Source organism: Quercus lobata, chromosome 3, assembly GCF_001633185.2.
Source record: "Quercus lobata isolate SW786 chromosome 3, ValleyOak3.0 Primary Assembly, whole genome shotgun sequence".
In the NCBI taxonomy this organism is placed as follows: Eukaryota; Viridiplantae; Streptophyta; class Magnoliopsida; order Fagales; family Fagaceae; genus Quercus; species Quercus lobata.
This window is the reverse complement of record NC_044906.1, coordinates 44,223,152-44,295,240: the sequence shown is the minus strand read 5'-3', so window position 1 is coordinate 44,295,240 and position 72,089 is coordinate 44,223,152. Positions and strand designations below refer to the sequence as shown.

General features: G+C 33.8%; 1 protein-coding gene and 2 long non-coding RNA genes across 6 annotated transcripts; all 3 read left to right on the top strand.

Moving 5' to 3' along the window:
* The first annotated feature begins 35,512 nt into the window (after window positions 1-35,512).
* Window positions 35,513-41,096, top strand: LOC115979531. The gene is made up of 3 exons (XR_004089078.1): window positions 35,513-35,583; window positions 36,920-37,094; window positions 41,010-41,096. It is a non-coding gene; the product is annotated as an uncharacterized LOC115979531 (long non-coding RNA).
* A 5,252-nt stretch (window positions 41,097-46,348) lies between these two features.
* On the top strand, window positions 46,349-48,856 carry LOC115979405 (cytochrome P450 86B1-like). The gene is made up of 2 exons (XM_031101432.1): window positions 46,349-47,713; window positions 48,252-48,856. Exons 1-2 carry the CDS (start codon window positions 46,427-46,429, stop codon window positions 48,651-48,653), a joined length of 1,689 nt encoding a protein of 562 aa, XP_030957292.1. The 5' UTR covers window positions 46,349-46,426; the 3' UTR covers window positions 48,654-48,856.
* An 8,031-nt stretch (window positions 48,857-56,887) lies between these two features.
* Window positions 56,888-61,802, top strand: LOC115978824. Of its 4 annotated transcripts, none has more exons than XR_004088877.1 (3): window positions 56,888-57,616; window positions 57,912-58,145; window positions 61,036-61,802. It is a non-coding gene; the product is annotated as an uncharacterized LOC115978824 (long non-coding RNA). The 4 variants fall into 4 exon arrangements; XR_004088878.1 differs by lacking the exon at window positions 61,036-61,802 and adding an exon at window positions 58,775-58,984; XR_004088876.1 differs by lacking the exon at window positions 61,036-61,802 and adding an exon at window positions 58,751-58,984.
* The last annotated feature ends 10,287 nt before the right edge of the window (window positions 61,803-72,089 follow it).

Below are 72,089 nucleotides of genomic sequence, written 5' to 3'. Positions count from 1 at the left end.
ACGGATCCTGACAGATTGTCCATCTCCAATTCTCCATTTTGACCCCATCCTTACCACCCCTCGTGCTTTTAGAATGCTTTGCCAAGCATATGAGCCATTCACCTTCACCCCCTCATCCAGAATTGAACAATTAGGAAAATATTTGGCTTTAAAGACCTTGTAGAAGAGAGAGTCTTTGTTATGGATCAATCTCCAAACTTGCTTGCCTAGCATAGCAATATTGAAGAGTTCAATATCCTTGAATCGCAACCCTCCGTGGCTCTTTGACTTGCACAATTTTTTTCATCCCACCTAATGAATTTTTCGTGCTTCCCCCTTATAGCCCCACCAAAATTTCCGAATTAGAGATTCAATATCCTTGTATAGACTTTTTGGGAGTTTGAAGCATCCCATAGTGAAAGTGGGCATAGCTTGAAGGACCGCTTTTATCAACACTTCTCTACCGCCTTGTGATAGTAATCTTTCTTTCCACCCTTGCATCTTGTGCCAAATCCTCTCCCTAATGTAGCCGAAACTTTGTTTTTTTCCTCTCCCCACAAAAGAGGGTAAACCGAGATATTTTTCATAATTAGTAGTAGCTGCCACTCCTAGCAAAGTCTTGATTTCCTCTTGCACATGTGGATCCGTGTTGGGGCTAAAGAAGAGTTGGGTTTTTTCTCGGTTTATTTGTTGCCCTGATGCTTCTTCATATTGTTTCAAAATCTCCATGATAGAACTAGCCTCATGTGAGTTTGCCCTACAAAAGAGCAAGCTATCATCGGCAAAGAACAAGTGTGAAACTTTTGGACCCGTACTACAAAGGGAGACTCCTTTGATTGAGCCTGAAATTTCAGCTTGTTGAATAAGTGAATGTAACCCTTCTGCACACAAGAGAAACAAATAAGGTGACAGTGGATCTCCTTGGCGGAGTCCCCTATTAGGATTGAAATTACCATGGGGTTCACCATTAACCAACACAGAGAAGGAGACAGATCGAATGCAGGAACTAACAAGTGTGATCCACCTATTATCAAAGCCCAATTTTTCCATTAATTTTTCTAGGAATGCCCATTCCACTCTGTCATATGCTTTGCTCATATCGAGCTTAATGGCCATGAATCCAGTTTTCCCTTTTGTTTTTGTCTTAAGATGGTGAAGGGTTTCAAAGGCTACAAGGATGTTGTCTGATATAAGTCTATCTGACATGAATGCACTTTGGGATTCTGACACCAATTTGGGGAGGAGTTTCTTTAAGCGATTGGCTATGGTTTTTTAGAGACAATTTTATATAATACATTGTAAAGACTTATTGGCCTAAAATCAGTGGCTTTTTCTGGAGATTTTATTTTTGGAATGAGTGATATGTAAGTATGATTGAGACTAGTAGGCATATTACCTGAATTTAGTATTGCTAGAGAAGCATCAATGACAACATGACCAATAAAATTCCAACAAGACTTGTAGAAAATGGGGGACATACCATCCTGGCCTGGGGCGGTTAGGGGCTTCATTTGTTTCAAAGCAAATTCAACTTCGTCTGCGGTAAATTCTCTTGTGAGGTCTGCATTCATGGATGGAGTGACCTTTGTATCACTTTTGGTCCAACAATTACTTGGACAAAAACAATGTCTTATTTAAATTACTTCCAAAAAAAAAAATAAACTAGGTACCTAGTAAAAGTATGAAAAATAAAGCAAAAAATGCAGAAGAAAAAAAAAAGCCTGTCTTAAACTGCTTGTACATTGCTCTAATGTTCTCAAAGTGTTGTTGTAACTTTGGATTATTTGTTATAAATCTCTGATTAGCATATACATGAAATATGTGGCAAAAATTCTCTAATAAACATAAAAAGGAAGGTGGGAGAGAGAGAGAGAGAGAGAGAGAGATAGAGAGAGCTCAGTTAGAATAGGTGCTGGAGTTTGAACCATGGTCATATGATAAACATCTAGTTGCTTTTCGACATGCAGTTGGTCTACCCCTTATTTGGCTTTTTTGTCTATTATTTTTTGGGTCCAGCTTCATAATGTCCTTGAGAAGAGTTTAAACCATGCAACGAGCGAAGCTGTGGGTAATATTGTAGGAACTACTATTAGTGTTCATGATCCCGAGGACGATGGTTAAGGGGGTGAAATCCTATGGGTTTTTGGGTGGCCATTGACATCACAAAGCCACTGCCATGATGTTGTAAACTGACGACTGAAGGAGAACATATAGGATGGGCCCTCCTGAAATTCAAACGCCTACCTAATTTCTATTATTGGTGTGGTAGGGCTGATCACGGTGAATGTGATTGTGAAACATGGCTCCATGGGAGACGGAATCTAAAAAAAGAGAACCAACAATATGGGGAATAGTTGCGTGTAGATCCCAATAAGATCAACTAGAAAGTCGATGGTGGTTGTGTCAGGTATAGCTCGTGGTCCATCACTACGGAAAAAGGTCCGACGCAACTAAACCGTGATTCTTCAGTGGAGGAAGATGGTGGAGGTAAGAAGTTGGATAGTGAGGGACTCCCAGAGCTCATAATGGAAGACGGCATTACTCTGAATTTGACTCCTACAGTAATGGGACTTTGCCAAATCAATGAGAGTAATTCTGGTACTGCGACAAGTTTGGGATTGAACATGGATTTGGTGGCAAAATATGCGGCAAAACATGGGATCGACAGTTGCGATTTATTGACACTGAGGGCCCAGCTTCTGGTCAACATGTGGAGAAAGGAACCCTATTCCTAAGCCCATCTACTCCCTTTGCTTTTAGTGCAAATAAAGCCCAATTATGGCCAAATTAAAAAAAAAAAAAAAAAAATGGTTTTGGCAATGAAATAGTTCGTCACCAAATATGATTTAATAAATAAATATATTTGGTGACAAAATTATTTTGTCGCTAAATAATGTATTTAGTGAGGAAAACATTAGGCGACAAAATAGTTTCACTACTAAAATTATTTTTAAAAAAAATTAGTAAGACCTTTTGGTGAGAAAATTTTTCGTCGCCAAGGCTTTTGGCAATGTAGTATATGTGACAAAACCAGTTTCGTCGCTAAAAGTCATAGGCAATAAAAATAGGACATTTGGTGACGAAAATATTTGCCACCAAAAATACATTTTGTTGTAGTGCCTTCAAACGTCTTTTTCCATTCTACAAAAGCTCTTTTTTCTCTCTCTCTTTGTTGGGATGCCCAACGAAGGCTTTAAGCTCCTCTGGCTTCCTCCCCACTCCTTTATACAAAGGTCTTGGGCTCCTTTAGGCCCATGTTGCATTATTTCCCAATGCAAGGGCTTTGGCCATTCATGGATCTACTTGTTTTTATACCTAAGGTTATTTTGCAAAAGACCTCATTTTGGGGCTCTTTCTCTTCTCTTCAAGGTATGTAGGTCATCTCCGAGCCTATTCTTACCCCATTCAAATACCATTATAAGACCATTCTTAGTCTTTTCTCCATTATTCAAGGAGAGTTGGGCCATTCATGTGCCCAACCATTATCTCATTCTAAGTTATTATTCGAAAAAGTCATTCATTTCCTTTTTAGCTTTTCCTATACTTAAGTGATTTGAGTTGGTCCTAGGCCAAAATGCTTCTCCTTGCTTCCTTATACTCTAACTCTTAGACTCTAATTTTTTGGGCTTTGGGCTTTTCTAATTTTTTCAAACATGTGTTTAAAATTGGGTAGCAACACATTTTTAGTTATAAAGATTTATAGCGAATAGATTCTTCTATTTAATTATATAATAGTAGGTGATATCATTTTTAAATGTTGCGTAATATTCTTCAATTTTTTATTTCAAAAGAATATAGTTTAAGTTTTGTAAAACCAAGACATTCTTTTTTAGAACAAAACCCACTTAAAAGTACATGGAATTGAATTTGGAAAACCCCATGTCCACAAAAAATTCATATTTTTATATGGAAATGCATCCTGGACAACCCCATGTCATTCAAGACTACCCTTGGGCAAAGAAATTTTGGATTTCTCTTCCTGGACAACGAGAAATATCTTTTTTCCATAAATCGCTAGTAGAATGCTACATAAAAATTTGACTAATATATCTCCCAACTCTTTTCAAATGATGCGTTGGAATATTTATTTTCTTATGGAATTTGGCAACTTTTTCTTTCTAGAAATAATAGAATATTCAATCCTCCTTTTGAAACACTTAACCAACTTATGCACAAAACTTTACATTTAGTTGCAAATTTTATCATCTTGCATATCATAGAAAAACAAAAGGTTAAAAAGTCACTAAAATAATATATTGGCATCCTCCACAACCTCCTTTTGTTACTTTAAAAACAGATGTCTGTTCTAAATATAATCCTGGTAAACAAGGAGGTGGCAATGTATTAAGAGATAGAAAGAGAAGAAGGATAAAAGGTTTGTCAATTCACATTGGCATTGCCTCAAATAATATTGCAGAAATATGGGCTATTAGATATGGTTTAAAAATGGCCTAAGAATTAGGGTATAAACTTATAAATTTAGAAATTGATTTTCAAATTCTCCTCAATTAGCTAACAACATATGGTATTCTTGCACCACAATTTTCTGTTTTAATGTTGGATTGCAGGATGTTGCTTGACCAAGAATGGATTGTCCTTCCACATCATGTCTTTCGTGAAGCAAATGGCATGGCAAATGAACTAACAAAGAGAGGACGGGAGCACCAATGCAGTGTTAGAGAATATAATGAATGTCCAAATTTTGTTTATATAAAATATGTGTGTGATATTTTGCAACTAGGAACTCCTTGCGAGTGCCCGATGGACAATACTTATAACAATGCTCCTTAGTTAATAAATAAATCCTTTGTTTTATCAAAAAAAAAAAAAAAAAATTATTTAAATGGTGTTAGTCAATAGAATGGGGGCATTACTAAAGCTTGACGCTAGACAGGATTTACTAAAAAATGAAAACTTAGTATGCAACTTTCCAACATAATTTTTTTTTATAATGTAAATCGGTATATATTTTATTCAAAATGAGAAAATAGAGAATATACAATAGGTGGTTAAGGGTGGCAATTCATGTTAGTAGATCATGTTTATGTTAAGTTATGGTATGGTTATTGCAGATACCGTATTTTGTCCGCCTTCAATTTGCATGCAGGGCCCTTGAAATTCCCAAAATATCAATTTTCCACCATGGGACTATAGAAACATCTAGATTGACACGGCACAACTTGTTCGAGCATCGAATAACTTAAAAGTGCCATTTTAGGTCAAAATGACCAGGATGTTCCTGGTCAACCTTGGGTTGACCGAAAGTCAAAGTTGATCAAAATCACTCCAAAACCACTTTTTTCATGTTTTTACATCAAATCCGAGCTATTTGGAGATTTTTCTTTTTCACATTTAACCGGCTTTGACCAAGTTTCACCTAGAATTGACTCACGGGGCCCTAGAAACCCTAATTTTGATCCAACCATTAGAACAGGATGAAACTAGTGCCATTTTGATGATTATTAAATTTCCTTTCCAACGACTATTCATGAGTTGAAATTGGAGTTAAAAAGGTTGAGATATCTTGAAAACTAGGTCGGGCGCATCAACTCGATTCCCGATGCAAAAACTTTTGATCCGACCATTGGAATTTTATTTTCTTTAAGGTATGTTTGGTAGACTATAATAGGTACCGTAATGTAATAGTTATTCATATGGTTTAGTTATTTAGTAGTTTAGTTATGTTTTTATTACAGGGAATAGCCATTCCTTATGAATAGCTATTCTTTAAAATGAGGAATAACTATTCATCTCTAAAAGGGATGTAATAGTTATTCCTTAGTAGGTGTATTAATTTATACAATTAATATATTTCTAAATAAAAAAATTTTCCATATGTATGGAACAATTATGAAAATAAAAAATAACTAATCTCTCTTTCAAATTTAAAAAATATTATTTTTTAGGAAATATAATTATATGAGAAAGATATTTCCTAAAATATATTTTAAGTTTGATTTAAAATGCTTTCATTCCATTGTCTTTAAGATTCTATTATTATGCTGTCACCAAACAAATGAATAGTAATAAGCATTACATTATAGCTTTTGTATTCTTTGTAATATATATTCCTATTCCTATTCCTATGTAATTATCGTTGCAGTCTACCAAACATGCCCTTAGTGTTCTGGAAAAAAGACATCCATACCTTTCCAGGGACACTAAGATTAGCTTAATCGGAGTCCAAGAAGGCATTCGAATTTGAACTGGGGAAAAGGACAAGATTGCTAACATCAGCAACCAGCCTACCTACCCTAAAGGGCCATAGGAGCTAGTTGGTAGCCCTTAAGGGGCAACTGGAAGCCGAAGAGTTAGAAAATCACCATAAATACCCCTTAACCCCCATAACTAATATTAAAAAAAAAAAATTAGGTTTCCTTGGAGCTTTTCTGGGTAGATTCTCTCTAAAAACACATACAAAAATCTTTCATTTCTTGCTTTTCTCCAATAATCAAGAGGTAGTGTTCTTGCTCTCATCTTCCTCTCCTTGGTTTTAGAACCTTGGATTTGAGGTTTAGGGGTGTAGATGTAGCTTTCTAGCTACTATCTACACCCATTTAATATCCTAGCATTTTTTTTCCATGCTTTATCTTGCTTCCTAGTATGTTTTATAGCTTTCCTAGTATGTCTACTTGCTTTACAAGTTTTATTGCTTTGATGATGTTGGCCTAGCCTTTTTAGGCTAAAATATGTCTAAATACCTTGCTTGTGCTTAGATCTATATGTTTAGCTACTTTTTACCTTTTTTTGCTTGGATCTATATGATTATGGGCTTCTTGCCATATTTGTGTGTTTGGATCTACATGTTTGTGCTTAAAACTTTGTTTGGATGCTATGCGTTGCCTTTATAGCTTTATATCTTGCCTTTGCCTTTTTCTTGCGCTTTGGCTTTTGGGTAGGGTGTAGATCTAGATCTTGTGGTCTAGGCCTACAGCCATACACCCATTTTTCAATAAAGGGTTTGGATTAGTTCTTTTATGTATATTTGTGCTTTGTTTGCCCTTTTCCATGTGTTTATGTTTGGATCCATGCTTGTATGCTTAGAATTTGTTTCTTGCATCCTTGCCATACTTCACATGTCTTTTTTCCCTTTGTGGGTTTTTGTGGGCGCAAAAGAGAATATGCCCCAGTTGAGTGGACAATGGTGGAGAAAAGTGGAGTTGTCACTTAGATTAGGTCTATGAACCATATTGGGCCTTTTGGGCCAATCACTTACATACATGGGTCCACATACCAAATTATGGGTTCGGAGTTTGGGTACGGCTTGGAGAGGTGTTATGCACCCAAGACCGCCTGGCTTGTGGGCCGGCCTCCATTATGTGTTGCTAGACCATAGTTAATTAAAGAGTTTATTAAGAGAGCCCTAATCCTTAACCTAAACATACATCATGCACTTGAGGAAAATAAAACACAAAACATGTTAAAGATCACATCACAATATATATCCAAGGGCAGCAAGCACATCACACAACAACATCAACAAGGCATTAATCAAGTATATTCATCATGTTCATCAATCAAGAAAGTTCACTATATTCATCAACCAAGTCAAATGCATGTTCATGTAATTATACATGACTTATCCCACTTATCTTGCGGCACCATAACACCTCAGCACCTATGCATTAATGCATGTTCAAATTCTCATGAATGTTCATGTGATTCATCAAAGCATAAACCCTAATCATCAATCTATCAATTCAAGCATGTGAAACATGTTATTCTACTAACCCAAAACCTAAACATGTGAATGTTAGACTCAACAAGACCTAAACAAAAAATTAAAACTAATCAAAACGTACACAATAGCAAGAACCCTAAATCTGCGTTTCTGGGCACAAGTATGCGTACGCATGCCTCGATGTACGCATACATAAATCATGCTCATGAATACACGCCTAGAAACACTGTTTTAAAGAAGCAACAGAACAACAATCAAACAAAACCTAGCATGCTTCTAATATCTAATTCAACCTTTCATTCAAAGCATGGTAAGACGCAACAAAACAAAATCAAACATATTTCTAAGCATGTAAAACAAATAAAACAAATTAAGAACCATGTGAATCCTATGTAGCAAAGTGAGAAATCATGGGAAAAGGATCACCTTGCTTTAGAATCACAAATTTGAGATTGTTTAATCGACCCCTCAGTGCCTACAACACAAAGATTAGATTGAGGAGAAGAATAATAAAAAAAAAACACAACAATATTTAGTAATCACAACTCAAGAACAAAAGATTTTGAAAAAGGTTTTGAGAAATCAATTTAGAAAATTAGTTTATGCCTTAGAACTAACTAAAGAGAGATTTTTAATTTATAAAAAACATGCTAAGGTGCTATTGTGTGAGTTTGGGAAAGAGAATTAGGATTTTAGAGAAGATGGAGGATAAAAAATAAAACTCTCTAGTTTGGGTTTTAGTTTAGAGACAAAGGCTGCATTTATATGTTTAAACTAGGGTTTTGGGGCCTTTTAGACGTCTTCGGTCGTTCTTAAGGGTCTAGGGGCCAGCCCACATCAAAGACTGATGTTTTGGGCCCCTAAAATTGAAGTTCTAGAGTTCTGCAATGCAACATGCGCGTGCATGTACGTGCATGCATACGCATGTGTTCACAAAAACCCTTCTTTTGACTACTGGGTTGGCCCAACTTCAAACGGTCATAACTCACTCAATATAAGTTCAAATTAGGCAAAATTTGTGTTCACCAAAAATGGGTGTGTGATGAAAATGCTCAAAACACAAGGATCTAAAGAAATATTGATAGAGATGGATGAGGGAAGGTTAAGAAGCTTAGAAAAGTGTTTTTTGTGAGAAGAAATTGTGAAATGAAGAAGAAAAAACAAGGGGAAGAAGAGGTGAATAGTGTCAATGGAGGAAGAGAAGTTGATAAAAGATGAAGCAAAAGGGAAAAAGGAAGAAACAAAGAAGTGAGGTCCAAAATTTCGGCCCCCACACTTAAAACTCAGCCAAAAATTTCGGCCCCCACATTCTCAATGCCCAAATTTTAAACTCAAATCTTCAGTTTTCAAAATATCCAAACCTTAGATTTCATAATCAAAATTTCAAGCCTTAATTTTCAAAATTCTATGTTTCAAAATTTCAGATTTCAGGTTCCAAATTTCAAGTCAAAATCTCCAAGGTCCAAAGTCTTAAAATTTTAAATGTCAATTTCAAAACTTCCAAGTTTCAAAAAATCAAATGTTTCTCAAAAATAGAATCTTTTGTCAATCAAACCTTTCTTGATAAAGATTCAAATCAAGAAGGAATAAATGAAAATCACACATCTCAAAAAACAGTGGGATCAAAAAGCTCTCATAATTTAAAAGTCTAGCCCCTAAATTTTGACTTTTTGCAGGCAACACTCCATATCGAAGTAGAGAAGCCTTGGACAAACATTTCAACATTTCAAGATTGAAGTAGAGAAGCCTTGGATCGACATTTCAACAACTCCAGATTGAGGTAGAGAAGACCTTTGATCGACATTTCAACAAACTCTAGATTGAAGTAGAGAAGCCCTAGATCGACACTCCAATAACTCCAAATTGATGTAGAAAAGACCTCTAATCAACATTTCAGTAGTTCAGATCGAAGTAGAGAAGACCTTTGATCGACACTTCAACAATTCTAGATTGAAATAGAGAAGACCTTTGATCTACATTTCAACAATTACAGTCTGAGTAGAGAAGCCCTAGATTGACATTTTAACAAACTCCAGATTAGAGTATAGAAGACCTTTGATCGCCATTTCAACAGTCCAGATTAAAGTAGAGAAGACCTTTGATCACCATTGCAACGGTTCAGATTGGAGTAGAGAAGACCTTGGATCGCCATTTCAAGAGTCCAGATTGAAGTAAAGAAGACCTTTGATCGCCATTTCAACAACTCCAGATTGAAGAAGATAAGACCTATGATCGACATGTTAACAAACTCTAGATCGAAGTAGAGAAGCCCTGGATCGACATTTCAACAAACTCCAAATCAAAGTAGAGAAACCCTGGATCGACATTTCAACAAACTCCAGATTGAAGTAGAGAAGACCTTTGTTAGGTTTTAAATGTTTAGAACAATTGGCAAATCGTGAACACAAACTTGTCTAGATATAGATCTTAGAGTCTATGGGTTTTATTAGGCAATGCTCAATGTGATTCAAGTCAAGATTGAAGAACATACAAGCTGCAAAAAGAAGATTTCATAATCTGTCTGGTTCGATCGATCGAAAGTCGTATCTGCAGAATTTTAATTAAGCCCAAACAGCAGTTCAAGCCCATTTAGGATTAGGGTTTCTAATCTACTTCTCCCAGTATATAAAGGAAACCCTAAGCACGTTTTTATGTGGCTTTTCAAAGAGAAAAGAGTGTGCCTCTTTTGTATTTAGGGTTTTGTTCCTAAAAAGCTCTCTTATGTCTTCTACCGGTGCTATTCCTTGAAGAATTTTAAGATCCGGTATTGTAGAAGTTGCTACCTTCTCTAGTCATCAAAGGTGTTGATGATCTAAACCTTCAAGGGTGGTCTTAGAGTCACAAACAAGAGAGTTTGTGTTGCTAAACCTTTGAGTGGGATCTCAAAGTCACAAACGGGGGTGTTTGTGTTTTGCAAAGGCCAAAGAAAGAAGGAGTCTGTGGATTCGGAGCTTGCACGTGGTCGTGTCAGTAAGTTCTATTGGTTGGTAGCAATAAGAAGTCGAGCGTGGGGGCTTGTAAGTCTTATTGTATGAACTTCGATTCTTTCTAGTGGATTTGCTTTTTTACCTTGAGGATAGCTAGGTTAAATCCTCCCCAGGTTTTTTACCGGTTTGGTTTTCCTGGGTGATCATATCATTGTCTTATTTATTTTCCGCTACTATGCATGATATGATTGTTTGATTGTGATAACCTAGACTTGTAATTTGGACTAAGTAATCACTTGGATAATTACCTAGGTTAATCTAATTGTGTTTTTAAGGGGTCTAAAAACCAACAACCTTTGATCGACATTTCAACAATCCGGATTGAAGTAAAGAAGACCTTTGATCGACATGTCAATAACTTCAAATTGAAGTAGAGAAGCCCTGGATCGACATTTCAACAAACTCTAGATCGAAGTAGAGAAGCCCAAGATCGACATTTCAACAAATTCTAGATTGAAGTAGAGAAGACCTTTGATCGACATTTCAGTAGTCCGAGTTAAAGTAGAGAAGGCCTTTGATTGACATGTCAACAACTCTAGATTGAAGTAGAGAAGACCTTTGATCGTCATTTCAACAATTCCAAATTGAGGTAGAGAAGCCCTTAGGTTGCAGATAGCTCCAATTTCAAGGTAGAGAAGCCCTTTTGCCCTTTAGTTGCCGTTCGTCAAGATCGAGGTAGATAAGCCTTTGGATCACAGACAACTCCATTATCAAGATCAGGATTGAAAAGTCTCTTGGTCACCCCAATTGTCAAGAATCAGTTCTAGAGTCATCAACTGCCAGCTAAGTTAAGTATCTTCATTTTTACCAATAGATAAGGCACTAGTATTATGTTCCAAGGTTTTAGGTTCAAGGGCTAGGAAATCTTTGAAAATTCAACCACAATTAAATCATGGTCGCTAAAATTAGTATCTTTGTTTTACATTAACATTCACTTTTCAAGCTCTATCAATAAAGGGCATTCTATAGGCACTTAATTTTGCACCATGATTTAATCAAGGAGAATGACTTGACTGACCATCCATGTACCCCATAAATCATGATTGCATTACATGCATCAATTTGTTCTTGTATTACATGCATCAATTTTTCTTTGCATTACATGCATTAATTCATTCATTACATATCATAAAAATGATCTTGAGATTCTAACGGTCATAATGGTGTGTCTGGTTTCCAAATCAGACCATCAGATCAAAAGATATCGCATGATCAAGTTGCATGGTCAACATGCATTGTGTCTCAGTAGAGTCGACCACACATAATTAATTTAAATTAATTCTGATTGGTTAAACAATTAAAATTAATTAAATAATTTTGTGATTGGTTGATAATTAGTGTTTAAAATAGGTATGCATGCATAGGAATAAAAGGGATGATTGGATAACAATAAGATTGTGGATAATCTGAAATTTATCAAGATTTATTTTAGGGTATTTATGTACAAGATAATTTTTCCTAAAAAAACCTAAATTATCCAGAAAAGAGATAAAAAAAAATAATAATAAAAAATATTAAAAAAAAAAAAAAAACATAGACTAAGGATGAAAACACGTTTAGGTGATGGGATCGGATCAAAAAACCCTAGAAGGAGGTCCAAAATGCACCCGAACATAGAAGAACATTTGGTGTCCAAGAGCCCATTTGAAACTTTTGGAGTGTCGAATAGCACTTTTAAAAGGGTTGAATTTCCCCCTTTTGGGCTTTGGCCCAACGCCCTTTGGGTGACGATAAGGCACACCTTTTTTGATCTTTTTGCAAAAGATTGAGTCCCGATTCGCGTTCTACTCATCGAAGCTATTTTTTAGAGTCTTTTCACCTCTATAAATAAAGGTTGGGTCTCATAATTCCACACCTTTTTTTCTACACTCTGAGAGGCATACGTTTTGAGGCTCTCAAATTGCTGATATTTGCTGATTCTCTCAAAGATTTATTGCTAAAATTAGGGATTTTAGGTTTCAAAGATAACCGAATAAGTTTCTTTGAACCTTAAAACATCCTCTCAAGAACAATAAGTCCTCATGGAAGAGGTTGTTTTCAATCACCTTTTCTTTTTATGCTTCTTGTTTATAATGATGAATGTTTTTATTTCTCCGTGAATTATTATTTATTGTTTTGTTAAAGCATAAACTTCATTTTTATACAATTTTTATGATCTTTTTCTTAATTCCAATAATCTGCATGTGAATAATTCTTTAAAAAAAAAAAAACAGATCTGCATCTTTATTAGATGCAGATTTGAATTTTTCTTAAAACAAAAACAGTATGCATCTTCATTAGATGCAAATCTAAATTTTTTTTCTTAAAAAAAAAAAAAAAAAAAAAAAAAAAAAAAAACTTATTTGTATCTTTCTTAGATACAGATCTAATTTTTCTTTAACATATGCAGATTTTTTAAATAAAGAAAAGATTAAACATGATTGTGTTTATGTTTGTTTTATTTAATTCATGTTGCATAAATTTAAATTATGAGTGAAACTTTCTTCTTAAAAAATCATTTTCATTCTTTTAAAACATATAAAAAAAACATATATGATTTTTTTGTTATCAAAGACCATTTTTTTATTATCACAAAACAGATCAGATCTTTTACTAAGTTAAAACCACTTTTTTCTACATCCTACAAAACAGATATGGTATTTTGACAAATCAAAATCAATTTTTTTTACCATTCAAAGCATATCTGAATTTTTTAAACAAAAGAAGAGACATCATTCGTAAATAAATTTATGTGATTTAATATTTATTTAACATGTTCAACATATCATTCATGACATGCATAAAAAGGTATATTGATCACAAAAGTCTAGAAGACCAGACTTTGTTTAGGTGGAATAGGTGCCTGACATCATCCTATTCTGTAACCTAGCCTCCGGATTTAGGTCTTTGGTTAAGTAGATCTAAGCCTTGACTTTATCTTTTATTTTGGGCAAAATGTGACTAGGAAAAAAATGCATGTAATTATTTGGTAGTTTGTAACTAGGACCCAAAGTCATGTAATTTTTCAATTTTCTAAATATGTAATATTTTATTCAATCAATGAAGAGAATAATTCAGTCATGTATTTAGTTTTTCTTATTTTTTGTGTAAAAAATAAGTGGCAACTCCATACCACTTACCCAAAAAGAGAGGTGCCCTAAAAAGCACTCCAAAAATCTCTCTTTTTTGAAAGGCAACTTTTGAGGTCTCTCACAAAAAGTTGTCAAAATCTATCATGTCATGAACTCTCTTCTTGCAAAGTTTTTCAAAAGTTTGTGTTAGGATTATATTTTATTGTACTCAACAAGTGATTATGAGTTCTGTGATTTATGACTTCTCTTATACTTCATTTGTTTGTTGTGGTTTTGTCATGGATTGCCAAAGGGGGAGATTGTTAGGGTATATATGAAACTTGTTAGAACATATGTTATTATAAATTGGCTAATTCTTTGACAAAACGCAATTTATTTGTAATTGGGTAGATCTAGGATGTGTTTAATACTTTAAGGAACAAGAGTTCAAGTCTAGTCTTGAAACTATGCAAATCTGTCCAAGAAACAAGTGAAGAAGTGTTGTTTATTAAAGCTCGACAGATAAATCTATCGAGGCTTAATGTTTATTTCTCGACAGCTCTCGATCGAAGCTGTATCTATCGAGAATTACAAAATTCAAATTTCCAAATTTTTTTTTCACACATATCCAAGTTATTTCTGTAGGGTTTCTTTTCTCACAACTCTAGACATATATAAGGATTATTTTAAAGGCCGTCTCACTTGATGCAATTTGATGCAAAGTGATTATTCACTCATATTATGACCGGAGGTAATTGCCCTAATTCATCATCTTCTTTGTAAAAGCTATTGCGTTTGTGCACCAAGGGTTTTGTAACCAAGGAACTTCTTGATCTTCATTGTTTGGATGAACTGAAGAACTTTACAGCCAACATCTTCCTCAAGTTGGTGTGTTAGTCAAGTACTTAGATCCGTGCATCGATTGGTTAGTCACGTACTGGGAGCTATGCATTTAAAGGAGAGATTGTCACTACGTTACAAGACCAATTGTGTATTGGGGTAAGGGTTCAACTGTAGGTTGGTATTAGGTACTTGGATTCCTTTTACTGGTAAATGCTTGTTTTGATAATAGTGGATTCTCGGGAGTGGTGACTTTAAATTCATCTGGTTGGGTTATGCCTCGGTGGTTTCCCCATTCATAAACAAATCACCTATGTCAAATTTATTTTTCATTGCATTTAACTTAGTTGGTGATTTGTTTGTGCTACCACACTTATTGCATGTAATTGAATCTAATTAATTCACTTGGCTAATTAATTGATTAGTTTACCAAAGGGGTCAATACATTCTTGGTCTATTAGAATCTATCAAAAAGCCCATGGAAGTAAAAGAAGTAAACGGGCCGGGGAAGCCCATGGAATGAAGTTGTTAGGACATATGTGAATCATGTTAGGAACATATGTCAATATAGAATTGGCTAATCTTGTGACAAAATGCACTTTACTTGTAATTGGATAGATCTAGGATGTGTTTAATACTTCAAAGAATAAGGTTTCAAGTTCAAGTGTTAAAGCCATGAAAGTCTGTCCAAGAATCAAGTAAAGAAGTATTGGATTTTAAAGCTCTACTGCTAGTATCTATCGAGGTTAAAAAGCTATTTCAACCCAATGCTCAACAACTGCTCGATAGATAGGTTATTTGTCGAGGTTTAAGAAAATCAGTTTTTCAGATCTGATTTCACTCCAATTTGTGAATAGATGTTTGGGCTTTCTTTTCTCACAATCCTAAACATATATAATGATTGTTTAAGGGCCATCACAGCTGATTTAACTCAATGCAAAAGTTTTTCACAAGCATATTGTGAACCGGAGACATATGCCTTAGTTCATCTTTCTATTCAAGAAGCTGCTATGTTTGTACATCGTAGGATTTTGTAACCAAGGAGTTTCATGATCTTCACCGTGTTGATGAACTAGAGAACTTTTCAGCTAGCATCTTTCTCAAGTTGGTGAGTAAGCCGAGTACTAAGATCCATGCATCGAATTGATTAGTCACGTACTGGGAGCCATGCAATTGAAAGGAGAGATTGTCACTACAGAACAAATCCAATTAGGTATTGGGGTAAGGGTTCAATTGTAGATTGGTATAAGGTACTAGGATTCCTTTACTTATAACCGCTTGTTGTGATAATAGTGAATTCTCGAGAATGGTGGCTTTAAAATTACCTGGTAGGGTTTTTGCCATTTACGTTTTCCTCATTCGTAAACAAATCATTGTGTCAATTTATTTTTAGCTGCATTTTAACTCGGTTGGTGATTTGTTTGTGCTACCACGCTTATTGCATGCAAATTGAATTAATTAATTAACTTGGCTAATTAATTGGTTAATTCATCATAAAGGGTCAATACATTTTTGGCCTATCAAGTGGTATTAGAGCAGGTATACTCTGATTAGGTTTTAATCTTTGTTGTGTGATCCATTGACCCCTCTTTGTCATGGATAGAGAACAGTCTCTTATTATACCTCTTTTATTTCATGGCACTAATGCATACTGGAAAGTACGCTTGAGAGTTTTCTTGCAGTCATTAGATAAAAAGGTGTGGTAAGCTATTAAAATGGGCTGAATCAAGCCAAAGAAAGCGCCGGCCGATTGGGATGATGCTAAGATCAAGGCAGCTAACTTCAACAGCAAGGCATTGAATGCTTTATTCAGTGCGGTCACAAATGAGGAGTTCAAAAAGATATCCTCTACCAAAACTGTGAAGGAAGCATGGACCATCCTCCAAAAAACCTATGAAGGAACCAAGGCTGTCAAGGATTTAAACCTTCAGAGGCTTACCACAAACTTTGAAGAGATTAAGATGGAGGAGGATGAGTCATTCGATGAGTTCTATGCCAAGCTCAAGGACATAGTGAACTCAGCCTTTAATCTTGGGGAAACCATTCCCGAACCCAAGATTGTTAGAAAGGTGCTTAGATCTTTACCCGAGAGATTTCATGCCAAGATCACCGTAATTGAGGAATCGAAGGATATGGATAAAATTCCTTTGACAAAATTGGTTGGCAATCTACAGACCTATGAGTTGGGTTTAACAAGGATAGGGAAATCTAGTAAGGGAAAGAGCATGGCATTGAAGGCCAAAAGCAATGACACTGATAGTCTTCAGACGATGAAGATTCTAAGATGAAATCCTATATCACTCAGCAATTCAAAAAGTTTATAAAGAATGCCGATGCTAAAAGATTTGACAAAGACCGTAAGCAGTCCAGCTCGTCTCAGTTCAAGAAACAGGACAAAGGAAAGAAAAATGCTAGGGATGGCGGTCAATACACTATTCCATCAGGACCAAAATGCTTTGGGTGTCAAGGCTTCAATCACATGAAACAAGAGTGACCTTCGCATCTCAAGACCATTGGGAAGAGCAAGGTAGTTGTTGCTACGTTGAGCGACACCGAGCCTGAAGATGATTCTGACAATGAGGATGATGGAATCCTAAATGCCTTCACTGCCACTGTAAATCCTATTGAGGGGATTGTTGAATATATGGTTGAAGAAGAAGACTTGGTAGAGCCTAAATTTGAGAATATGGATAAACAAGATGACATCCATACAGCCTATGCAAAATTATACAAGGTCTCAGAAAAACATGAGAAGTTGTATAGGTTGGCTACCAAGAAGCTCAGTGAAGTGGAGCTTGAATGAGAAGAAATCTCCACGAAGTTTGATGAAACCAATTAGACCATTGGAGCACTGAGATTTGAGAATAATTACTTGGCTGAGAAGATCAAAAAGCTTGGTTAGTCATGTACCGGGAGCCGTGCAATTGAAAAGAGAGATTGTCACTACAGAACAAGTCTAATTAGGTATTAGGGTAAGGGTTCAACTGTAGGTTGGTATAAGGTATTGGGATTCATTTACTTGTAACTGTTTGTTGTGATAATAGTGAATTCTTGGGAATGGTGACCTTAAAATCACCCGGTGGGGTTTTTGCTGTGTAAGTTTTCCCCATTCGTAAACAAATCACCGTGTCAATTTATTTTCCACTGTATTTTAACTTAGTTGGTAATTTGTTTATACTACCACGCTTATTTCATGCAAATTGAATTAATTAATTAACTTGGCTAATTAATTGGTTAATTCATCACAAGGGGTCAATACATTCTTCGCCTATCAAAAGTAATGGGCTGGCACAGTAGGAATGCTGGCCAACAAAGCCCCAAAGAGGTAAAGATGTGAAAAGTGGGCCTAGGCAGTCCTAAGCAAAAGATTGATGAAGAAGTGGCTGGCACGGCAGGAGCATCTGTCCGCAAGCCCATAGGGTAATAAGCAATAAAATGAGAGGTAAAGTTACAGCAGGTACGACAAAGCGATATGGAAAGATCAATAACAAAAAAGCCCACGAACATAGAAAAGGAGGACATGAGCTTGGCAGGAAGATAAGGGATTTTGCCCAAGCAATGCCCAGTCTAAGAAGGGGTAAAAGGTAAGGAATATGAGCTCAAAAGCCCATACATCCTTCACGCCACAAAAGATAAACACCAACCAACGCATGCAATAGAATCAAACAAACACGAAGATAGCGGAAATGGTGTGAAGGCCAAAAAGAAACAAAGTTCAGATGAAGTGGAGCATACACAAGGGGCTAGGGCACCACCAACTTATAACCAGCCAATACATGGGAGGTGGGCCACAGGTCAAGGGCTTCAAAGGGTGTGGTCTGGGATGGGGAGAAAAAGAGGGTCTATTTTGGGGTTCCCACTCAAACTTCTTTGGGGAGAGACGTCTTGTTGGGATGGTATCTCACCCAAAAGAGGCAAGTATGGGCTGGGACCACTTGATGCATGCCATAGAGGTAGGTAATGGAGAGGCTTAATCCTTATCCGGATGAAGGAAGTGAAAAAACAAAGAGAGGTAAGAAACAAAACAAACAATTTTTTCCGGGAATGAAGAGTGGGGCAACCAACACATTTAGAGCAATGGCAATAACTACGCAGTTGGCAGGCTAGTGGGCAGTCTTGGAAGGACACTCATAAGAAGCCAAAAGCAATTGAGTGGTAAGAATAGTAAATCCCACCATGGCAAATAATATAAAAAGGGTTGCTATGAATAGTAAAAAATAAAAAATAAAAGGAGGGGAGAACGAGGGACAAAAAGAAGAAAAGGTAGAAAAGCAAAAGAAAAAAAAAAAGAATATATAGAAAAATCAGAGAGACATAAGTGGTAGGAATAGAGGCATGCATCAATAAACTACCTTTTTTCTCTCCCTCTTAACAGACCCACTCTCTAAGAGATTGAGGATTGAAGTTTAAATCATTTACGCCCTTTTCCAAAGTGCGTAACTTCTATGGCAGAAGCCTTCCTTGAGGTTACTCACATTGGGGATTGGTTCCCTTCTTGGACTCGCATTTGCTGAGAAACTAAGCCTACTTTTCTAGTAGACAAGTTTACTGTTAGGTGATTAGTTTACTGTTCAGCTATTAAAGTGTCTACTATAGCGTTATTTCCATTTGTTGTATTATTCTATCATAACCTTATTAAGTTACCTTACTTTATTTTGGTGTTGGTATCATTTGTTTCGTATTATAGTTATTCTACCATACTGTATTCCTGCTATAACATCTGTAATAGTTGTTCCTACTGTGGGCTATTAGGATTAGTGCCCTTTAATTCTATTGTATAATGTTATGTATGACATTATGTATGGCTTAATGTTGTGATTAATAAAGCTGTTTTATTATTATCTAAAATAACGGTAACACGAATATTTGGAAATTATCTAATTGTCCATGAGATGCATAGTATGTGATTTAGTCACTGAAGATATAAGTCACAAGTTCTTTGTAAACTCAAAATTTTAGTTGATAGTCAGTGATGAAATTGGGCATTTCATCTACGAAGACTATAACATATTAATTAAGATGATTTGTCTTGATCATGGAAGTAGAGACTTCTAGTTGATATGCTGATATGTTTTAAGAGTTAAGACATATTGAACTGGACCGCTGTGAGATTTATTATTCTCCTAACGACTGTCAAATGAATAATAAATCTCACGACTTCTATTTACATGAACTCTTAATCATGAGAGAATAATGGACCTGATAATGAAGTGTAGGTTGCTTTGATATATCAGGAGTGAGATCTAAAGTCACTATCAAAACCTTAGTATGTTGGGCAACCACATTTAGTGTTTATGGAACATATATTCTCAAGATGGAATTTATAATCTCTTAACTGAGATATAAAATATTCCCTTGAGAAAAATTTAATGGGTTTGGTTATTCAAAATGTTAGGCCTAACTACTTTAGTAAGGAGTTACTAAAGTATGTATTTATGAAATTGAATTTCATAAATATATGATGAATAACTTAAAGGATTAAACTGGGTACTCGAGGATTAAGATGTAGTAATCTTCAAAGTGACAGTCTACATTCATGACTTTATATTACTACGAATATTTTATGAAGGGGTTGCATATACAATAAAGTCTTGGGGATATAATTTATTAATAAGACCTAGAGTGCAATTATACTTATATAATGGTATTAAATATAATTAATGGTAACTTTGGACTTGTTAAGAGTTGAGAGAAAAGCCCAAGGCCCATTAGAGTTAGTGTCTTATTTATTTCCTTTTGGTCCCACTCCAAGCCACATACTAAAGCCCAATTGGAATGACCCAAAAGGCTAGTCCAATTAGATAATCAGTTACAAAGAGAGAAACATACAAAATTTTTGAAAGAGAACAAAATAGTTTGTATGTGAGTGTTAGACACTCTCTTATTCTTCCTTGAACACACACATATAAACTGATTGAGAGACCACACTTCTTGGGCACAAGTGGAATTGGAGTAAAAATTAAAAGTGTTCCTAAGTACTTCTAATCTTTGATTTTGAATTTCACCGCACCAAGGTACACTATCTTGTTCTTATATTCTAAAATTTACATAGTACATGTTATCAATTGTGAATGAAGTAGATTCGTTAATTTTGCGTTGCGTATGTTTTGTATGCAATACAAATATGTATTTTTCCAACAACTAGTATCAAATCTAGGTTTTCAATTTCGAATTTATATAACATGTTTTGTGAGTTTTGGAATTAAAGATAGTAATTTCATGATGTTAGAAGATTCTACAATCAATTTTCTGCATGTTTGTTGAAATTACTATTTTATAAAAACTTATATTGGTGTTATGATGTTTTTTAAGTCTGATGTTAAGTATGTTAAATTGAACTTTAAGGCTATAGCATCAATAGAATTCAGTTTTGATCTCAGACTTAATCTATTGTGTTCATACTGTGGTAGTTTGTTTAGGAAAAATTGTTGAAAACTACTTGGTGAAAATTTTGGAAAATTCAACTTCACGAGTTTCGACTGATCGAGAATTCCCTTCGATTGATCGAATATTCCTTTTCGATCGATTGAACAGGAATCGAGAATCAATTGAGTCAACCAGATTGTTTATGCTGAATTTATTAAAATTTCGACCGATTGAGAATTCCCTTCGATCGATTGAATAGGAATCGAGAATCGATCGAGTCATCCAGATTGTTTATTAAAATTTTCTTCATGATTTCGATCAATCGAGGGATACATTCGATCGATCGAAAGTTATGAGTTTTGAATTTTCACTAAGTGTTTTCACATTTAAAAGTGCAAGGCTATGTATAATGAGATTACGCATGTTTTCTAATTAAAAAACCTTTCTTTTAAAATATCTTGTGGGAGAGAGATAATAGGGTTGGATCCAGGGACGCACCTAGGTAGGGGCCAAAGGGGGCCCGAGCCCCCCTTAGGCCCAAAAAAAAAATTAGCAGGTTAAAATTTTCAAAAAAAAAAAAATATATATATATATATAGGCTTAGTTTTTAGCTTGGACCCCCCCTTAGTTTTTAGCTCGCCCCCCTCCCAAAAATCCTAAATTCCAAGCCCAACCGGCTAGCCTAAGAGCAAGAGCCCATGACCCATGTAAATAAATAAAAAAAGAAAACTCAACAGTAAACCTAACGAAGAAAGTGAAAGACGAAGGAAAAATAAAAAGAAAGGAAACAGAGAGATAATGAGGCAAGACAGAGAGATATAGAGGCGATACAAAGAGATAAAGACTACCCATGCTAACACCGCTACAGCAGTACCCACGCCATGCTGACGTCGACACGAGACGGCAATAGTCTACCCAAACCCAGTACGGTAGTACCCATGCCGACGCTGCCATCATCACACGAGACAGCGTGAGTCTCAGCTATCGCTGCTGCCCATGCGAGCCCCATCTTGCCACTGCCGCTGGTTGCTCGAGCCTTCATAGGTATTTAATCTATGATCCTTTCCTAGTTTCCTTCAAAACCTAAAAAATAAATAAGATGTTTGTGTTTTTATTGATGAGTGATGAACTGATTACTGATGTTGGTGATTGTAATTTTGATTTTGTGAATTGAATTTGTGCTGCGGCATGTGGTGTTTTTTTTTTTTTTTTTTTGGGCTTTTTGGCTTTGTGACTCTCTGTCACTCTGTGTGTGTTTGTGACTCTCTCTCTTGTATCATATAGATAAGAGAGATAGAGAGAGAGAGTAGAGTTTGTAGAGATTACTTTGACTGTTTGTTTGTTCTTTCATCTTTGTTGACTGGTGGTTGGGCATAATAGGGACAAGTGACACTATGACAGGAAAAAAAAAAAGAAGGTAAAGTTAAGAAAAGTTTTTGTTAGTAGTGCCGAATAAATTTATAGTGTCAGTAGTGCCGTAGTGGGATTGGGTTAGTGGGTCAATGTCAGAAAGATGGAGATAACACAAAGACAGATAAATAAAGGCAGACCAAAGACAAAAACAAAAAGAAAAAAACAAATCATATAATATAGAAAATTGTTACACAAATTTAAGAAAATTGTCACACAAATTTATTATATATGATTCTTATTTTATTTGTAGATCATGAAAAAATCAATTACAATGCTTGATTTTTTCAAAAGAAAATATTCAAAGTCTTCCGAAGTCAATGTGGGATTGCCAACAACTAATGTCGATATTCCAATTCTAGAAAATGTGGATGTTCCAATTCTAGAAAATATGCATTCCCCAATTCCGGAAAATGTTGATGTTCCAATCTCTCAAACACAATTTCAAAGAGTTGATCTTGATTCTTTGGATTATGATCCCGGAACACGCAAACAAATATGGGAATATCATGCTAATCAACATGATGAAATTTGGGTATTTGTCTTGGTTGATAGTTTATTAATATTATATGGATGCGTATTTGAATTTTTTTTTTTTTCGCTTATCTCCAGCCCCCCCCCCCAACTTGAAATCCTGGGTCCGTCCCTGGTTGGATCTCATAGCCTCCATTGTCAGTTCATATTAGTATGAAATATATACTTTGTCTTTGCTTCAAGCTTAGCATTCCATGCGAAGAGTATTTATTTCATGGTGCTACAAGATTGAATTTCCTGGTTTATAGTGGTTTGATCAAACACCTTGGCTTAGCCATGAGTTTTGCATTCCATGCAGAGGGTATTTTGAATCATGGTACTACAAGATAAACTTGTTAATAGTAGATGAAATGTGGCTACTCATAATTCTAGACAAGGGTATACACTAGACTAAATATTATGGTATCTTCTATGCTGAGTTCTTACTATTATTATTTAAAGGCTAAATGTATAATGGCATATTATTATTGTTTGATAAGAGTTATCATGATAGCACTAATAATGAGAATAGTTATCAATCAATCATAGTATTTAATGTTCACTCTATGCTAAGGGATATTAAACATGGGATTGGGTTGTCGTTGCATATTTTATATTATGAGCCTCTAAAATATCTTTTCTACCATGACCAATGCCCCAGTTGGTCCTATACATGTGACCCGCTATCAGGAAAAGAATTGCAATAGCTAAATGATGGTGTGCAATATCGGTTAACCCACGGAATTTAAAGAACCTAAAGGAGCATGAGTCATATATTCCGCGGAACGTCGTTCTTGCCAAGGTTGTATGTCTTTTTTCAGCCTACTCAAGTCCAACCAATTTCAATATATGCGGCTGTCTGAATTTCATTAAAAAAAATCAAGTTACATACATAACATATGTCTTTTCTTTGAACCCCGTTTTTAAGTATTTTGTGTTTTCTTTTATGAAAAATTGTAAATCAATTCGATCCCCCGACCCAATTGGGAGCAAATGCCTACGAAAAGATCGCTTGGATTTAAAATAGAGTCGGATTTCAAGAGATACCGTACGAAGTCCGTCTTTTTCGATTATTCCCGATTTGTGTAATGTAATAGAGTACTAAAAAAAGTAATCTTGCTCGATAAAGTCGGTTGATTAGGATATAATTGTATCCTTAGGAACCGTACGCGCACCTTTTGATGCATACGGTTTACCAAAAATCGCGCAAAAAAAAAAAAAAGAATCAATGTGTAGATTGCAGCCCTCATTCTTTTTTATTTTCATAGGGGACTCTTTCTAACTTCTAACAAAGGGCTTTTTTTCTTCCATTTTTCAAGAAGGATTTGTTTTGGCCTGTTTACTTTATGGTTTTATTAAGGTTCCATACTATATATTTATATGCTAATTGATAATGTCCAGTTTAATTATTATATTCATGTTTATTATTTTCAGATTTAATAATGGCATCATTTAGCCCACTTGTTGCTATTCTTAACCAAAACAAATTAACTGGATCCAACTATGTTGACTAGAAAAGAAATTTGGACATTGTTCTTACTGTTGAAGAGCACAAATTTGTGCTTACTCAACCATGTCCTAACTTTCCATCATTAGATGCTCCTCTTGAGGAAAAACAGCGATATGATCGTTCGTAGAAATCTAATGAGATGGCCAAGTGCTATGTCCTAACATCTATCTCAAATGTTCTACAACAACAAATGTAGGATGTCGGACTAGCTTTGGACATAATATTAAGTCTGAAGGAAATGTTTGGTGAACAAGGCCATTCTGCAAGGCAAGAAACTCTGAGGCAAATTTACAATACCAAAATGGCTGAAGACACTTCAGTAAGGGAGCATTTTCTTAGGATGATCTCTAATCTGAATACATTGGAAGTTTTAGGTGCCGATATTGATGGAGAATCCAAAGTGGATATGATACTCCATTCACTACCAAAATCATTCAAGGAATTCAGACTTAATTATAATATGAACAAAAAGATTTATTCATTGTTTGAATTAATGAATGAATTGGTAGCGGCGGAAGGCATTCTTGGTACATCCAGTGTTGATGCTAATTTAGCTGAAGCTTCTACTTCTTAACCTAAGTCAAAAGGCAAGGGTAAAAAGAAGAAGAAGAAAGACTTCACCAAGCAGGATGGTAAACAAATTGCCTTAGGAGTTGCCAACAAGGGAAGGAAAAAGGATTAAGCCAAAAGAAAGTATTTCCATTGTGGCTAGAAAGGTCATTGGAAGAGGAATTGTCCAAAATTTAGAACTGCCAATAATAAAGGTATGAAAAGTTCATTCCTTCTTGAAATATGTTTAGTACAAAATCTCACGAATTCCTGGTGTGTGGATTCAAGTTGTACTAATCATATCTGCAATTCTTTGCAGGGGTTCCAGGAGACTAGAAAGCTAAATGAAGGGGAATTGTTTCTTACTTTGGCTGATGGGAGCAGAATTCCAGTTGTAGCTGTTGAAGTGTTTAATTTATGCTTTGATTCTAGGGTTTTAATATTGGAAGACTGTCTATATGTACCTAATGTTCGTAGGAATTTAATTTCTGCAACTTATTTAGGTAAACATGGATATTGTGCTATCTTGAAAGACAATATTATAATAAAGAAGGATAAAGTGTTTATCTATTCTAGCAATATTGTTGATGGTCTTTATATTTTAACTCCTGATAAACATAAATTATATCATTCTGAATTAGATAATAATTCACATGTGAAATCATTAAAGAGAAAGTTTCCTTCTACTAGTGATGCATATCTTTGGCATTTGCGTTTGGGTCATATTAATTCAAACAGAATTCAAAGATTGATCAAAGATGGACTCTTAGAGCCATTGGGCTTTGATGGATTTCCAGTTTATAAATCTTGTTTGGAGGCAAAATGACCAAAAGACCTTTTAATGCAAAAGGTAGAAGAGCCCAAGATTTGCTAAAACTAGTACATTCAGATGTATGTGGTCCTATGTCTACCCAAGCAAGGGTTGGCTATGAGTGTTTCATTACTTTCACTGATGATTACTCTAGATTTGGTTATGTGTACCTAATGAAATGGAAGTCTGAAGCCTTTGAAAAGTTCAAAGAGTTTCAGGCTAAAGTTGAGAATCAATTAGGTAAACGCATAAAGTCCATTCGATCTGATTGAGGTAGAGAATACCTTCTTAGGGATTTCAAGGATTACTTAACTGAAAATGGGATTATATCCCAAATGACTCCACCTGGAACTCCACAAAAAAATGGTGTAGCAGAAAGAAGGAATAGGACACTTTTAGATATGGTTGGATCCATGATGAGTTATCCGACTCTACCAATTTCTTTTTAGGGATATGCCCTAAATACTGCAATGTATCTTATGAATTTAGTACCTTCGAAGTCTGTTCCTAAAACACCTGTACAGTTGTGGATTGGGCATAAGCCTAGTATGAGACATCTCCGTATTTAGGGTTGTCCAGCACATGTGTTAAAAGGAAAGTCTGACAAGTTACAGTCTAAAACAGAAGTAGTATTCTTTGTAGGGTATCCAAAAGGAACTGTTGGAGCTTTATTTTATAGTCATAAAGATAATAAAGTCTTTGTTAGTACAAATGCCAAATTTTTGGAAAATGACTATATGAATGATTATACTCCTAATAGTAGAGTTGCTTTGGCTAAAATGAATGAACCTGTAATTGAACAATCAATGGATGAAACTAGGGATGATGTGGTTGTATCGGATACACCACAAGATATTACTCATGAGATGACTAGTACTCAGGAACCTCGTCGTAGTGGGAGGATTGTTAAGCAACCTCTAAGATTTATAGGTCTAGGAGAAACTTATGAAGCTATTTCAGAAGAGGCTGAAACTGATCCTTGCACTTATGAAGAGTCAATGAATGATATAGATGCACATCATTGGGTCAAAGCTATGAAATCTGAATTTGATTCAATGTATTCCAATCAAGTTTGGGATCCTGTAAAGGCGCCTAACGGCATTAAACCTGTTGGTTGCAAATAGATTTACAAGAAAAAGAGAGGGATAGATGGAAAGGTTTAAAGCAAAGCTAATGGCGAAATGGTATACACAAAAAGAAGGTATTGATTATGAAGAAACCTTTTCACTAGTAGCAATGCTTAAATCTATCAGAATTATCTTATCCATTGCTACTCATTATGATTATGAGATTTGGCAAATGGATGTCAAGACTGCATTTCTAAATCGAAATCTTGAAAAAGAAATCTATATGATGCAACCAGAAGGTTTCATAGCAAAGAACCAAGAGCATATGGTATGCATGTTGAAAATGTCCATTTATGGACCTAAGCAAGCATCTAGATCATGGAAAATAAGATTTGATCAAGCAATCAAGTCATTTGGTTTTGAACAAAATCTTGATGAACCATGTGTGTACAAAAGACATTAAGATAGAGTAGTAATGTTCCTAGTGCTTTATGTTGATGATATTCTACTCATTGGAAATGATGTAAGGGCAATGTCATCATTAAAGGTTTGGTTGTCAAGCCAATTTGATATGAAGGACTTCGGCAAAGCTAACTTCGTTCTAGGGATCAAGCTTTTGCAAGATCGCAAGATAGAATGTTAGGTTTGTCACAAGCTAGATATATAGATAAGGTTATAGAACGGTTTAGCATGCAAAATTCCAAGAAATGATTGCTTCCTTTTAGACATAGAGTTCCTCTGTCTAATGACCAAAGGCCTAAGACTCTTGAGGAAGAAAATATGATGAGACAAGTTCCTTATGCTTCTACAATGGGAAGTCTCATGTATGCCATGCTTTGTACTAGACCAGATATCTGTTATTCAGTTGGCATGGTCAGTTGATATCAATCAAATCCAGGACCAAAACATTGGCAAGCTGTAAAGCATATTCTCAAGTATCTACAGAGAATGAGAGAGTATATGCTTGTTTACCACTGTGAGGATTTGATTCCCATTAGTTATATAGATTTAGATTTTCAATCAGATCTTGATTTCAGAAAGTCCACTTCAGGTTGTGTTTTCACCTTGGAAGGTGGAGCCATAAGTTGGAGGAGTGTTAAACAATCTTGTATTGTTGACTCCACCATGGAAGCTAAATATGTTGCTACTTGTCAAGCGGCAAAGGAAGCTGTTTAGCTCAAGAAATTCCTTTCTGATCTTGGTGTTATAAGAATAGAGCAAGTTCCTATCACATTGTTTTGCGACAATAGTGGAGTGGTTACACAATCCAAAGAACCAAGGAATCACAAGAAAGGAAAGCACATTGAAAGAAAGTACACATCATTCGAGACATTATTGCTCGAGGAGATGTAGTAGTAGTAAAGATTGATAGTGCAAATAATCTAGCCGATCCTTTGATGGAAAAATGCATGTGCACAGCGGAAAATTAACAGATCTACTTCATTTGAAATTGATAACATGTGCTATGAAATTTCAGAATATGAGAACAAGAGAGTGTACCTTGGTGTGTTGAATTTCAAAACAAAGATTGTAAGCACTTGGGAATACTTTTAATCTTCACTCCAATTCCACTAACGCCTAAGATGTGTGGTCTCTCAATCAGTAATGTGAATTTGTTCAAGAAAGAATTAGAGAGTGTCCAACACTCACATACATCATTTCATGCAAGTTGTTCATTCTTAAAAATTTGTATGTTTCTCTCTTAATACCTGATTATCTAATTGGGCTAGCCTTTTGGGTCTTTCCAATTGGGCTCTAGTATGTGGCTTAGAGTGGGACCAAAAGGGACCAATAAGATACTAGCTCCAATGGACCTTGGACTTTTCTATCAACTCTTGACAAGTCCAAAGTTACCATTAATTATATTTAATACCACTATATAAATATAGTTGCACTCTAGGTCTTATCTATAAATTATATCCCAAAACTTTATTGTACATGCAACCCCTTCATAAAATATTCGTAGTAATACAGAGTCATTAATGTAGACTGTCATTTTGTAGATTACTACATCTTAATCCTTGAGTACCCGGTTTAATCCTTTTAAGCTATTCACCATATATTTATGAAATCCAATTTCATAAATATATACTTTAGTAATTTCTTACTAAAATGGTTAAGTCTAACACTCTGAATAACTGAACCCATTAAACTTATCTCAAGAGAATATTTTATATCTCCATTAAGAAACTATGAATATCATCTTGAGAATATATGTTCTATCAACACTAAATGTAGCTGCCCAACATACTGAAGTTTTGACCGTTACTTTAGATCTCACTCCTAATATATCAAAGCAACCTACATTCTATAATTAGGTCCATTATTCTCTTAGGATTAAGAGTTCAAGTTAATATAAGTCGTGAGATTTATTATTCAATTGACAGTCATTAGGAGAATAATAAATCTCACAGCAGTCCTATTCAATATGTCTTAACTCTTAAAACATATCAACATATCAACTAGAAGTCACAACTTCTATGATCAAAACAAATCATCTTAGTTGATATGTTATAGTCTTCGTAGATGAAATGCCCAATTTCATCACCAACTACGAACTATTTTCTGAGTTTACAAAGAACTTGTAATTTATATCTTCTGTGACTTTTCACATAAACCACATACTATGCATCTCATGGACTATATGATAATGTCCGAATATTCATGTTACCATTATTTCAAATAATAATAAAACAAATTTATTAACCATAATATTAAGTCATACATAATGTCATACTTAATATCATACATATAGCATCAAATAATAGGATTTAAGGGCATTAATCCTAACAATCTCCCACTTGCCCTAAAGACTATTATGCATTAATCTAACTCTCATTCCCTCCAAATGTAACTCGAAAGTCCTTTGAGGCAAGGTTTTAGTAAATGGATCTGCTAGATTATTTGCACTTTCAATCTTTGCTACCACCACATCTCTATGAGCAATAATATCTTGAATGATATGGTACTTCTTCCTTTCTTATGATTCCTTGGATCTTTAGATTGTGCAACTGCTCCACTATTATCACAAAACAATGAGATTGGAACTTGCTCCATTCTCATTACACCAAGGTTAGAAAGGAATTTCTTGAGCCAGACAGCTTCTTTTGCTGCTTCACAAGCAGCAACATATTCTGCCTCCATGGTGGAGCCTGCAATATAAGATTGCTTAATACTCCGCCAACTTATGGCTTCACTTCCTAAGGTGAAAACACATCTTGAAGTGGATTTTCTGAAATCTAGATCCGATTGAAAATCTGAATCTATATAGCCAATGGGAATCAAATCCTCACAACGGTAAACAAGCATATAATCTCTCATTTTCCGAAGATACTTGAGAATATGCTTTACAGCTTGCTAATGTTTTGGTCCTAAATTTGATTGATATCGGCTGACCATGCCAACTGAATAACAAATATCTGGTCTAGTACAAAACATGGCATACATGAGACTTCCCACTACAGAAGCATAAGGAACTTGTCTCATCATATCTACTTCCTCTTAAGTCTTAGGCCTTTGGTCATCAGACAGAGGAACTCCATGTCTGAAAGGAAGTAATGCTTCCTTGGAGTTTTGCATGCTAAACTGTTCTAGAACCTTATCTATATATCCAGCTTGTGATAAGCCTAACATCTTATTCTTGCAATCTCGCCATAGTTTGATCCCTAGAATAAAGTTAGCCTCACCCAAGTCCTTCATATCAAATTGGCTTGACAACCAAACCTTTACTGATGACATTACCCCTACATCATTTCCAATGAGTAGAATATTATCAACATAAAGCACTAGGAACATTACTACTTTATCTTGATGTCTCTTGTACACACATGGTTCATCAAGATTTTGTTCAAAACCAAATGACTTGATTGCTTGATCAAATCTGATGTTCCATGACCTAGATGCTTGCTTAAGTCCATAAATGGATCTTTTCAACTTGCATACCATATGCTCTTGGTTCTTTGCTATAAAACCTTCTGGTTGCATCATATAGATTTCCTCTTCAAGATTGCCATTAAGAAATGCAGTCTTGACATCCATTTGCCAAATCTCATAATCATAATGAGCAACAATGGATAAAATAATTTTGATAGATTTAAGCATTGCTACTGGTGAAAACATTTCTTCATAATCAATGCCTTCTTTTTGTGTATATTCTTTCGCCACTAGCCTTACTTTAAAGGTTTCAACCTTTCCATCTATCCCTCTCTTCCTCTTGTAAACCCATTTGCAACCAACAGATTTAATGTTGTTAGGTGCCTTTACAAGATCCCAAATTTGATTGGAATACGTGGAATCTAATTTAGATTTCATAACTTTGACCCAATGATGTGCATCTATATCATTCACTGCCTCTTCATAAGTGTAAGGATCCAATTCAGCCTCTTCTGAGATAGCTTCATAAGTTTCTCCCAAACCTATGAATCTTATAGGAGGCCGAACAATTCTCCCACTACGATGAGGCACCTATGTACTAGACACCTCTTGAGTAGTATCTTGTGGTGTATCTAATACAGCCACATCATCCCTAGTTTCATCCATTGGTTGTTCTCTTACAGGTTCATTTATTTCAGCCAACACAACTCTACTTCTAGGAGTAAAATTATTCATATAGTCATTTTCCAAGAATTTAGCATTTGTACTAACAAAAACTTTGTTATCTTTACGACTATAGAATAAATAACCCCTAGTTTCTTTTGGATAACCTACAAGCAAACACACTTCTGATTTTAGTTCCAATTTATCAGGCTTCCCTTTTAACACATGTGCAGGACAACCCCAAATGTGGAGATATTTCATACTAGGCTTACACCCACTCCCCAATTCCATGGGTGTTTTGGGAACAGATTTTGATGGAACAAAATTCAAAAGATGTATTGCTATATTTAAGGCATAACCCCAAAAAGAAATCGGTAAAGTTGAGTAACTCATCATGGACCTAACCATTTTTAAAAGAGTCCTATTCCTTCTTTCTGCTACACCATTCTATTGGGGAGTTCCAAGTGCAGCCAATTGGGATACAATCTCATTTTGAGTTAAGTAATCCTTGAAATCCCCAAGAAGGTATTCGCCACCATGATCAGATCGAATGGCCTTTATGCGTTTACCCAATTGATTCTCAACTTCAGCCCTAAATTCTTTGAACTTTTCAAAGGCTTCGAACTTCCGTCTCATTAGGTACACATAACCATATCTTGAGTAATCATCGGTAAAAGTGATGAAATGCTCATAACCTCCTTTTGCTTGGGTTGATATAAGACCACATACATCAGAATGCACTAGCTCTAGCAAATCTTGGGCTCTTCTACCTTTTGCATTAAAAGGCCATTTGGTCATTTTACCTTCCAAACAAGATTCACAAACTGGATATTCATCAAAGTCCATGGGTTCTAAAAGTCCATCTTTGACCAGTCTTTTAATCCTATTTGAATTAATATGACCCAAACGCAAGTACCAAAGATATGCATCACTAGTAAAAGGAAACTTTCTCTTTAATGATTTCACATGAGAGTTATTATCTAATTCAGAATTATATAATTCATGCTTATCAGGAGTTAAAATACAACGACCATCCATAATATTGCCAGAACAGATAAACACTTTATCCTTCTTTATTACAACATTGTCTTTTAGGATAACACAATATCCATGTTTACCTAAGTAAGTAGTAGAAATTAAATTCCTACGAACATTAGGTACATACAAACAGTCTTCCAATATTAAAACTCTAGACTCAAAACATAAATTATAAACACCAACAGCTACAACCGGAATCCTGCTCCCATCAGCCAAAGTAAGAAACAATGGACTTGATCATAAGAGAATAATGGACTTGATCATGAAGTGTAGATTGCTTTGATATATCAGGAGTGAAATCTAAAGTCACGATCAAAATCTCAGTATGTTAGGCAGCCACATTTAGTGTTGATGGAACATATATTCTCAAGATGGAATTCATAATCTCTTAACTGAAATATAAAATATTCCCTTGAGATAAGTTTAATGGGTTTGGTTATTCAGAATGTTAGGCCTAACTACTTTAGTAAGGAGTTACTAAAGTATGTATTTATGAAATTGGATTTCATAAATATATGATAAATAACTTAAAGGATTAAACCGGGTATTCAGGGATTAAGATGTAGTAATCTTCAAAGTGGTAGTCTACATTCACGACTTTGTATTACTATGAATATTTTATGAAGGGGTTGCATGTACAATAAAGTCCTGGGATATAGTTTACTAATGAGGCCTAGAGTGAAATTATATTTATATAATGGTATTAAATATAATTAATGGTAACTTTGGACTTGTTAAGAGTTGACAGAAAAGCTCAAGGCCTATTAGAGTTAGTGTTTTATTTGTTCCCATTTGGTCCCACTCCAAGCCACATACTAAAACCCAATTGGAATGGCTCAAAAGGCTAGTCCAATTAGATAATCAGTTATAAGGAGAGAAATATATAGAATTTTTGAAAGAGAATGAAATGGTTTGTATGTGAGTATTAGACACTCTTTTATTCTCCCTTGAACACACATATATAAACTGATTGAGAGACCACACTTCAAGGGCACAAGTGGAATTGGAGTGAAGATTAAAAGTGTTCCCAAGTACTTCTAATCTTTGGTTTTGAATTTCACTGCACCAAGGTACACTCTCTTATTTTTATATTTTGAAATTTACATAATACATGTTATCAATTGCGAATGAAGTAGATCCGTTAATTTTCCGCTGTGTATGTCTTGTATGTGATACAAACATGTATTTTTCCAACAACACACCATACACACAGCCTGCAATGCTCTGCAAGAATGCATCTATATTAGGATAGCTCAACTTGTGCACAAAATGGCCTAAAGTATATTTCATTTAGTCCAGCCTTAACTCTCTTAACTCAGACCCACAAGCCGCTGTACAGCAAGAGAAATCAAAGCCCAACAACACAAAAAGGCCCACCACAATCTACATGTTGGTTTCTATGCCATATGCTTCTATAGCCTTTTTGTCTCTTGATATGTCTCCTTCTTGCATTTTGGCCCTTTAGGTAGGGTGTAGATCTAGATCTTGTGGTCTAGGCCTACATACATACTCCTAGGCCTATATCAAAGGGTTTGGATCATCATATACTATATATAACAGTAGAAGCCTTTTCCTACAATTAAGGAGGTGCTGTCACATTAGGAAAAATGGTTACTTAAAAAACAACCACGTATACAGTTTCTTGTTAAAAATACCATACAATGCACCGTTTCGAGAGAGTCTTAAAAAAACCCAACCCGCTTATAAAAAAATAAAATAAAATAAAAACCCAAAACAGACATACACTACAGAAAGAAAAAGAGAACCGAGAAAGAGAACGATATAGAAAGAACTTTAGTCTGCATAGATGGTGGAGAGAAAAATCTAAGAAGAAAGTTAGGATTTGCCACCATTAGACCACCGTACCCTCCACTGGTATGGTTTCTGTCTTTTTGTATTGAAGGTCAACGTACTCCCTTCCTCTTCAAATACTGTTTTTGTAGTTTGAAAGATTAAAACTCCTCACCACTGCTTTTCCTATTCGAATTAGAATCCTAAATCTTCAATATTTCTATGTTTTTGAATTCAAAACCGGCAGTTCCCTTTACTTAATTTTCTAGGGTTCTTCTTTTACCCTTTAAAAAAAATAGATGGGTTGTTTCTCTTTTTTTGGATGCTTTGGTTCCAAATTATCCCTCTATATCTTTTTTGGTGGTAACATTAGGGATTTTTCCCTTCATTTATTGTGGTTAAAAGTCAAAATTCACCTTGGATTATTTAAAATCTGAATGTATTAGGCGAACAACTTTATTTTTAGTATGCAATTTGTTTGATAAAATTACTAATCAGTCTTTTGTTTTATTCTAGAATTCTTAATCCATGTTGCCAATTAAATTGTGAAAGTTTGTTTTGTACGCATCTCAAAACTCTTTTTTTTTTTTTTTTTTGAATGGGTTTAGATTTGATTCGTTTGTTTTTTTTTTTTTTTTGGGCTTTTGGGTTTTCTATCAAAACGTTTGTTTCCTCTATTTTAGATATTTGCTTTTGTTTTGTTCTGTTTGTTTTTTTTTTTTTTTCTTTAAGATTACAGAAATCACTAAATCATTGAGATTAAATAAGTGTAAGACTGAAATCATTGGGTATTTCTGTTTCTAACATTTACTTTCCTTCTTCAATCTTATTTTAGGCTTTTCCTGCCAGAATAGCACGCACCAGATAGAGTCCATAAGGCATACAGAGATAAGCGTATATCGTAATGAGTAAAGTTATTTTATTTTTATTTTTTTCATTTTCAAATTTGAGGACTGAATATGATTTAGGTTTGAATTTCTTGGTTGGTTTGGTTTAGATTTAGTTATAGTTAGTTTTGGTTTTGAGTTAGGCTTCCATTAGCATGCCTCTGATAGGTAATTTGGCCCGTTGTTTATTTTTTACATTTTAAATTATTTTTGCATTAGTTCTGGCTTGATTTAGATTGGTTTGGTTTTGAGTGATCATTTATGGAATTCATTGAATTTTTTTCTCAAAAAAAAAAAAAAAAACTGTTGTCTACAATTCCATCTTCTCCTACTTTTCTGCTCCTTCCCTGTAACAAGAAAGGTTCCATTCTTAATTTCTAATCTTACTTAGTTTATGCCTAATTATTCTTTCCATACCATTCACTATTGTTTATATAATTATATTCCATCTTCCTAATAGTTCTTCCCTTTCTATTCTGTCTTTTCTACAATCACAGAATACTGATTTTCTATGCCAGATAAAGCCATTGGGTTTTCTACAAAAGGAATTACTCAATCAAGGTTAAAGGTTTGGCTACCTGTTACCCTAATCTCCCATTTATTTTTTCAATTTCTTAAGTTCTGTTTTGTCGATTATTGTATTGGTTAGATTTTTTTTTTGGCCGATTTTTGTTAGATTTGTACTTTTTTTCGTTTGCCCTTGAAATTTGAATTGATTTATGTTTTGTTGATTATTGTATTTTGGTTAGATTTGGTTTTTATTTGGCATTTTTATGTTAGATTTTTTTTTCTGCCTCTGAATTTGAATTCATTTAATTCTAGCATTAAAAATGCTTCAAAATTATGCACATTTCAGGTCCAAGAATTAATTCAGTTTTCATTGTTTCTGGACTTCCTTTTTTTTTTCTTGGCCACCTTTGAAACAAAATCTTTCCAGATCAAGATCCATACCAGTAGGTTTATTGTTAGTCACTTTAAACTCGCTGCTTTATAAAAGTTCACACTTTTGAAACTTTTGATTAGATAACTAAATGAATAAGAGTGCTACTTAAAGAAAACACACACATTGTTTACATTAACTTTAGGTAGACGGTATAGCTTTCCATACGAAAAATTCATAGATGAGTATGGATTAAAAAAATAATTGTTTAAGATGTTAGTGTTATCCCTTGAACACTTTATATAATTGATACCTGCCTTTGTAATTAATATTTAGGATATAACAGCCCTACAACTCTTTGGTAACAAAGGCAATCTTTCTGTTTGGTGGAAAGTGAAGCCCTTTTGGCATTTGTAGCATTGTGTTGTGGTAAATGTTTAATATTCAATTGTAGAAGTCTTAAAATAACATTTTGCTGTTGAAGATGCTATTACTTTACAATTTGATTAAGAATTTAGTAATGAAAACAATTACCACCAATTATTGACGGCATTACAAAACTTGAATAGACTTTGCCTTTCCTGTTTTTAGCAAGAATCTTGCCTCTCAGTCTTCAATTAAATCAGAATCATCTATATGTTATAAGTCAATTTTTGTTTCCGCTTTGTTTCTTGAGGAAAATAAAAACAGGAATTTCTTTTATTAATTTGATTAATGTATATATCTTCATCAATATTCTTAATGTGACTCACTTATCAAAGACACACAAAAAAAAAAAAATTAAGGCTTTTTAAAAAAAAAAAAAAAAAAAAATTCATGCCTGATCATCATTAGCTTCTGAACTCTAATTTCAATGTAGGTGTGAGAAAGAATGAAGGGTATTATTCATTTGATGGAGAATTTCTATTTGGACTCATTAGAGAAATTTGTCATTTGTAAATTTCATAAATTAGTTTAGTTGCTGTAATTTTTTTTTTCATCTCCGCTAATTTCCTCATTTTGTGTTATATGTTTTCATTCTTAGGTTTTCTAACTTTGCCTAATAGAACCACAAAATTATAAGATTTGAGGAGAAATAAAAAGAAGTAGCTTCTTCTTCTTTTGGAATTTCTTGAGTTGGAGGTATTTCAATCTGGCACATGAGCATACTAGAGCAAGATGACAAGTCAAGATGGTGCTGAACAACCTTGAGAAAACATGTAAGAACCTACAATTTATTAATATTTTATGTAAAATCAATTTTTGACAGGTTTAAAAATCTGCACCTATTACAAAGAATAAAATTTTTATCTGGTGTAACATCAGTATTTTTCATGAACACTATTTTCCAGTTAGATACCTACTTGAGTCTTTTTTTGTTCTTGATTTAGTTTTGGTTGATTGGATGAGGTTTGATCCTTTAGAAATTTCATATTTTGTTTGTTCATTTCTCCAGTGCATTTTAATCAATGGTTATTTTTGTGTGCAAAAGAATCCTCTTCTATAAGTAGATCAATTGTATTTATGACGTTATATAGCTATTTGTTATTTTTTTGGAACCTGTTTTGTGGTGGTTGCATGTTGGAGTTGGTTAACTAAACCTTATTTACTAATATAACGTCAGAGGTGCCTTTTCTCCGCATGTTATTTGGTATTTGCATTATGTGGGAGGCATGTCTTTATATAAAGAAGCTAGATTACTTAAGAAACCAATGCTTTCTCAGCGTCCTAACTTTTCACAATGTCTGTCAATGTCACATTAAATTTATAAGTGCTGCAACATTGCTATTTTTTTTTCCTTGATGACCAAAAGTGAAGTGCAAATCCACTGTGTAAAAAAGAGGAAAAATTAGAAGAACTAACCTGGGATTCTACTTTCAGTGACTTAAAGTGGGTGTGTAGTGTGATCCTCAATAGCCAAGTACTCTTTGTAAGCCTATTGTTATTTCGGCTATTGAATTATTAACATGCTATTGTAGATTTAGACAAATGGCTATCTACTTAAGTTGATTTCAAAGTTTAAGAAAACAATGATCTTATATAAGGTGAGTTTTTCTCTATTTATTATTGTTATTTCAAACATTTTTCCAATGAATTTATGTTGGTTTGTGGTTGGTAAACTTTGGGTAGTTGTGGATTTGTGTTTGGGTGTTGAGACATTTGTTGGTTGCAATGATATGACCATTTTGGGGCTTTGGTTGGTGTTTCAGTTCACTAAGAAATTATATACATTTGAGCATCCTATTCATTTGAAAAAATGTTTTGGAAATCAGTTACATCAATATAGACTAACTGCATGAATTCAACATTTTTTTGTAACAAAAAATTTGTTTATTGCTTTTTTGTAACTATGGGGCATTTGCATCTCATAAACAGTTAAAAGAGTGGTTAAACTTTACATATGTTGCAGCCTGTAAATAGCAATGAAGCATAAATTTTAGTTTCTACCTATTAGAGGAACTTTCATTCATATTTCCCACACACCCCCTCAACTTCCAAGCCTCGGCTTCACATTTTCATCATTTTTTTTTTCTCTGTTGCTCTTCCCTTTTTTCTTTTTTGGATCTTATAAAATTTGGGGAATTTAAGACGTGATTACTGTTTGTCAGATTGGAGACAATGAGGGTTTTTATTTCAATTTTTTCATCAAACTTCCAATTCTATGTATTTTCTGAAATGTCTTTCAATGACCTCATTTTAGTGGGCAAGAAAATGAGTACAAACTACATTTAATGCTTACCATAAAAATGATTTTTTTTTTTCTTAAGCTCATAGTGCAAGTTACAATAGTATAAATGCCCAAATGAATTCTCCAACTGACATTGGATTAATTCTCTTTTAGATTGTAGATTGATACTGAAATTGTTGAATTCATTTAATTCTCCTTTGTAGTACATCACTACCACAAATGATTTACAATTTTTTTTTTAAATTATTTTTTATGGTAGTAGGTAGACGCCTTACAATTGGTAAATAGTTGAACATACATATACATTAGCCTTATCAATTTTAGTATCCTTTATTTGGGTTTTTACCAAGTTTTTCTTTTTTTTACTCTTTGATCTTCCATGAAAATTTGGCAACACCTTATAAAAAGATAAGAAAAATATGACTATATTCTAATAGATACTTTCCTCTTTTTTTTATTGGACTTTGTTTTGTACGTTTTTAGACCCCTTAAAACACAAGTTGATTAACCTGGTTATTTAGCCAAGTGATTACTTAGGTAAATTATTCAAATCTAGGTTAATACAAGTAAATCATATCAAGTAAATAATGTAGAAAATAAAGAACACAACGATATGATAACCCAAGAAAACCAAACCGGTAAAAAACCTGGGGAGGATTTAACCTAGCTATACTCAAGGTAAAACAAACCCACTGTGAAAGAATTGAAGTTTTTACAATAGTGACTTAGACCACTAACATCCTTTTGCTACCTCGAGTAGAAAACTTACTACCACGATCACGAGACAGCTTCGAGTCCACGGATTACTTCTTTCCTTGATCCACAGCAACCACAAGTACTCTCACTTGTGTTTTTCTTTAAGTTCTTGAAACAACAACTGAAGCGATCATCAAGCTCTCGACATCAATCTTGATTTTGATAACCCTAAGTGTGTATGAAGACAAACACCTCTAAATCTCACAAGAGATTCACACACACAGCATATCAACAACCTCTAAAATGTTGCTAAGGTTTTTCCTTTTATACTTAAGGCAAAATATAAAATCCTACACAACATATGGGCTTAGGCTGAGTTGGAAAATCTGCAGAAAAACAATCTACATGAGCTCGATTGAGCCTTGCAGAAATTGAATAGTAATTTTCTACAATTACTCGATTCCAACTTTACACATACACAAACTTTGAGCAGCATAAATCTAGACTAAACGTTTTGATCATGGTTTGCCAACATATACATATTGAAGTTCTAATACATTAGTTCCTAATTTCTTAGAACCTAACAAATTCCCCCTTTGGCAATCTGTGACAAAACACATACCAAAACAAAAAAATTCTCAAAGTTACATACAGCCCATTACAACAACATGCCCAAAAACAATTCAACCTAACTACTATCTATTAGTTGCCAGTGTAGACAACAACACGACTGAATAAACCTGTACATTCCTGAAACACTTCAACAAACACATAAAAGCATGTGTGGAAAATACAAGTAAAAACAAAATAAATTATTGATTTCACAAAATAGAAAATAAAAGACATATATCATGAATAACCTCATAATATAAATCAATAGCCAATGTAGCACATGTGAAACAAGAAACCGAAATAAAAACATAATGTCTCCCCCTAACATATACATCCCATAAAAATAAATACATCAAAATAAATACATCATGAGCACAAAATATATATATATATATATATATCATGAAGCACCTATATACAATCTAAAGCTCCAAAGCTCCAAAAAAACAAAATCTCCCTTATCTCCAACCATATGTACTCCTCCTTTTTGTGACAAATTGCCAAATGGCAATGAAGACTCATCATCAAAAGGAGGTGGTAGAGAAGACCATCGAACGCTCACCAAATTTGCACGCAATGCTTGAAGCTCCGTGAGCACATCCACCAAAAGTTGACCATGAGCCGCCTGAACGGTCATGAAAGTATCCAACATACTCCGAATGCTAGAATCACCCAAAGTAGAAGGTGGAGGATCAACAGTGGCAATGGGATTGACAAATTCCTTAGCTGTAGGGTCACCTGAAGAAGGAGGATGGGATTCAACACCTGAAGAAGACTCTACACGAGGGCGTTTAGAGCTAGCTTTCATCTGAGTTGCTCTCTGCCTAAGGAAGGTGGCACCTATAGGAGCTATAATGTGTACGGGCTCAGACGCAGGAAAATCCTCTAAACCTAAATGTAACAAAATCTAATGTATGAATCTAATACATTAGTTCCTAATTTCTTAGAACCTAACATGTTTTATAAGTAAAAATTTTATTAGACATGTTTAAAGGAAAAAGAAATGATAAGAGCTATCTAACACTCATTCATGTGATCTAGATTTTAGATGGTAGAACTAATTTTGCTTTTGCATGTGATCTTCATTTGGAATCAATTTAACATTAACATTTTGTTCTGAATCTTCTGATATGTCCAGGTATGCAAAAAGATCCTCAATGGCTTGGTTGCTTACAACATTAGACCCATAAAGACTTTTAAGAAAGAAAGCACGAAGTCCATGAACAAAGGGCTAAACTATTTGACTTTCAGTTTATTTTAGGATTGTAAATGTTATTTTGAGCTATGAATCTAAATTTTGATGATGTTATGAAGAAAGGTATTTGTTTTTCTTCTGCTGTAAGTTATATTTTTTCCGATTATTCAAATTGTGTTAATATATATTATTATGATGAAGTATTATTTACTTTTGATGATGTTATATAAATAATAAAAAAAAAAGGTACATTGATGATGCTATAAACAAACAACCAACACAATTATAAAAATCCCGTGCATTTGCACGGCTTATAAGCTAGTTTCCATTATGTATGTGTATGCTTGCTTGCTTTTATATTTTATATTCATGTTTGTCTATCTAGATCTAAGCTCTGCAATACTTTGTGCCCTCCGTGGGCTTGTACTTGTTGGTCTTTGGGGCTACTTGCTTGTGTGGTTACATCTGTCCTTCTTGTGGTTTGTTTGGATATAATCACTTATGAGATACATCTCTGATATTGGTTTGTTTGATGCATACCCTTTCTTCACTCCATGCATTGTTATGCTTGCCTTGCTTGCTTTATGCCACCTATTTGGCTTTCTTTACTTCTTTGCATCTTTGCATGTTTGCCTATATGTTCATGCATGAGTCCTTGCTTGCTTGTGTCATCAAGCCTAATTCCTACTATCTCGTGCGGGTTTACACCCGTCTTTGATACATGAGACCCTGAGTCCCTTTTAGGAATTTTGCTTGATGGCACAAGTGTCGTCCATACTACAATCCAAACCTACATATGTCCTCCTAGGATGCCTCCCCCCCCTTTTTTTATAACATGTTTGTTTGCCCTTTCGTGTGCTTAACATGTTTGTTTGCCCCCGTTTGGCTCTCTTTGCTAGTGTGTCTCTTTGCATGCTCACTTTACCTCTTTGTTATCTCCTTTACTTGTCTGCTGGTTGCTTTCCTTATTTATTGCATTTACACACATGGAGCGAGGATGCTTGGGGCGAAGGAACGACCTCCTAGGTGAAAGCAACAAGGACAAGGATGCAAGCAAGAAGACGCAAACCCAAAAAGGGCAATGTTCAGTAGATTAGGAGGCATAGCCTCCCCAAATGGTTACATCTCTCTCTCTCTCTCTACGTGAGCGACCATTTCTAGCCATGAGCACTCTTGACCTTGTAGTATGGGTATGTGCCCAAGGCAATTGCTATAGGTGCATATTCATGCTATATTTTATGCATAATCATCGTGGTATGATCGTCACGATCCATGTCATCAAGTGACAGCAATTGCTGTAGGTGCATATTCACACTATATTTTGTGCACAATCATCACGGTATGATTGTCCCGACCCATGTCAACAAGTGACATTAGTTTTCCCGTGTATGCGACACGCATCAATATGTTTGATGCTTTAAGGGGCTCTGACTCATCCTAGCACTAGCATGTTGGCACGTATACACAGGCATGAAACCCTACCAATGCGCACCAAACAAAAAACTCTTTCGGATTTTCGCCATGAAAATGGGGCACCTTTGTTGCCGTATTCTCATAGCAAAAACTTGGTTAGAATAGTGTTTTGTGTGCTATGACACACTTGAGGCAAAGCGCTATTGGATTTTCGCCACAAAATAAGGCGAAATGCTACCGGATTTTTGTTGTGAAAATTCAGCAACGATTCCAAACACACTAGGAAGCATCGATCAAAACCACACCCTTTCCGTAACCAAACCTCAAAGCCCAATTCAATTAAAGCCTCGAAAGCTAATGCCAATAACTCATTTTCAATTGCCAATGTCCGAAAATTAAGATTCTACCACAAAAAAAGACTGTCTACGGATGGGCATTATGGAGTGCCTAACACCTTCCCCACACGTAACCAGATTTCTGAACTCAAAGAATCAAGATTTTTTATTCATCCGCATTAGATTAGGAAAAACAAGCTTTTTCTTAGCCTAGAATCGATAATAAAATCAAATAGAGTCAAGTGCCCAATCATACCTTAGAAAAAACCCAATGATTGGTGGGGACTTCACTTACCTTTGGTAACCTTATTAAAATTGACTCATTTACCAATCACACACCAGAGGTATAATCCTCATTCGCAGCACCCGAGCTCCCAAGCCTGTATGCTTCGAACGCACGCCAAGTGTTGCCGCGATGGGTGGTCGAATTGCCACAAGGCATCGACGCACATTACATGCAAAGTGACGGTAGGATGCAAGGTGTCCTCTCCTCTCTTTTATTTTTATTTTTTAAGTTTAAGTAATAAAGTTTCAACCTAAAAATAATATCTTAATAATTTTAATTAGATAATTTTGACAAAATGATGTCATTTCTTTCTCTCATTTAATTGTCATATTAGTCACAGAGACATATGAAATGATTTGTAGATCAAATTATAATGTTTTTGACTTAAGAGGAATAGAAGGAAAACAACCACAAACTTAAGGATCAAAAGTGTAATCCAATTTTTATTTAACTTTTAGCATTAGAGTTTCTACCTAAAAAGTATTTTAGTAATTTTGATTTTAAAAAAGAGGAATACGCTACATTTTTTTTTTTTAAATGTTGATTATGTTGTGAGGGGGAAAAAGTTCTATTGGTGGGAGAACCTCAGATCTTGTTCACTTAAATTTGAGTAAATAATGAGTTGAGATGAGATGCGAGGACTAACAAGTACAAATCTTAAAACAGCTGGAAAAAAGGAGAGAGGTTCGGCCCATCAAGTCTGGTGATGTAGAGTATAGCTGGTAATAATGAATGGTGGATTTTATTCACCGTTCTGCTAATCCATAGTTTTCATTTCACGGGCCATAACTCACTCAGTCCACCTCCGGTTTGAGTTCCAACAACTTCCAATGGGTTGATGGGTTTCGGTGCGGCATTTTTTGTCAGCTGGTATAGCCTATAGGCTATAGCTACCAAGATTCCATGTTTCTCGAACTGTCTTTACAAATGCTATGGGCCTGTAGCAATTTATAAATAATAGATTTTAGTATTAAAACACTATAGTTCCCCACCACCAAAAAAATAAAAAAAAAAGTGTTTAGTAAGGGTATTTGATTAAGAGTATTTGAGTTTATTTTAAGTGATGTTGCTAAATGATCATTTTGTAAATAAATTGAAAATCATGGGGGCCATTAATAAGACTAAACCCTCTCTAACTTATTCTTTTTTTCTTTCTTTTTCTCCTACAGGCCCACTTCTTCGTCCTTCTGTCTTTTTTTTTTTTTTTTTCTTTTCTCTAAAAAAAAAAAATAAAAAAAACATAAGTTGAAAATGCACTTTTAACCCTTACATTTTGGGTCTATTTTCATTTTGTTCCCTAATTTGATTTTGCGCCTATCTTAGTCCCTGAAAACAAAAAATCATGTTCATTTTGATTCCTGCTGTCAACCCACTAACAGAAAATTTCTATGTGATAGACAGAGTGCACAGTTGGCATGTTAAATGCTAACGTGGCTAAGTATTTAGCTGATGTGATCATTAAACTAATATTTAAAAAAGCCACATTAGTATTTTAATAAATACATAAAAGAAAAACACTGACGTGGTCATTAAAATAACATTGCTCAATTTATGTTCAAAATGTTGGCTGGTCTCCACAAGTTTATCTATTTTTTTATATGAATTTTTTTTTTGAACAAATGGTTATATTTTCATATATTTTTAAGTCAATACCCTAAATAATATAACTATATTTAATTTCTATTTAACTATTCCATACATTACACAGTTTAGTGACTAGTTTAACAATATGATTGAAAAACAACTCATAGCATGCCAGAAAGGAGACCAACCTAACCAGTTATAACAAAAATGCATGATAATTAGCAGGGACGGAGGGAGACTTAGACTAAGGGGGGCAATGGCCCCACCAAATTTAAAAAAAAAAAAAATTTAATATATACATAGGCACCAATTTTAGCAATTTTGTTCTATAAAATCACACTTTACCCCCCTTAACATTATCATTTGATTCTTTTAAGAGTACTACTCTAGCCACAAACTTTTCTGTAACACTTTTACAAATTGTTGTGGTAGTAAAAATTTTTTGGTTTGCATTTGGGCCCTCACATTTTTACTTACTAATAACCACTCACCACATTAATAATTTGTAAAAAAAATTTGTAATTCTAGTATTCTCCTCCTTTTGAAGATCAGATTTAAAATCTAAAGCAAAATAAATAAGCCCAAAAAAACTATTCAATAACAAAAATTACCAATAGTAAAGTTAAAAACAATTAAACTCAATCAACCATTTTTACCAAAAACAAACAAACAACCTGACCTTTTAAAAAATTTTAAACAAAATAATTTTTGTCCATACCTGGATGCACACATAAAAAACACAAAAAAAAAAAAAAAAAAAAACCATTAGCTTTTAAGCAACTTAGTTCGGAAGCTGGAGCTGCTGCACGCAATCAACAACAAAGCAGCCCCCTAATTTCAAGTTTTGGCTCCATCCCTAGTAATTACAATTATAAGAATTTGATTTGATTTAAGAAGATTCTTTTAATAAATTTGATTGGGGTTGTTAAGCAATAGCACAAATTTTGGTGCTTCCACACGTCAACCTTAACTTTATTTATTAAGGAACCGAGGGGTAATTAAGGTTAGAAAGATGTTATGTTCACAATATTTTTACAACATTAATTTTCATAACAAATCAGTGGTGGTTAGTTGTTATTGGTTCAAATTTAAACCTAACACTAAAATTACTTTTTTTCTTCAATAATAACAACCAGTAACAACCTACTACTTAGGATTTGTTGTAAAAATATTGTGAAAATGTTACAGACATATTATTTCTCTTAAAAATTTGAAGTTTGCCGACACAACACAAGCGCAAATAAAGCCCAGGTTTCAGCTGCCCAGGCTACGTATTGTGATGGGTTGGTCACCCTAATAACACCCATAGTTTTAGCTATTAGTTATTATTATAATAATAATAATAATATAAAAGGTGGATTTGGAAACTTAGGAAAATTAAAGTGTTTGAATATAGGTAATCGGTCGTACCCACTTTCTATCCTCCAAAATAAACAAACTCATTCCTTCAAAGGGCTTTTAGACCTACCTTATTTTATATGTGACTTTAAATTTGACACTCAAGCGAAAATTACAACCAACATTCGCAATTTATACAAGGAATTTCCCGAAAAGCAAAACCCCTTGCTTAAGAAACAACCATATGATTGGTTTTGTAGTCGTAACATAAAAGAACCACATTAATTAATTTCAGCTCACCAAATCATAACGCTATTGCTTATAAACATGCACGCCAAGAAACACAAGGATCACCCCCATATAACACGTGATCATCACCGCCCCCCAAACTAACAAACAAGCGCATGCAATCTCACATTTCTTCTAATTATCATCCCAACACCATGATCAACCCTACCAATCTCTCCTCCTTCTCCGCCTCTGATGAACTTGCCACCGGAAACTTCGTTTCCCGACGCCTCTTTTTCTTGAAACATATCCAAATTATAGAGCTTTTCATTGCTCTTTTTGTTTTCATAGCCATTCATTCCCTAAGGCAAAAGAAGCATCATGGCCTACCTGTTTGGCCAGTCCTAGGAATGTTACCTTCCTTGGTGAGTGGCCTTCGAGACAATATGTATGACTGGATGACCGACATTGTTATCAATCAAAACGGAACATTTCTGTTCAAAGGCCCTTCATTTAGTAGTCTCAACTGTGTTGTCACCTCGGACCCTCGTAACATAGAGCATCTTCTCAAGACCAAGTTCCCCAATTTCCCTAAAGGACCATTCTTTCGAGACACTGTTCGTGATCTTCTTGGTAACGGGATATTTAGTGCTGACGATGAAACTTGGCAACGACAAAGGAAGACAGCAAGCATTGAATTCCACTCAGCTAAGTTCAGGCAATTGACGACCGAGTCATTGCTTGAACTTGTTCACTCTAGACTCCTTCCTGTGTTAGAGAATTCAATCAAACAGTCCCTTACTATTGATCTCCAAGACATTTTATTACGGCTAACTTTTGATAATGTCTGCATGATAGCATTTGGGGTTGATCCTGGTTGTTTACGCCCCGGTTTGCCTGAAATACCATTTGCTAAAGCCTTTGAGGACGCAACAGAAGCCACGGTGCTACGTTTTGTGACACCGACATGTATATGGAAGATCATGAGATATTTCAACTTGGGGATGGAGAAGAAGCTTAAGAATTCAATAAAAGAAGTAGATGAGTTTGCTGACGATGTGATTCGGACAAGAAAGAAGGAGCTCTCTTTGCAATTTGACAATAATATGTCGAAGAAAAGGTCCGACCTCCTGACAGTGTTTATGGGGCTGAAAGATGAGGATGGACACCCCTTTTCGGACAGGTTCTTGAGGGATATTTGCGTGAACTTTATACTTGCTGGGAGAGACACTTCTTCGGTGGCATTGAGCTGGTTTTTCTGGCTGCTTCATCACAATCCGATGGTGGAGGAAAGAATTCTTGAAGAGATATGTGGGATCGTGAGTGAAAGAGAGGAGGTAAAAAAAGGAGAGTACCAAAGTGTGATCTTCCGACCAGAGGAGATAAAGAAGATGGATTATTTACAGGCTGCTCTATCCGATGCTCTCAGGTTATATCCTTCAGTGCCAGTAGATCACAAAGAGGTACCTATCTTATTGAGAAAAATAATTTATTTTTTTACCCTTTTTCTTTATTATAAATTGATAGTTAGGGGGGGGGGGGAAGACTTCTTGGAGCCAACCAGTTCTTGGCTACCTTTTGAATAGCATCATGTTACTTTTTTAAGCCTGCAGAATTGAAAAGTGCGCATTTTTTTTTCTTTTAAATGAATTTATTTTATAGCTTTGATTTGAGATATTTAAAATTTTAAATGACATGATAATTTATAGGCTTAAAAATCTTATTTATAAATTGAATATTATCCATTAACAAGTAAATATATATATTTTATGAGAAACTACAAGGACTATATTGGATAATAAATAGACTCATGTATTGAGTACAAGCAACATCTTTTAGGCAGTCAACAACTAGTTGCTTGTACTCGGAACCGGTCACCAAACACATATACAGTTACTTTGTTAGGATAAGTAGAAGTTTCTGTAATTGGTTCTTTGGTTGAATTCAAAGAAATAGCATTCTTATTTATATATATATATATATATATATGTCAACGTATAGGTTGTTGAAGATGACATATTTCCAGATGGGACAATATTGAAGAAAGGAACAAAAGTGATCTATGCAATATATGCAATGGGTAGAATGGAAGGCATATGGGGAAAGGACTGTAGGGAGTTTAAGCCAGAGAGATGGCTAAGAGATGGGAGGTTCATCAGTGAGTCTGCCTACAAGTTTACAGCCTTCAATGGTGGCCCTCGCCTTTGCTTGGGAAAAGATTTTGCTTACTATCAAATGAAATTCGTTGCTGCCTCTGTCATTTACCGCTATCATGTTAAAGTGGTGGAGAATCATCCTGTGGAACCAAAGCTAGCATTAACTATGTACATGAAGCATGGATTGAAGGTCATTCTTTCTGGGCGTGATGAGTCCGAGATTCAAAAGTACCTCAAGACTAATTAAATAATGGTTTTTTCTTGTGTTGTTGCTATTGTACTATATATATATATATATATAATATATATATATATATATATTTATATTTATTTATTTATATATCACACACGAAAACGATTGAAGAATCTCATAGAAGGTTGGACTTGGTTGTATACTTTCCTTAAAGAAACCACATTTGAATAAAGGAGTACTTAATGCCGAATGTGTTACTTGGATATTGTTCATAATTTGAAAATTAAGTGTGATTGTATATCTACATTTTCACTTGGACTCTTGGGCGTTGTAGTATATATTATCTATATTTTTCTCATTTCTCTAAAACTACATTGTACCATGTGATGGATGATTACGACGTCATTCTTGCCATAAATTTTCAGAAACACAAAACTTCTCGATACGAATTAGAATTACCTTACCAATAATGACTAGTTTTTGCTATCTCTTAAATACTGTTGATGTCCTTTATTTATTGTTCTTTTTTGGTGCCGAGATATGAAAAACAGGAAAAGTGAAGGGCTTGTTTGGTTAGTAATTTGTTATCACTCAATTTTTATCACTCAATTTTCATTACTCAAAACTGAGTGTGCTGCAAAGTGTGTTGCACACTTACATAGTTGCATTTTTAAAACTGAAAACATGATTTAAAGTCACATTTTCAGTTTATAAAAAACTAAAGGTTTATTTGATAGCAGATTTCAAGTATTGTTATTTAAAATTATGTAAAAACTGTGATTTAAAAAATATTGTAAAAACACATGTTTAAACACATATTCAAATAACTTATTTTAAAATATTAAAAAAAAAATTATGTGCTTGGTATGTGTATGTGTTTTTTTTTTTTTTAATTAAAAAGTAAAAGTATTATTATAATATTTAAAGAGAAAGAAAGTACCCTCATGTGGTCTAATCAAATGGGACCTACAATTTTTAACATATTTACATATTTGTCATTCTTATTGATAGTCATTCTTATATAATTTAAATACTATTGATAGTCATTTTCATATTTTGTTGACTCTTTAAAAAGCCTTGTAAGAATATTATTAAGTAAAAAATGTAAACTATCCATTTTTTTTTTTTATTATTACCTCTAAATTTTTGTAATTATGAAGCACTTTTTTTCTACGATTCATTTATTCTAAACTCTTTGGTTTATGTACTCAATAATTCACTTGGATAAATATTTATGATATAGTCTCACATTTCACTGCAACAAAAAATGTTTATTACAACAAAAAAAAACGTTGCAATAACATCGAAGTCATTGTAATAGTTTATGCAAAGTGTTGCAATAAAATTTGAGGCAATAAGTTTGTGCTACAAAAAAATTTTGTTGTAATAAACCTTAAATATTTTAATGAAAATTTTGATGTAATAATATTTTTGCTATTGCAATAAACAATTTATTACTTCGAATATCTTGTAGCAATAGGCTATTTTTCATGAATTTTATTACAATAGATTGTAAAGAATTGACAAAAATAATTTGGGTTCAAATTATTGCAATGGTATATTTATTGTAATAGTTAAATTTTTCATATTTTTTCTTACAATAGATTGTAAAATAATTGGAATTAGATCATTGTAATAATATATTCATTGCAGCTTCATGTTTGTTATTGTAATAGATTGTAAAATAATTGATATTTTAGTTATTGCAATGTTAAATTTGTTGCAATAAGCCATCTCTTTGAAATTTCGATCTATTATAATATATCGCAAAATATATCATTGGCATCAAGTTATTCAATGATTTCTTCAGTTTAAGTTATTAAAAAAAATTGATTTCTTCAATTTAAGTTATTGCAAAAATTTTCTAAATTCAATTTAGTATTAAAATCTCTATTGCAACTAAAAATTATAAATTATTACAACTAATTATTATTAATGTAATAATTTACTATTTTTAAGTTACTGTTGCAACGACTTTTAATTTTAGATGTGATATTATGTCTAATACCACTATACTAATTTTGTTGTATTAACACTTGATATAATAGACTTATTTTGGTGTAGTATTTGATTCTAAATTTAGGAAATAAAACTCTCTCTAAAAATAAATAATTTAGGACACATGGCGCAAAATTGGATTCTAATTTGAAATTCTAATTGGATTTTCTCTGAGTTTTTCCTGTTAATATATATATATATATATATATGTTAGGATTAGTGCCCTTAAATTCTATTATATGATACTATGTACGACATTATGTATGACTTAATGTTGTGATTAATAAAATTGTTTTATTATTATCTAAAATAATGGTAACATAAATATTTGGACATTATAATATAGTCCATGAGATGCACAGAATGTGATTTATGTGATTTAGTCATAAAAGATATAAATCACAAGTTCTTTTAAAACTCAGAATTTTAGTTTATAGTCGATGATGAAATTAGGCATTTCATCTGCGAAGACTATAATATATCAATTAAGATGATTTGTCTTGATTATGGAAGTGAAGACTTCTAGTTGATATTTTAATATGTTTTAAGAGTTAAGACATATTGAACAGGACCAATGTGAGATTTATTATTCCCCTAACGACTATCAAATGAATAATAAATCTCACGATTTTTATTTACATGAACTCTTAATCTTGAGAGAATAATGGACCCAATCATGAAGTGTAGATTGCTTTAATATATTTAGGAATGAGATCTAAAATCATGATCAAAATCTCAGTATGTTGGGCAGCCACATTTAGTGTTAATGGAACATATATTCTCAACATGGAATTCATAATTTCTTAACAGAGATATAAAATATTCCCTTAAAATAAGTTTAATGGGTTTGGTTATTCAGAATGTTAAGCCTAACTACTTTAGTAAGAAGTTACTAAAGTATATATTTATGAAATTGGATTTCATAAATATATGATGAATAACTTAAAGGACTAAACCGAGTACTCAAGAATTAAGATATAGTAATTTTCAAAATGGCAGTCAACATTCAAGACTTTGTATTACTACGAATATTTTATAAAGGAGTTGCATGTATAATAAAGTCTTAGGATATAATTTATTATTAAGGCCTAAAATGCAATTATATTTATATTGTAGTATTAAATATAATTAATGGTAACTTTAGACTTGTCAAAAGTTGACAGAAAAGCCCAAGGCCAATTGAAGTTAGAGTTTTATTTGTTCCCTTTTGGTCTCACTCCAAGCCACATATTAAAGCCCAATTGGAATGGCCCAAAAAGCTAACACAATTAAATAATTAGTTATAAGGAAAGAAACACATAGAATTTTATAAGAGAATGAAATGGTTTTTATGTGAGTGTTAGATGAAATGGTTTTTATGTGTGTGTTAGACACTCTTTTATTCTCCCTTAAACATACATATATAAACTGATTGAGAGACCACACTTCTTGGTCACAAGTGGAATTGGAGAGAAGATTAAAGGTATTCTCAAGTACTTCTAATTTTTGGTTTTTGAATTTCACTGCACCAAGGTATACTCTTTTGTTCTTATATTCTGAAATTTACATAGTACATGTTATCAATTACGAATGAAGTAGATTCATTAATTTTTCACTGCATATGTTTTGTATATGATACAAACATGTATTTATCCAACAATATATATATAGATATAGATATGTGACTAATTTTTTTTTTTCAATTTTTCTTGAAATAATGATATAATACTATATTTTTTATGTTTATTTTTAGTGGATCTTTTTATATCAATGATACCATACTCCTAAAAATTATTCATATCAATTATAAGATATTAAAATTTAGTATAAGAAAGCAAAATAACAAAACAAGCATTAAATTACAAAATTAAGCTCAATTTGTAGAGTCTTTGATAGTTGAATAAGAGATTTAGAGTTCACTCCCCGCCTACACCAATAACCGATTGGTGTTTTGATCTAATGATAAAGAGTTATCATTAAGAGCGAAGACTATATAGATGGGAACTCTCTAAAAAAAAAAATTTACATAATCAATAGACTTGTAATAGGTCTAAAGAAAATAAAAGCTGAATATCATTGCCAATTACCAAAGCAACCATAACGTTGAAACTTGAAAGAAAGAAACGAATGAAAAGTCAAACAAAAAATTTAAAGAGAAGATCAAACGTATTTTCATCAAATTCCTATGGATTATAAGACTATAAACATTACGTCATTTTATTTTTGGGCTAATAAATGAATTCTAACTGATTTCAACAAAAATTTCCCACCTAAGAATTAAGATTGTGACAAAAAAATAATAGTCAACTTCCGTTTTGAAAACATAGCTATTATTATTACATACACGCAAGTTGGACAAACCAACCACAAGCTACCAAAACAGCATCCTACTGCATATGAGCAAGTTGGACAAACCACCCCAACCTCCATATGCTACCAAAGCAGCTTCCACATTAAGAAATGTTCGGCACCAATAGGACCTTTCACTTGCATAGAAATTATGAATAAATCTAAGTACACAACCTGTTCCAGATTTTTTTTTTTTTTTTTCATAATTTGTGGAAGAGTTGGATCTGTGTGAAGATGATGGGCCACTCACAATAACTTAACATCTAAAAAAGTTGTGGAACAAATTGGTCCATGGTTAAGCTGCAAAAATTATATATTATAATTAATATGATATCTAATTAAAAAATTATTAAAAAATTTATATATTCATTAAAACAAAAGTTTTAAGCATGAGGTCATAACCAAGTTTATTGCCAAATTATGTCTCTCTTTTTATAAGTGATAACTTGAAAAACTTGTCTTAAAAAAGAGTTTAACTAAATTTGTCAATATTTAAATCAATATGGAATCTAATTAAAATATTATTATAAAGTATATATAATAAAATATCTAAAATATTAAGTTCAATTATTGACTCTACACAACTGCTCGACCACCCATCACGACGACGCTCCTGCATTTTTGTCTCTCGGTCTGTGTGAGAATGATATGGAGGTGTGTCATACCTCAGGTGTGTGACTGGAATCTGAGTGGATTTTAAGACAATTACCAAGGGTAACTAAAATTGCCACCAATCATTGAGTTTTTCTAAGTGTGATTGGTCACCTGACTCTATTTGATTTTATTACCGATCCTAGGCTAAAAAAAAAAAAAAATGTTGTTTCTTCTAATCTAATATGAATGAATAAAAAATCTTGATTCTTGAGTTCGAAAATCTGGTTACATGTGGGGAAGGTGTTAGGCACCCCACAACGTCTGCCCATGGATAGTACTTTATTTTATAAAATCATAATTTTTAGACAATGGCAATTGAAAACAAACAATTGGCATTAGCTTACAGGGCTTTAAATGTGTTGGGCTTTAAGGTTTGATTTTTGGAATGGGCATGGTCCTAGTCGATGCTTTCTTAGTGCGTTTGGAAACAATGCTGGTAAAAATTTGGCAACATTTTGCCTCAGGTGCATCATAGCACACAAAATACTATTCTCACCAAGCTTTCACCGTGAGAATATGGCAGTAGGGATGCCCCACTTTCACAGCGAAAATCCGACAGAGTTTCGTGTTTGGTGTGCTATAGTGCACCGGTAGGGTTTTGCATTTATGTATGCGACGTGTATTGACATGCTCATACCGAGATGAGCCGAAGCCCCCCTAATGTATCAAATGTGTTGATGCATGTCGCATACACGGGAAAAAAAGTGTCACTAGATGACATGGATCGGGACAATCACACTGCGATGATCATGAACACAATATAGCATGAATATGCACCTACGGCAATCACCTTGAGCACATACCCACACTACAAGGTCAAAAGCTCTCATGACTAGAGAAGGTCACTCACGTAGCCACGAAAGTCCATCATACAAAGTGCATAATCACCTATATACAAGCAGATATAGATATACATACATCATGCACAATGCTATCACATAAAGCAAGAAAGTAAATCAAACATTGCAAACATTCCAAGGGTATGGCCTAGTAAGGTACAGGAAATGTAAAACAGACATTGTCATACCCAGGGAACGTGGCCCAAGCAAAGAGCAAGAAAAGTAAAAGGGATACATGGAGGGGGGCCCTAATACATGCTCTAGAAAAGAGGCTCATAGAGAGAGAGAGAGAGAGAGAGAGGAAACCACTCAGGAGGGGCTAGGCCCCCTAATCTACTGAACATTGCCCTTTGGGGGCCTGCATCCTCTTACTTGCATCCTTGCCCTTTTTACTTGCACCTAGGAGGTCACACCCTTGCTTCAAGCATCTAAGCTCCATGTGCATACATGCACTAAACAATAAAACAAAACAGCAGACAAGCAAAGGAAGAGAAAGAAGGAAAGCATGCTAAAAGACAAGCTAGCTAAAGATGCCAAACGGGGACAAACAAACATGCAAAGCACATGAAGAGGCAAACAAACATGTTATCAAACAAAAAATGGGGGTGTCCTAGGAGAACAAATGTAGGTTTGGGTCAAGTGTCCATAGTTCCATTGGATTGGAGTATGGATGATGCATAGACTAATGCTTGAATATGTAGCCAAGCATGGAAAGATGCATAAAAGTGAAGAAAGCCAAATAGGTGCCACAAAGCAAGCATATCAACATCAAGAGAAAGATGTGTATCGAGCACACCAACACCACGGAGGTGTATCTCACAAGTGGTTACATCCAAACAAGCCCTACGAGGGACAAATGCAACCACACAAAGGAAATGATCGAAACCCTTTGATATTGGCCTAGGTGTATGGATGTGGGCCTAGACCACAGATCTACACCCCACCAAAAGGGCCAAAACACAAGAAGAAGATGATAACAAAGGATAGAAAGGCTTTAGAAGCACATGGCATAGCAACCAACATGTAGATCTAGACACACGAACATAGCACGGAGCACATAAAGATATAGAAGATATAAATCACTCAAGCATAGCACATGATTAAATCATCCAAAGGTAAGCATGAAGCTATAAGCATGAACATCAAACAAGTTGCAAAGCAAATATCTTAAATGAAGACAAGCAAAAAGTGTGGATTTAAAGATGATTAAAAGACCCTGGAAGTTGTTTGAATGCTTTCAAACAACTTCCAAATGGTTTGGGAGCCTCTTTGTAATTTTTTTAAAGATGGAGGGCTTTATTGCAATTTTGGAAAGATTTGGGGCCAAAATGTAATTTTAGGTAATTTTGGGTCAAAATGTAATTTTGTGGAATTGGGTTCAAAATATGGATATTGGAAAGTTCCAGATCAAAAAGCAATTTTTGAGGAAAACTGGGGTCAAAATATGATTTTCAGAATTTTTGGTATTAAAACAAGATTTTGGGAATTTTTGGGATTTAAATATAAATATGGGAAGAAATACAAATATGAGGAAAAGGAGTAAAATGCAAACATGACCGAAAAATATGACTGTGCAAATATAGAAAAAGAGATGGCATTTTATTAATTTATGGAAAACAAGGGCAAAAATGGCCCATTAGCATTAATTTTTGAAATATTTAGCAACAGAGCACTGTTTCGGAAATAATTAGGGAAATACCACTTTTTCCGAAAACGCCGCTATAGGGCCCAAAAACGTCACTATAGGGCTTAAAAAACGCCACTATAGGGCCCCTTGAATCTGTTATGGGGACTTATAAAAAAAAATTTTGCAGGAAAACGCCGCTATAGGGCCCAAAAACGTCACTATAGGGCTTAAAAACGCCACTATAGGGCCCCTTTAAACTGTTTTGGGACTTATAAAAAAATTTTGCAGGAAAACGCCGCTATAGGGCCCAAAAACGTCACTATAGGGCTTAAAAACGCCACTATAGGGCCCCTTGAACCTGTTATGGGACTTATAAAAAAATTTTTCAGGAAAACGCCGCTATAGGCCCGAAAAAGTGGTACATTGCTATATAGTTCGGAAACAGTATTTCTGAGCAAATTATTTCCAAAATTGATGATAATGGGCCATTTTTGCCGAAAACAAGCGTGAACTCTTTTATTTAAAAGGTGGGCTGAAAATGTTTAAAACGGATTCAAAACCAAAGGTGGACTAGGGCCGAATGCTAAACACAAACAAAAATTGGGTCGAAGTTCAAGAGACCAATAGGCCTAAGGAGCTTCAGGTTAAACTAACCCAACCGGGGCTAGGCTAAGGGCCGAAGGTTCAAATTTAGGCTTTATGGGATGTGGACCCAAGAACTGCTGGACTAGTTTGTGAAATGGCACTAAGGCCACTCACAGATTGGGCCTGAGGCCCTAGGCTTAGGTTTGAACCAAATAGGGAGCTGACCAGACAGATCAAGTAACAAAGTCTAACCCGTTCATTAAATTTCCCTAAACCCAAGCCATACATCTCATTTCTCTAGAACCTTCTCTCTCTCTGATATTTGCTCTCACTACCGAGCCTCCATCTTTGAAACTCTCTCAACAGACCTCTATGGCCGAGCCACTCAAGCACATCACTTCAAGATTAGCGCCGCCACCACCGGCGACAACTTGATCCTCACCAAAGCTCTCACCGAGCTCTCTATCTCTCACTCTAGGCTTGAGCTCTCCCTAATCTCTGAAGCTCTCTCAACATACCTCTATGTCTAACCTCTGAGGTCCATCCATCTCAAATCATCAACCACCACCACTCCATGGTATTTCATCCCTAGATTCTCACTCTCTCTCTTTCTAAACCAAAGTTCAAACCCGATCCGAGCCTATCTCTCTGGACTTCGATTTCAATGGTGCCAAGGAAACGAAGCTTCCAAGCTCCACCGTGACAAACAGCAAGCACCACCACGACGGTGGCCTATCATCTCAGTCTAAAGCGATGATCCAAACTGAGCTCTCTTCTAAACCTGAACCAAAGTCTCAGAGTCTCTTCTACTTTTAAACCTAGCAACCACTCTCCGATCTACAAGCTAAGAGCGCCTTGAATGGCGTGTGAACCACAAGAAGTTGATGTGGAGGTGAAGGGCCTCAATGATCTGCCAAGAACTAAGACCATGGTAGCGTGTGGACTCACACGCGGTGGCGCATGAACAAGCGTGTGCAAAACAAAGGGTAAGAGCTTGATTTATGTGTTTGTGTGCTCAGTGTTGTGAGGCATTGTAAACATGTAAAAGTGTGAGAATGTGTGTGGGTTTGTGAAGCAAAGAGTCACAGCACGTATGTGTGGACCGTGGCGACGCCACGTTTAGGTCAGGGTGTTCCCAGGAACACCCTGACCTGAAAAAAAATATATATATGTATATAATAATTAATTTTTTTTTTATTTGTTTACCCTTAAAAAAAGATTAGGAACACTCTCAATCGAACACCCTAAAAAAAAACTCAAACCTCACGGTTCCTCACACAGAAATCTTCACTGAAAATGGCCGGTGGCTGGGCTTGTTCATCTTCACCAAAAGCTCAAACCTTAGATTGATGTTTGATCTACCATTGATAGATCAATTTGCTTGTTGTATGAGAGACTAAGAGGTGAGATTCTCAAAAACAGAGAACAGAAACAGAGGCAAAGAGGACGAGAGAAAGACAACTTCAGAAGAGATCCACGTGTTTGTGTTTCTTATTGCGTGGGGATGAGAGAGAGGTGAGATCTTTTATATATTTTTTTAAAAAAAATTTCACAGCCACACACCTGTTTTCATGTTACTTTAACATGAATTTTAGTTTTGAAAAACGTGTTTTAGACTAGGTATTAAAAAACGTGTTTTAGACTAGTTGAATACCTGCTACTTTCTCCGGAAAAAAAAAAAAAAAAATGAATACCTGCTTCTTCTTTTTTAATGAAATAAACATTACTTTTTGATGGCTTTTTTTTTTTTTAATAGTTTCAACCTCATTAAAAAAAAAAAAAGTTATTAATAGTTTCAACTCTGTGCTACGGATGAATAGAATATCTTATATATTAGTATTTTGGTTAATAGATTAATAGTTTGGCTAATTATATTAGTAAATTACAAATTTAATAGAATATCTTAAATAATTAGAGGATATTTATTAATTTTTGTAGTAAATTATGAGAAATATCTTCTAATCTTTAATAAGATATATTTTTAACATCTTTAAATATTGTTTTTGTTAAGGTTGTTAAAATTTTTATAATTATTTTATTTATTTTCATATTAATTAATTATTAGATTAATTATGACATTGTCACGGTTTGACTGAAAAATAAATTTTTATTTTTATTAGATTGTGTAATTTATACTTGTTAAGGAACACCTTGAAAAAAATTTCTGGAGTCGTCACTATGTGTGGAGTAAGACTAAGAGATGCTATGAAAGGAAAGAGATAGAGAAAAGGGAAGGGGTTTTAGGTTTACCAGTTGATGTATTTGTGAGAGACGTGTCCATCGAAAAAAGATATTCAGGTACCTTTTAAAGCACCTCCTTTTTTGGGTAAGTGGTATAAAGTCGTCACTTATTTTTCTTTATAAAAAAAAAAAATACTAATACAAAATACATGGATGAATTGTTCCATTCATTGATTGAATAAAAGAAATTACATATCTTGGAAAACTGGAAAGTTACATAACTTTGGGTCTTAGTTATAATCTACCAAAAATACATGACTTGTTGTCCTAGTTACATTCTACTCAAAAATAAACAAAGATAAGGCTAGATCTACTAAACCAAAAAACCCTAAATCTAGAGGCTAGGTTATGGAATGGGAAGATGTTAGGCACCCATTCCGTCCAGACAAAGTCTGATCTTTTAAACTCTTGTGACCAATGTACTATGTTATTCATGTCATGAATGATATGTTGAACATGTTAATAAATCAAATCACACAAATTCATTTATGAAGGAGATCTCTTCTTTTATTTAAAGAAATTCAAATCTGTTTAGGTTATTAAAGAAAATTGATTTTGGTTTGTAAAAAAAATTAGATATGTTTTTATATGTGCAAAAAAAAATAGTTTTTGAAGAGAAAATTCAGATCTATTTTTATTTAATAATTTTTTTTTATATATATAACAGAAAAATTAGATTTGTTTTTTAAGAGATAAAAAAATGATTTTTAGTTTTGTAAAAGATCATATTTGTTTTGATGATGATAAATAATGGTTTTTTATATAACAGAAAAATCAAATATATTTTTATTTTTGAAAAAAAGCATATTTGTTATGAAGAGGATCTCATTCACAAAATAATTTCATGTTACATGACTTAAACAAAACAAACAACAAAACAACAATTCATGATCTCTTTCTTTATTTTAAAATTTTGCATGCATTAAAAAAATCAGATTTGCATCTTAAGAAAAATACAAATCAATTTTTATGTGAGAAAAATTTAGATCTGCATCTAAGGAAGCTGCAGATCCCTTTTATTTTGAAGAAAAATTCATATTTGCATTTAGAAAAGATGCAAATCTGTTTTATTTTAAGAAAAATTCAGATCTACATCTAAGAAAGAAGTAGATTCGTTTTATTTTGAAAAACTCAAATCTACATCTAAGAAAGATGTAGATTCGTTTTATTTGAAGAAAAATCTAGATCTGCATCTAAGAAAGATGTAAATCCTTTTTATTTGAAGAAAAATTTAGATCTGCATTCTGTTTTATTTGGAGATAAATAGTTGACTACATGCATATCGTTAAAATTAAGAAACAGATTATATCAACAATAAAGAAATCAAGAACATGTTTTCATGAACTAAATTAACATGATAAAATATGAATATCTAAAACAATTAAATATGCATCACTATGATAAAGACAAGCATAAAAACAAAAGAGTTTAGAAAACAACCTCTTGCATGAGCACTCTTCTACTTGAGAGGATGTTTTAGGGTTCAAAGAAACTTATTCAATTATTTTTGAAACCTAAAAACCCTAGCTTCAACAAAAAATCAGAAAGGAGATCAGAAAATATGAGCTGTGAGAGCCAAAAATGTGTGCCTCTCAAAGTGTAGAAAAAAAGGTGCTGAATTATGAGGTTCAGTCTCTATTTATAGAGGCCATAATACTCTAAAAAAATAGGTATGGACAATTAGGATTTGAATCCAACTACATCCTTTTGCGAAAAGGGTGTGCCTTATCGTCATCCAAAGGCCGTTGGGCCAAAGCCCACATGATGGCAATTCAGCACTTCAAAAGTGTCAAATTGGCTCTTGGAGGCCAAACACACTTTCATGTTCGAGTGCCATTTGGTCTTTCCTTCTAGGGTTTTTTGGCCAATCCTTGTACCTAGAAATGTTTTCATCCTCCGTCTATGATTTTTATCTCTTTTTGGATAATTCAAACTTTTTTAAGAACAATTATCTTGTGGATATATCTCTTAAAATAAATCTTGATAAAGTTTAGATTATCCACAATTTTATTATTATTTAATCATCCCTTTTATTTCCATGCATGCATCCCTATTTTGAACACTTGTTGTCAACCATCACAAAATTATTTAATTAATTTTAATTGTTCAACTAATCAGAATTAATTTAAATTAATCGTGTGTGGCCGACTTTATCTTGACACAGTGCATATGGACCGTGTGAACCTGATCGTGCGATATCTTTTGATCCAATGGTTCGATTTAGAAACCGGAAACACTGTTGCGACCATTAGAATCTCAAGGTTATTTTTGTGATATGCAATGAATGAATTAATGCATACAATGCAGGAATAGATTGATGCATGTGATGCAAGAACAAAATGATGCAAGAATGATTTTTTTTTTTTTTTTTTTTTTTGTACATGGATGGTCACTCCAGTCATCTTTCTTGATTAAATCATGGTTGCAAAATTGAGTGTCTACAGGATTCTCCACTTTTTCTTTTTGTTCTTCTCTTTGCTTTGATGCTTTTAGGTTATTGTTGTTGTTTTTTTTTTATTCTGATCTTGTGTTTATGGATGCCTCTGTTGGGGTTGAGGGTTTAGCTACAAAGAAAACACAATAAACAAGTTAGATTCAAACTAAAGCAAAACCCAAAGAAATTATTCAAGAAATGAGTGAGAAGAAGCTCATGGTTGTGTTTAGATTCTCTGTTGATGTTCTGAATCTGCTTCTTTTGGATTTCTTTTCTCTTTGAGTTTTCTGTGGGTTCAAAGGGTTATTTTTTCTAGGTTTTTGAATGGCTTTATCTGAGTTTTTCAAACTGTCTTTGGGTTGCTTTTTTGGGTATTTTGGGGGAGTTGTTTCTAGTTTTCCTTTTGAAGAATCTCCTGGATCTATTGTGGGGGTTCTTGGATGAGAGAATGATAAGGGAGGTGGGAAGAGATGGGGGAGAGGCAGAAAGGATGTCCAAGTCCGTGGGTTTATGTCTAGGGTATTGAGGTCTGTAGTGAGTATTTATATGGGAGCATGCGTGTTGTCCAAGCACAAATGGTGCACTGTCTAAGCATGCATTGTGTGCTAGCACATGGCAGATAAGTCCAAAATTGTCTACTTAGGAATACTCTAGAACCAAATACATGCCTTTTCTGAACAATCCACCATTCAATTTTGACACTCACCAATGATCAATGAACCTTAAACATACTCAATAAAATGTTAGGATAGTTAGGATAGTTAGATAAATTCATAAAAGTAATAAACATGGGATTAAAATAAAATAAATGCGAAATTGTCGGACCCAATTTAAACTAGTGACGAGCATTTCTTGATAAATCTTTCTTACTGCCTACATCAAATGGTAATTCTGAGCATGTGCCAAGATTAATTTCTATCCCAAATGTAGCTCACCAGAGCAATCTTGCAAACTCTAGTAATACATTAGATATGATCTTTAATGCATCTCAAGGGAAAACAATTATCAATTTAAGAAATAAAGCACATTTTAATGGCAAATCCGCAATTGGTAAATTTCTCACTTTCACAACAATTCGATCAACTCAAGCTTGATTTTGTCTTTGGATATTAAAATGAAGAAAATTTCAATATGTTTAATGTCATGTTAAAATGAGCTCCTGAGATTTTTGATTTAAAACACGGTTTCCTAACCAAATTTGAGGCCGAACAAAATATGATACCTACATCAATTATCTGCAATTGATTACTAATTTCAATAAAATAAATAAATTATGACAAAAATCCCAATTTAATATACTATCAAATGTTAGAAATTCATGGGTAGAATTCACCCTTAAAAATCGACTTGCAAAGGGATGGGGTGCCCAAGTGTTTATAAACACATGGTTAAACTTACACTTAATCCATGTGAGACGCTAGGATCATAACATACGAACACACTCCGTAATCGATGTCCACAACGACTCACTCTATCGACACTGACCAGATAGTAACCCTTTTTTTTGTAGCTCCATTCACCTATTAGTTATTCAATGACTTAGTAGGCCATTTTAATTTAGCCTCTAAGTTGGCCCCTCCAAGATCCAACCACAAAACCACAACTTATTTAACCCCATACTCAATGAGCTACGCCTGATTTCTGAACATGCTGGTTAACTCTGATACCAAATGGTAGGAACCCATGGGTAGAACTCATCCTTGAAAACCAACTTGCAAAGGGAGGGTCCTCAAGAGCTTATAAACACATAGTTAAACTTTTGATCCTACTGTCCACATAGATTAAGTGTAAATTTAATCATGTGTTTATAAGATCTTGGGCACCCTTCCCTTGTAAGCCAATGTTCAAGGGTGAGTTCTACCCATGTGTTCCTAACATTTAGTATGGGATCAAATAAGTTGTGGTTTTGTGGTCAAATCTCAAAGGGGGCAACCATGAGGTTATGTTAAAATAATTGATAGGTGAGTGGAGCCGTCAAAAGAGAAAGAGCCACCAACAGGTTAGTGTCATTAGGGTGAGCCATCGTGGATTTCAACTGCGAAACGTAGTGGTATGTTATGATCTTAATGTTCCACATTGATTAAGTATAAACTTAAACATGTGTGTATACACTCTTAGGCAACTATTGACACCTCATTTTGTACCCATTAATAAATTTTGGTCCCCCGCCCCAATGATGAGCTTGACATATGTCAACCAAGGGTTATTAAAGAGTTCACAATAGTTTCGAAGTAATCACAACTCAAAAGTGCTCAAATCGCTTTGAAACCGATACTAAAAAATGACCTTCACTCACTATTTTGACCATAAATTTTGATTCACAAAGAATTTTTTAGTGAGGTTTACTTCATTAGAAAGTAGATATCCTGAGATTCAATTTGAATACAAATTTTGCCTAATTTGGACTTATATCAAGTAAGTTATGACCATTTGAAGTTGAGTCAACTAGATAATCCAATTTTCTGGGTTTTAAAACTTCATTTTAAGGGGCACAAAATATCATGCTTTGATGTGGGCTGGCTCATAGACCCTTAAGAACATCCAAAGATCATTAAAAAGACCCAAAAACCCTAATTTTAACTTATAAATACTCATTTTATGTCTCCAATTAAAACTCTTACTAGAGAGAGTCATTTTTTAGCCTCCATCTTCTTTAAAACCCTAATTCTCTTTTCCAAAACTCACACATAGCCCCTTAGCTCCTTTTTTACAAATTGAAAACCTCTCTTAAGGCAGAAACTATTTTCCCAATTCAATTTCTCGAAACCTTTTCCAAAACTAATCTTGTTCTTGAGTTGTGATTATCAAAAACTATTGTATTCTTTAATTTTCTTGTTCTCTCAACTTAATATTTGTGTTGTAGGCACTAAGGAGTTGGTTAAATATCAACGAAGTTGTGTTCCATATGCAAAGTGAGCCTCTTTTCATGGTTCTCCCCTAATTTGGATCTTTTATAACTTGTGTTCCTTCTATTCTTAATTAATTTATTTGTTATATATGTTTTAATATGCTTGTTTAGTTTAGGTTTATTTAGTTTTCATGTTTTAAAGCATGTTAGGTTGATAGTTTTCCTAGATTTCGTTTTTGCTTTATTTCTATGTTTCTGAGTTTTTGGGTTAGGGTTTCTGGGGGCACGTCTGGGCACACATAAATTTGTATGCGCACGCAGGCTTGAAGTATGCATACGCTTGCAACTAGCCTACATACGCAGGCTTATGTATGCGCACGCATACTTCAACCCAGAAACCCTAATCTGAGTTTTTCTACTTCTGTTTCTTTATTTCCTTGTGTTATCTGCCTCTGTCTTGGCTCCTTTTTATGTTTTTGAGTCTTTGTTCATTTGTTTAATTGTTTGTTTGCCTTTAACATGCTAAATTAGGGTTTTCTTTTCTTTTCTTTTCTTGCTTTAATACCATGAACATGCATTCACATGTCCATTCATTGATGAATAGGTGCTAAGATGCAGTAAGGTAAGTTATGCATCCACATAAACATGCATTGGATGTATATATTTGATGATGAGTTGAACATGCTTGGTTGGATGATGTGTTCTTGATGTCTCACATGTTTCTTTGATGTTTCAATGTCTATGTGCCTTTATGATATCTTGTTGTTTGCAGCATTGGATGAGATGATATGATATGCATGATAGGTGTATGCTAGGATTGATGTGAGTTGCCATGATAGATGCATGTTAGAGTTTTTGGGATGATTGATACCGTGTTGATTGCTAGATGTATGCTAGTATGTGTGTGAGTATAGATAACAATATTGAATGAGCCTTTAATGAGATTAAGACATGAGACACAATGACTGGAAGCTAACCCACGGGTCGGGTAAGGATGGGTGCCTAACACATTCCCATTCCCATACCTAAACTCTGAACCCATACTCTGATATTAAGATTAGTCCTTCCATGTAAGGGTACTATTTTATGGTTCCTAGACCTAATTTAGGTGGCGATTCCATCTTTTTTTCCACCTCAATTCACTCTACCCTTTCCTTAAAGGAGAAAACCACTGCTCCCACAGTACCCTCACCTTGCAAGACATTATTCAAGGGTACCATGGGTTTGTATCATTGGACAAAATTTGGCTACAAACTTAGTTATAGTCTATGGCTAAAACTCCCACTAAAAGAATTAATATGGCTAATATTTTGAAAAACTAACCATTAAATTGCATATTCTTTATATTCTTAACACACATGTCAATCAAATGTTATTTACTATTCAATCCATGAACTTATTTTTTATGCATAATTTTAGATTACAAAAACTTGAAATTTAAACTTTTAGCCTAAGACTATTGATCTTTGATCTTTTGGATAGAATGAATAGAATGCAACTTGTATCGTTGAATTTCACAACATAGATATTTGTACATATGGTGTATTGGTGAAACTTTATGGTGTAATTCATTCTTTGAATAAATGACATTTATTAATGTGTATTCTTTAATATTTGGAGCATTGTGTATTTAAAATTTATATATGAGCTAGTCTTTGCAATCGAATGTTAATTTTTTTTTTATCAACTATAAGGAAATATAATTTTTATAATTACAAAAAACAAATATTTGATACTTTCAAAAGTGTTTTGAAAGACACTACAATACACAATTTATTGCAGTGTTTGTAAAAAAACCACTGCAAATTTGTTATTTGTTGCAACGTTGCAAACAAAACGCTACAAAAAAAAGTTTTGATTACAGCACTTCCAAAAAACGCTGCAATAGGGAAATTGCTACGCAATTGTTGCAACGGTAGGAAAAACGCTACAAAAAAAAAAAAAAAAACAACAACAACAACGTTGCAAAACATTTTGCTGTGTTTTGTGGCTGCTGCAATAGAACCAATTTTTTGTAGTGATGGTATAGTTTGAGCCCATTCTCTAGTGGCTTTATTTTATTGGCCAGGAGGAAAACTAAAAGTAAGACTGCCATGGTCCTCTGGTTGGTTCTTGGGATTGACATGGTTTACATGTGATCAAAAAAGTTAATTGACTATTTCAATGTTAGTCATAGAGTCACGTGGGGTAGTATTGCAATAATGTGAAATTTAAAACAAATTTGTAGTATATGAAAAGAAGGAGATAGTATACCCTATATCTAGTATATACATCATCTCTTTTACAGCAGGTAGGTCCTACACATCAGTGGGACCCACATGCTATAAGAGAGATAGTTTAAATACCCAAAACAAGATATAATTTTTTGAAAAGGAGGGGGTGAAGGAAGAATAAAGGATTGTGAAGTAGGAAAAAAAATTTAAAACTTAATTTTTAAGTTGGGTTGCATTTATTTGATTGTTTGTCAAAAAATGTAACCAATTATTGCATCTACTAAGTTTCCTATTTATATTAAGGACTACATTTGACAACAAACTTAGTTGTAGCCTAAGGCTACAACTCCACTAATATCTTTTTATTTGATGGAAATTTTGACAAATCTACCATTAAATTACATTTTCTTCTTTATCCTCCATGCTTGTAAAATTTCTAAAAGGTCAAAGATCAATAACCTTAAATTGTAAGTTTTTGTAATTTAAAATTATGCATAAAATATAAACTTATAAATCATATGGTAAATAATATTTGATTGACACAAAATTTGACATGTGTATTAAGAACATAAAAAATATGCAATTCAACAATTAGATTTTTAAAATATGTAGTAGTGTTTATTTTAATAAGTAAGGTTGTAGCTAAACTTTGCCCTTTTAATTAACCTAGTTTTCATATATAACCTATGTCAAACTCTACCAATAATTCCTATTTTCATTTAAATATTTTTATTAATTTTTTTTTTCCTCTTCCTATAAATATTCTTTTTTTTAATCTTTTCATAACTCTCTCTACCTATCTCTTGATGGTTCTTTCTCTTCATTTTTTCTTCCTAACCCCAACCCGCAAAACCCAAATTGTAGCTTTAATCTTTGTCAAAACAGCCACCTAAGCCACCTTGTATCCAATTGGGTCAACCAATATGCACTACAAAAAACAGGGGAATTTGCAGTGTTTTATTTGTAATGTTTGTAAAAACCACTTCAATATAGAGTAATATTGCATTGCTTTTAAAAAACGTTACTAAAATTGATTTATTGTAGTGGTTATTATGGTAAACGATACTAATTTATTTCTTATATATAAAAGAGGCTATGTTGCTACAGTGATTTGGTACTATGCATTCAGTGTTAAAACACTGTTCATCTACAGTGCAATTTTGGTGAGTTCCTCTATTTTGTTCATTTGTGGAGTGCCAAACGATGCGTTTTGGCTGAATATAAAATCACTGTGATTTTGGTTTCGTGAGCCACTGCATTTTAGTTACAGCGCCTAAAGTTTTTTTTTTTTCTCTTCCTCCAGTAATTGGTTTGTGTTTTTTTTTCTTTTATATATTTATGTAAACTGGTATATATATTGTTATATTGACAAAATAAATTTCACAATATTTTCACAATTATTGACGTGTCAATTTCTTACCAGTCGAAATAAAATAATAAAATATGAGAGTATGACCAACCACAACTAAAAATAAATGTTTTGAGAAAATGTTGTCACTGTAGCTACAGTGATTTTGGTTTCGTGAGCCACTGCACTGTAGCTACAGTGCCTAAAGTTTTTTTTTTTTCTTTTAAATATTTATGTAAGCTGGTATATATATTGTTATACTAACACAATAAATTTCACAATATTTTCACAATTATTGATGTGTCAATTTCTTACAAGTCAAAATAAAATAATAAAATATGAGAGTGTGACCAACCACAACTAAAAATAAATGTTTTGAGAAAATGTTACAATACTTATTGTTATCACAATATTTTTATAATTGTTGAGATCTCAGTTTCTTATAGATCAAATAAAAAAATGCTAAGTCCACAACATTTTAACATTCTATAGTGCCTAAAGTATTTTTTTTTTTTTTCAGTAATCTATTTGTGTGTGTGTGTGTGTGTATTTCTTTTAGTGAGGAGCACTTTTTCTTTTCTTTTCTTTTCTTTTTCTTTTTTTCCCTTCAAGTATGCCAATTGGTTTGAGCTTTGTTTTTGTTTTTGTTTTTTGTTTTTTGTTTTTTTTTTAAGATCTTTATATGTTTACTTTGTACTTGCAATGCAAGTTTACATTGTAAATACACAAAAGTGGTTAATATTATACACATTTGCACAAAAAATGGTAAATATTGTACAAATTTTGTAAATGTGTACAAAATTTGCCAGTTTTTTTGTCTACAATATAAATTTACATTGTAAGTACAATGTATACATAGAGATATTGTGAAAATGTTGTGACGCATGTGTCATTTCCTTATGGGTTAAAATAAAATAATAAAATATCATACCGAAATCTAGTACAACTAAAAATGTCGTGACATTTTGTTGTTATTACAATATATTCATAACTATTAAGGTGTAAGTTATAGGTCAAAATAAGATAATAAAATATAGGACAGAGATCCGTCACAGTTGAAAATAGAGGTATTGTGAAAACGTTGTAATATTTTGTTGTATTCATAGACTTTTTTTTTTTTTTTTTTGTTGGTTTACTCAAATTTAGTAATCTACATATAAAAAGAGTAAACAGGAAAAGCTATCATGGCTTCGTTATAGTAGTTTTGACTTGTTCAATTTTCACTGTTTTGCGGGGATTCTTTTTTTTTTTTTTTTTTTTTTGGTGAATGCATAACGCTGCAATAAATTTGCTATATTATGTTTGGTTTGTCCAATTCACATTGTTTTACATTATAATAAAATATTAACACAATAAATTGGCACAATATTTTCACAATTTTTGAGATGTTAATTCCTTATAATTTGAAATAAAATAATAAAATATCATACTAGAACCAACCACAACAAAAAATAAAGGTAATGTGAAAAAATATGTGTACATTCACAATATTTTTTACAATACTTTTATAACAAATTGTAGGTAGTAATTTGTTTTTGGTTATAATTTAAACTTACTAATGAAATTACTTTTTTTGTCTACCAATAACAACCTGTAACAACCTACTACTTATGATTTGTTATGAAAATATCGTGGACATAACTTCTTCTTTTTCTTTTTCTTTTTGTGAAAAGGTTAAAACATTTTGTTGTCGTCACAATATTTTCAAAGATGTCGAGCTGTCAATTATTTACAAGTCAAAATAAAATATAACAAAATTATTAAGGTATTATGAAAATGTTATGCGATTCTGTTGTGTTTTTAGAAATTTTTTGTGGGTTTAGTCAGATTTGTTGAGCCAAAATTCACTATTTCATGTACAATTTACTTGGGTTGACTTTTTGTATTTTTTTTCCTTGCGCACCATTTTAAGTAAAACTACATAGTTTTACACACAAAAACAAAAACAAAAACAAAAATTTAGGAAAAAAATACTTTTCATCCTTTATGTTGGGGTAGTTTACAATTCCTCTTTCTTAAACTTTAAAATCAAACAATTTTTCCCTTAATATTTTGGAAAAGAGCAAATATGTCATGTTATTATTCTCTCAGTTAAACCCTAATAAAAGCTTATGATTCTTAAAATATTTTATTGTGTAATGTCTAAAATACTCCCACTAAATTTTAATATCCCAAAAATGTTCTTCCAGTATTTTGAGTTTTAGATGGTAATAATTCTTGGAAAGTTAGAATGATGATATAAGGTTTTTTATTTGTTATCTAAAGAACATTGATTTTCTAGATTTAAATTTTTTAAAACTTAAAATTTATCTAATAGAAAATTCAATAACACATGCCTTTTGTTATCTTCTTCTTCTTCTTCTTCTTCTTCTTCTTCTTCTTCTTCTTTTTTTTTTATCTTCTTAGCAAAACTCAGTTGTTTATTGTTGGAAAATAATGATATTCGTTATAATTCTTAGAAGTTTTTAGTGAGTGGATATATTGACTATAGCAAATAAGTACTAAAAAATTATTATAGTGAAATAGATATTTATATGTTAAATAGCTCTCCTAACTTTGTGGTTGATCAAAATTCTTATACGAATGAAATTAACTTTATATGACATAATTATCAAAATTCTTATAATTAATATATCTTTTGATTAATGTAAAGCTCTACGTATTTTAAAAATCAAATTATTTTTTATTTTTATTTTGTGATACAAATAAAATCTAGAATTGATCTTAATTGCTACTTTTTTTTCTCCCATGGCTAGCACGTGCCTTGCACCTGCTGCCCTAACTAGTAGATTTAGAAGCGGACATTTAAAAAATGATGTTAGAAGGGTTTTTCATTTTAAAAAAAAAAAATCATTTTGGCGAACTCCCACCACAATCCCAAAACACTCCCACCAAAATTTTCCTATTTTTGTGTAAAAAAATCCATATTCTTATCCCAAAATCAAAATTGCTCCCACTTAATTCCTCCCCTTATTTCCGTCTGCTTCTCCCAATTTTCAACCCCAAACCCATCTCCACCCATACTCACCCACACCCACCTACAGCAAACATTGCCATTGCCCATCTCTGTCAACCACTGTTGTCTCCTATCTCCGTCGGTGGCTTCCCACATCACTTCTGCGCCTGGGAAATCGATAAGGAGTTCAAAACTTGTGAGGAAGAAGAGAAACCTATACTCTTCTTATACTATATTTTAATTTTGTTTCTTTTTCCCTTTTAGTAATTACTTTTTCCTGATTAATACTAAACTTTATGGGTTTTTTTGTTTTTAATAAATTATATTCAGAAAGGCAAAGTTGTACCATTTTGATAAAGAAAGGAACCAGTGGAAAGAGAATGGCATAGGCAACTTAGGCAAAGGAAATTCGAGAAGGTCAAGCTATAAAAATAAAGTTTTTGTTTTTACTTTGTTTTTATTTATGAGAATTTTTTTCAGGTTTGGTTGCAAATGCTTTGGTAGTTGTCTTTGTTAATAATGGCAACATGGCTACAACTGCAAATGCTTTTGTAGTCCACAAATGCCTAGGGATGGCAAAATTTTCCCAACCCGCGAAACATTTAGGTCGGGTTTGGGTTTTAATTATAAAATCTGAAGTGAGTTCGGGTCGAGTGCAGGTATTAGGAATACCCGCCTCGAACCTTACCTATATACATATATAATTTTTGAGGGCCATATGTGAGAATCCAGGCAAAAAGAAGAAAAGCCCAATAACAAGGGCAACAAAGAATTGGTAAGCAGACGACAAAACCATTAGGCCCAAGCGACAGGAATAATAGATCACAGGCCCATGAAATAAACAAATGGGCCTTGAAGAGGCAAGTGGGCTTAAAGAAGCCTGGAAAGAGAGAAATAGCATCCCATGGGCAGTGTATGATGTAGAAAAGTGAGAACGGGCCGCCGCAGGCCCAAAGTAATGCAAACTAAGAAAGTAAGGGGTTTATGGTAGGCCCATGAACCCCAAGGATGAGAATAAGGTAATTGGGCCGGGGAAGCCCAATGAAGTTAGTAAAACCCATGGGAATGCAGAATTAGCAAAAGGGCCAAGGAAGCCCAAAGAAAGCAAATGGGCCAAGAATGCCCAAGAGAAAGACAAAATGGACACAGGAACCCATAAGTAAGAAAAACCAGTGGCCATACCAAACCACTAGAAGAAAGAGTAAACGACTGGCCTAAAGAGGCCCAACAGGATTAAATCATTACAGCAGGAATAACATAACAATATGGTAAGAAATGAGGAAAATCAAGAAGTGGGCCAAAGAAATATAAGGCCCATCATCAAATAAAGCCTAACTTCTAAGAGGAGCGGGAAATCAAAAAGCAGACCACATAAAAGGTCAAAGAAAACGGACGGCAGGCTATGCAGGCAAGCCTCCA

Excerpts from the sequence above, each read along its gene's own strand:
- LOC115979405 (XM_031101432.1), top strand. The coding sequence starts at position 46,427 with ATGCAATCTCACATTTCTTCTAATTATCATCCCAACACCATGATCAAC. Across the intron at positions 47,714-48,251 it reads TGCCAGTAGATCACAAAGAG|GTTGTTGAAGATGACATATT; the intron begins GTACCTATCTTA and ends GTCAACGTATAG.